The 72,089-nt window shown below is 32.7% G+C and overlaps 2 protein-coding genes across 2 annotated transcripts in view; one reads left to right on the plus strand and one right to left on the minus strand.

Moving 5' to 3' along the window:
• The first annotated feature begins 17,915 nt into the window (after window positions 1-17,915).
• Window positions 17,916-59,365, plus strand: LOC129222431 (uncharacterized). Its single transcript, XM_054856946.1, is given in 19 exon segments — window positions 17,916-18,056; window positions 27,183-27,283; window positions 29,830-30,139; window positions 31,059-31,328; window positions 32,544-32,852; window positions 36,054-36,308; window positions 37,537-37,751; window positions 37,753-37,973; window positions 37,975-38,163; window positions 39,414-39,577; window positions 40,783-40,961; window positions 46,433-46,581; window positions 46,680-46,825; window positions 47,754-47,847; window positions 49,206-49,353; window positions 52,403-52,507; window positions 52,509-52,614; window positions 53,581-53,714; window positions 58,943-59,365. Coding segments are annotated over 19 exon segments (3,351 nt in total). The 5' UTR covers window positions 17,916-17,986; the 3' UTR covers window positions 59,129-59,365.
• Window positions 59,366-64,438: 5,073 nt separating this feature from the next.
• LOC129222808 (speckle-type POZ protein-like) overlaps window positions 64,439-72,089 on the minus strand; it is a 7,816-nt gene continuing 165 nt past the window's right edge. Inside the window, exons 1-2 of the mRNA XM_054857357.1 lie at window positions 71,732-72,089; window positions 64,439-65,120 (exon numbers count right to left, since the gene is read on the minus strand). The exon at window positions 71,732-72,089 is cut by the window's right edge and continues 165 nt beyond it. Of these exons, the coding sequence (XP_054713332.1) occupies window positions 64,546-65,120; window positions 71,732-72,089 (933 nt within the window). The 3' untranslated portion in view covers window positions 64,439-64,545. The remainder of the gene's footprint in view (window positions 65,121-71,731) is intronic.

Consider the following 72,089-nt stretch of genomic DNA (forward strand, 5'->3'; position numbering starts at 1 on the left):
AAATTCGAAGATACTTTTTTTTAAAAAAATCATAATTTTTGAAGTAAACGTTTTTTTCAAATTCGCCGAATAAAAATTAAAGTAAATTGCTTGAAAAAGATATGCTCCAAGTTTCATTACTTTATCTTTATCGGTTCCTGACTTATAAGAGTTTGAATGCAAGAAATCGGGAAAAATTGCATCATGGAGAAAAACGCGTTTAAAGTTTTAAAGTTATGTACACATTCGTTAGATGCATGCAACAAAAATAACTATAACTTTCGTTCTATTTAAGGTAGAAACAAGATTCAAACGTCCTCTTAAGCAGAAAACAACGGAGCAATTTTTCAAATCATAAAAAAAAAATTCAAAATTTGAGGATTTTTGTGTCCCGGACCCCGTTAATCTAAGGAACTAACAACACTAAACATTATTCTTTCGTACCAAAATATGGAAAACATTGTGCAAATTCTGAATATGTTCTTAATTTTTAGTTTCAAGAAACATAAAAAACGCTATTAATAAAAATTGAAATACCAACACTCGCAGACTTAACATTGACGCAATTCAGAAATAAGTTTAATTGATTTAAAATAAAGTGAATTCAAACAGCAAATGTTTTAACCGTAAAATAAGCAGGACTTCAAAATCGCAGTTGGACTGATTTAGGGGTAGGGAAGTCAAAGTCGAGAGTAGAAATATTTAAAATTCTAAGATTCGGAATAGATCATCTTCTCTCCGAGTCCGCTACTCTGTCAGGGTTGCGGAGTCAGATTCAGAGTCGAGGAGTAGGAGTCTGAGGTGACCATTAGGGTGGGTTGAAAAAACGAAATTGAGAAATTTGTAAAGCCTATATGTGAGAAAAGTGCCTCTTACCAAACCTATTTATCACACAAAATTTCAGCTAAATCAAATATCTTTAGCTGCCCATTTGACTTTCAGTTTTAAATATTTAGTCTGATTTTTCACCAAACAAGAGAAAATGGGGTGATAAAATAGAATTATCTCCCATTTGAAAGTAAAAAAAGTCGGAGCCCGAGCCAGAGTCGGCCATTTTCCTAGAAACTTCGCAACCCTGGAAATACTGATTGATAAAACGATTAGTTTTTATTTTCATTCTGAAGTTTTAATTAATTAATTTATTTTATTTATTTATTTATTTCTCATTTTCATTTTTTTGGAAAAGGAAAACAAAAAGAAATTTGGAGTGTTTTAATTTTTTAACGGAAAGAAAGACTTGCAAACTTTTTATTTCTTATGAAAACTTTTTGGTCAGGTGGACTTTTTTCTCTGAAGTTATTATTTTTTAATCTTTTGCAGCGTGAAAAATAAAATAAAATCGAGGATATTTATTTTTACCCTAAAGTGAAATGAATTCAAAGAGCAAATATGTTTACAATGGCTACTTAGCCGGACTCTGACTCCTACAATTTTAGCGCTTTCGACTCCTATTCCAACTCCTGTACCCCAAAATCAGTTCGACTCCGACTCCGTGACTCCAACTCCGCAGTCTTGGCAGAAATATACTTGGTGGGAAAATGACAGACTCCGATTCTTGGAATCTCAAAACCTTCAGCATCCAACTCCGACTCCTTTACCCCAAAATCAGTCTGGCTCTGACTCCACGACCTCCAATTCCGACTCCGCAGCTCCAGTTTTTACTGTGAAATGATGATTGCTGAGGTAATTTGCTTTTTTACCTTTATTTTAAAGTTTTAATTTATTTATTTAATTTTTAACAACGGGAAATAAAGGAAAATTCGGAGTTTTTTATTTTTTTAACGCATTACTTGCCACATAACCCAACCATTTTTTCCCCCATTACTTGCTGTGACTGCTCATTCATTCACGGTCCCGTTCCCACCCTGAACAATGTTTACATGCTAATGTACCAGACAGCCCGGTTATCACATCCTGAGACTGCAGTTTTTTTCTGATTAGAATTACTCCCAAGCAGCACAGAGGCGTTCAAAGCTCGTTCCATAACACGTTCTGAGCACACCATCCGACACGTTCAAATTACGTTCTCTCAGAACGGTCTAAAAAGCGTCTATGTGTCTCGTCGATCGATGTCGTAAAGCACGTCAAAATCTGGTGTTGTACCACCGCTTTTGCACCAATTTTGAACGTGGAATATTACGTTATATTAAAGTGGTAGGATGACGTTTCATTTTGGTGTTAAAAAAAACAATACTGAATTTTCTGCTTTCACAGGTAAAAAAATTCGAAAAAATGAAGGGTGCACCCCATAAGGGCGTTTTCCACTTACAAATTCAGTTTTCGTCAGATCTCTGCTGAATTTCGTACTGAAATCTTTTGATGATCGAAAATTCCTCATAGAAAGACCCCCCCCCCTCAAAGAACACCACAATGAGGATTTTTCTTTACAAAAAAATCCAGTTGATGTCGGATGTTTGACAAATTTGGCACACTCAATTTTGTCGAGTCATTTGATGATCAAGAAGTCTCATAGGGGAGTGTTCGCCCCATTTCTACGGTGTGCAGATGCCCACATACAGGACTTTCCCTTTTACAAATCGAGTTTACCAAATCTGACTCGTAGATACTTTGATGCTCAAGAACTTCCTTGGGGTTTTCACCCCTGCCGATGGGAAACAATATATAGAGGATTTTTCCTTGTACACATTCAGTTTACGTCGGATCTTTGCCAAAATTTGGCTCATAGGTCTTAAATGCTCAATAATTCACATAGAGGGTTTTCCTTCTTACAAAAATCTAGTTTACACTTTACCTTTGACAGATTTTGCACATAGCTTTCTTTGATGCTGAAAAATCCACATAGGGGAGTTTTCGCCTCCCTCTGGAGGTGGAAATTCCCCCAAAGAAGATTTGCCCTTCTGCAAAATTCAGTTTATGTTGGATCGTTTAAGAGGTCCTTTGATGTTCAGGAATTCACATAGGGGAGTTTTCTTCCCACCCTTGAGGGAGGAAAAACCCCATAGAGCGTTTTCCTTTTTACAAATCGAGTTTATGATATTTGCCAAATTTGGCACATAGTTCCTTTGATGCGCAAAAATTTACAAAGGGGGAGGGGGAGTTTGGCCTCCCGTCATAAAGGGGTTTTCCTCTGACAATTCTAGTTTACGACAGATCTTTTCCAAATTTAGTACAGAAGTGTTCTGATGCTCGAAAACTCAAGTAGAGGAGTTTTTGCCCCTCTAGTAAAATGCAAAATTATCTTATACAAAAATCCATGTAATATCAAAGCTTAGTCAAATTTGGAAAATATAAATTTAACGTTTTGCAAAATTTGGCACATTGAGAGGGGTCAAGGTCCTTCGACTCCTCCCGTAAATTCTACCTTGAATTACAATGCTCAGATTTTGTGCACTTTTTCCTAAACGTAGTTTTTTTAAAACTTTTGTTTACAATATCTGTTAAATGTGTACAATTTTTGTAAATCAGGGTTTTATATTTTTTGTTCTGCAAACTTAAATAATAACACAAAATTTACAAAAATACCGATTAATTTACAGATTTTAATGAAATGAACACTTATAGAGGCTTTACTCTCCTGAAATGCAACTCCCTAGTGCGTCTTGCAGCCACACCACAATTTCGAGGTTCGACTCTTGGGTTTATTCAAGGTATATTACAACATAACTTCAGAAGTAATTTCCCACGAATACATGTACAGGGTTTGAAGAAAAACCGGGATAATTTAAAAAACCTTAGCTACCCTGGATTTTTTTTATCAAGTACCCTGGTCATTGTTGAAAATTGCTTACTATCTTACAAGAAAAAAAATTAATCTTGATCACTATTTTAACATTGCTTAAACTGTACCACTTTGTTACTTTTACTTTTCATAGAGATATTAATAATTTTAAATTCTGAATTTATTTCTACTCAAATTTATTATAAAAAGCGTCAAAATTGAAGAAAAAAAATTTGAAAACCATTTAGCATTTACATAAAATACTCAAAATACACCGCCAGCTAACTTTTGACGAAAATTACTGAAAACATTCAGCATTTAAGTGAAATATTATCAAAATTGATTTTTCTGAAACATAACCACACCATAAATAGAAAACAAATTCATCCATACAGAAACAAGTATGTCACATTTTGAGAAAAGCTTTCCTTTTAGTCCCAAAAGGCATTTAGTAGTTTTTGTTTTCTTCAGTTTGTTTTAAAAAAAACCTCTGTCTAAGTTTTACGTTAAAAAGAGCCGTATGAACCATAACCATGAATCATATCAAGTATTTTATATATCCTTCCACACGAGAAGTTGGAAATAAAAATTTGAACAATATTAAAAAATATTAAAATTAGTAATTATAAAGTCGCAAAATAATTTTGCACACATTAATTCAGAATATGTGAGAAAATTTTCAGGTATGATTACAGTTTATGGAATCTGGAATAATCATTACACAGTTGGTTAATTTTATGAGATTATGGTAATCTACCTTTACACTTTGCAATCTTGCATTAAGCATCTATTAAAAAAAGAGATTCCCGATGTAGTTAATCAAATCATTTTTTTCCAACAATACAAAAAAAAAAAAGAAAAAAGAAAAAAAAATGAAATAAAATAAAATAAAATCTTTGAAAGTAATTGAAATAAATTAAGTAAATTGCTTAGTTTGGCTTCCCAGCAAAGAAATATTTTTTAATTAATCGTGAAATCCATATGCAGATTTAATTCCTAAAACTTAAGAAGTTGTTCAGAAAGACAGATGCCAATTTTCGTACTTGGTATCATTTATTTTAGATCTAATATGTAGTTTGTTTCTGAAGTAAATGTTTCAATATGCGGCAAATTTTGAAAAAAAAAATCGACTTTATCGAGATAGTTTATTTTTTTCAAGTGGTCATGTTAACTAACTCACGAGTTTTTTTTTTTTTTCGTGCAGGTCCCGGTTTGACGAATCCTGTACATTCATAAATTAAAATAGTTCAATAAATAAAATACATATTTTAAGGGGAGTTAGTACCCCCTATACCATCAATGTTAATTTGCACATGTTCATGTACCTTTCTCTCAAAATCTATTAAAGATACAATTATGAATTTTTTCTGTACCTTAAGTAGACTTTTTTTCTCTATACTGAAGTAAAATTTTACAGAAAGAAAGCTTTTTTAAAAAATTCTAATTAGATGTATGGAATTGGTGACAAAAATTTCAAAGCCTAACACAATTTAGGTTCTGAGAAAAAGAAACATTTAGTTTCAAAAATACTTTTTCTCGATATAACAATTTAAAGAAGAAAATCATACCTTATCAAAATATGTTTACATTTTTTAAAGCTTATTTTAACTTACTTCTCATATGAGCACGATCAAGAAGCTTGTTTCATTAAAAAGGTATTGAAATGGAGTATCAAAATATATAGAAGTCAAAAAATTGAATTTTTGAAAGTATTTAGGGTACTGACTCCCCTTAAAGTTCTTACAATTTTCAAATGATGCACTGTAATAGCTAAGATGTGTCTACTACATATATGGAGAAATAAATTTAAAAATAAAATACAGTAACATTAGTAAAATTGTCACAAATGTAAAAATTTGCTAGGGAATTTTTTTTTTGAAGTGCCTGCTACTTTTTAGTTGGTCTGTGATGAATAATATTTGGATGAAAAAAAATTTTACTTTAGTTGAATCATTTTATGATTCTACTTGAAAAGGGTCTCAAATTTTCCATGGACTCCCCAGCCATTCCATGGACTTCCCGTAAAGCCATTTTACGGCATTAACTTTTTGATTGATTAAAGAATTTTATGGTTAAAACCCTGAATTTCCTCTACTTCCCCCTTTTCTCTCTCTCTCTCTCTCTCTCTCTAAAATGCAAGATGTTTCTTAGCCCTCAGAAAAACTCATGTGAATTATATTCTTATATTCTTTAGTTAATTGCAAAAAGAATCACGTAAGTCACACAAAAAATCAATGAAGTAACGCATACAAGTTAATAAAAAATTTAATCACAAAATACCCTTCATTTTACATGATAAACTATTACACATATTTTGATTTTAGGAACAACCAAAAAGGAATTAAAAAGAAAGGCGTTGATCGTTTTGACCCATTAATGACCTTGGCTGCCTGAAATAAAATACAAATAAAAAGACAAAAATTGCAGCTTATAATAAGATTAAGTGCGTAAAAAATTTGAAGTAGAGTCAGAAATCACCTGACGTAAACATTCTTATTTTTTGAATGATACAAATTAAACTAAATAAGTTGGAAAAAAATGTAACCCGAAGTGTTCAAATCCAATAGTACAATACAATCGTTGATCATACCTTGGGAGCCCAGTGTGTTCATCATTTTTTAGAAATAGTCATAGAGATGCAATACATTTTTTAACGTAAGAGATAATTTGACTTAGCATTTTCTTTAATGAAAAAATTACATAATGATGTATGTAAAAAAACATAAAATATGATTTTAGTTTTAACCACAGAAAAACCATGCTGCTTTTAAAGGTATTTCAAAATCCAACTCGAGTACCCATGTTTGTGACTTTTGTATTTGCTATATATAGAGCAAGATCCTTAATTTGTCCAAATGGGGAAAAAAATCACTAAGAAAGTTCTATGCGTTTTCTATGATAGTACTTTTTTTGTCCACCATTTCATACTACAAAAAACATATTTTCACTATTTAAAAAATAAATTGATACTCTTTATTTCTGCATTTATGCATCATTTTTCCGTGTATATTTGTTGTTTGATATAAAACCTGAATTGGTTAGTATTTTTAGTCTAATGGGTAATAATTTTAAGTGTCATAACTTGATTCTACTTCTACATAGGAAAACCAGTTTTTACAAACATAAAACATGGCCTGCTGCTTTCAGGAGAAGATGCTAGTTGCATTTCTTAAATTATCTATTTTGTGCACATCTCAGAGTAAATAATGAAGAAAGGAAAGAATCAATGTACCACACATATATTCAGAGATATTACTAGAATTATTTTCAAGATATGAAAATATTCATTGATATTTTTCCAAAATCGCGTTTATTAAGACTTATACCAAAGGATGAAATGGAAGTTGTCAGACAAAGAAGAGATGTGCACTAGTTTGTTTTTTTCATTGTAAAAAAAAAAAAAAAGTTAGAAGTTATATTTAGTACAAAAAATATAAAAATGAAGAAATACACTATAATCGAGTGTATACGACGAAGAATTTTTTCAAAACAAAATAAATAATAGGTACACAATGTAGTATATTTCTGAGTGAACCTGAATTCCTGAAGTAATTTTACTGCAACGAATGATGATTCAGAAACAGTGTTCTGTTTACCTGAATGGGCATTAAAATGTGTTCCAAATGAGCTCTATTAAGAAAAAAAATGCTAATGTAATTCCTGCCGGTAACATATCCTGCGAAAAACAGAAAAGGTTTTGTCCCTATCAGCATCTTCCCGGAATTAACCTGGTATTTTTTTTGAAGAATTAAAAACCCCCTTTCCAATAAACCCCAGACAAACAAAGTCTTTTAGCCTCTTCACTAAAAATTTTCGTGATTGGATGGAGTAATTTTCTCTTTCTGATACTATTCACTATTTTTTTTTTTGAGGTTGTAGAAGACCCATTATATATAGAAAAGCATATGCTGTATCATTTATATTGAGAATACGTGGGGTTTAATGGGAAAATGTCATTTGATTATTTGGTATGACATATAATTGTTTTGATTATTTTGTATGCATCTTACTTTCATGTTTTCAAGAAACAAAATTATATGCGAGGATCACATGTCTAATTTTAGCTGTTTTTTTTTTTTTTTCAAATTCATGCTATAAAGCATGTAATTTAACACGCTTGTCTTCCAATAATTTTATAATTAAGTGACGAATTATAACAAGTGTATTAATGAGTGCTTAGAGGCTTTTACCTGTTATTTATTTTGCAATACATGTACTTCCTTCAACGATTTTATTTTGTTTATAATTAGAAAGATACAAAGATTTGTCATTGACTTAAATGTCTAGGAGTTGTAGACAATATAATTCAAAACATATTAATAAGCTTATTTAATTTGTTACTGTTTTAATTTCTTTGTGTTCTATTTCGTATTGGGTCACTTCATGTTAAATAAACTAGGCACTCAACCAGACCATTTCAGACTAACATGAAACTTTCAGAAATTTGCTCTTTTATATCATTAAGATGCATATGGTTTAAAAAAAGAAAAAAAAAACTTTTTTTTTTCATAATTCATCTTACATAATTAAAAACTGAGCGTATGTACCTGTCTATCTATGCATTAATCTATCTATCTCTGTCCGAGTTACTTCTCCCGAACGCTAGTAAACTGAACATCGAACCAGGTATCGATGTATTCGTAATTTTCCCGTATTTATGTTTGGCTATTCAAAATAATCCCCCGATAATAATGAGCGGAGATATCAACTGAAAACTACTAATTATAATACTTTGATTTCGACATAAAATCCCTATTTTTCGAGGGCTTTCCTCCATTCAAATTATCTGTGCTTCATCAACTTTCCGTAACAATGCTTTATTGAAACTTGTAGCATGCAGAAAATCCTTGAGAAAAAAGATCTGTTGCATTTTTTTCTCAAACATGAACAAATAAAATTCTGGGTTTTGCTTTGAGGGTCTTCCTGTGATCGAGATACTTAAAATGTTCCCTTTTTGGTTATTTTCCCGGAATCTGCCGCAAAATGTTACTGATTTTTCAATTTTTTTGTTCAAGAGTGATTGCAGAACAATGGTCACTTGACATAACTTTTATTTTCAAGGTAGACCGTGCAAAGCTAGGCGACGCAACTAATGAGTAATTGATGTTTGTTAATATGCCTTCCTGCAGTGCTTTGAAATGATATCTCAAAGCTATGGGAGCATCAGGATTGTGTAATAGCTGACAATTACATGCACTTTAACTTGATCAGTAACTTAAATACTCTTCGAATTTTTTTTTTTTTTTTTTCACATAACTCAATATTTAGGAAAAAAAATTCTCATTTTTTTGAGATAATGTCTTTTAGAGATTTTGAGAAAAAAAAAAAAAAACTTTCAGAGTGGAACCATTAAGGGATAGCGCCAGGGGTGATAGTGGACTCGAGTATTTTTTTCTATGAACAGTGAAATTTATGGAAATTGCCCCCTTTACATTTGAAATCATTTGAAAAGTACCACTTTAAAAGTTTTTTTTTTAAATACTATTTTAGTTTTAGATTGCGTCAGCCCAAAATTTTCGGAAATTTGGGATCACAAACACCCCTGATTAGCACCAATTTTTTGAGATGAAAGACACTATCTCAAGTATTTTTGAAATTTCGTGAGAAACATATTTTCAAAAGTATTTCAATTTACATATCGAATTAAAGAGCACGTAATTGTATTTCAAAAGGATCTATTTTACAAGACTGAAGTTCTCATAGAAATGCAGTTAAATATTTGAAAACACTACCGACCAGCAAATGCTTTTTAACGAATTTCAAAATCATAAGTTATGAATGATTGATTTTTTTTTCAAAACTATTTACAAATTTAAGAAGTGGAATAGAAGATTTTTAAAAGTTTCATGAATATATGAAAAGGTCAGGTTGAGGATTTTTTTCCCCTTGATTCGACATAAATTCGATCCTACTTAAAAATGGCACAAAACATACTCTACTCATAATTTAATACAATTTAATTCCACTTATAGTATGCCGATTGATACAAGAGCAAGGCTGGTTTTTCGTCAAAAAGACATTAAAATTAAAAAGCAGAATCTAAAACTCGAAATAAAGACTATAAAAAAAAATCTGTGTTCAAACAATTCGTTACAGGGAGAATATTTTTCTTAATACAAAAAACACTGGGAAATAATTTTAACTCCTTAAGCCAACACTTCTATTTAATATTATTTTTCTTTCCCCATCCGTTTTCAATTCAATTAGTTGATTTTTGCCAGTCTTTTTTTATTTGTTAAACCTGTGCAGGAATATTAAACGCAGAAAACTTTCAAGCACCATATGATGGTAATCAACAGCTGGTAGCAGCTCGCCATTTTGTTTTGCTGCGATAGAATAAACAAGCAATACGCATTCTATTTTTATAAACCGAAAACATAACCTAGCATTTATTTCAACTTGCTTCTGAAAAAAATAAATGAATAAAGACACAAAAGCATAGTCAGACATAATATCTTTAACAACAGGAAATATTGCTTTAGAATAGAACAAATTGAATGCGTTATACAACGAATCTTGTTTTTATAATCTTGACCATTTTCAACGCCATAATTATTTTAGGTACTATTTTGATTGAGACCTTTTCTGTTGATAAAATTGATTCTTTATCCTGAATATTTTAAATTGAAAAAATCTTTAAATAATTTAGACTCATTTTCTGTCTCAACATTAAAGAATACTAATTTTCTGATTTCTGTACACTGTACAGTATGTACCACATTTTACAGCCGCAACATTTTTCATAAAAATTTTCGAGGTTTATTTTTGCAATAATAGAATCATTATGTGAGCCGTCTACTTTTTTAAAAGCATAAAAACTTTAAAATAAAGCATTTTAAATACATCAAAAACTGAGATTCAGCAAAAACGAAATATATATGTATACTCTATTGCAACTTAAAATTCATAGTCAAAAACAAGAATAACTAAAACAACCACTTTAAGGAAAATAAATGTAGCAATCAATTCGAATTCAGATCAGAAATGAAAATTGCACAAAGAAACGTTAGCGAAAAATATATCCGTGAAATAGCCATTGATATTAAATTATACAAATGGAACAATTTAGTTTTGCAAAATGTTCGAAGCTAAGAAAAAACCCCAATTAACTCAAAATTTAAATGAAATTCGATTTATAAACAAAATTAACATGTGAAAGATTTAAAAGTAATTATAATTAAATTAATCACTTACTTTTGATAAAAGAATAATCCTTTGCTCGAATTGTTTTTCAGCAGTTGCTCCGAAAGTAGTTGAAGTTGGCAAGCAAAGAAAGTTTCTGTAACTATTCCACGGTAAACAGATATAGAGGGCGCTCGGATGCGGTGGCAGCTGAACGTCAAGTATTACGTTATTTTAGCACGGGAATAACACCGTGTCATTAGAACGTTTTTTGAACGTCTAATATGACGTCCTCTCAGAACTAGACTGGCACCGTGATAATATCACTGTTGCTGAACGTCTAATTTTACGTGCAAGTAACACTTAACACCGTCATTCGACCAATAACACGATTTCTGTACCAGATTTGAACGTTCTGGTGCTACTGGGGCTCAGACAGAAATCTTCTTTACTAATAATAAAGCTGAAAGTCTGTCTGGATATCTGGACCTCTGTGACGTGCACAGCGCCTAGACCGTCCCGCCGATTTTCATGAAATTTTCCACAAAGTTAGTTTGTTGCATGGGGGTGTGCACCTCGAAGTGATTTTTCGAAAATTCGATTTTGTTCCTTTCCTATTCCAATTTTTAGAAAATTTTACCGAGCAAATTATCACAGCGTGGAAGAGTAAATTACGAAATTATCATAACGTGGAACCGTAACATTGGCGAGCAAATGAGCATAACAAATTGGCGAGAAATTCGTCATCCATTATTTGTAAATATACAAGCGAACCAAATGACCTTTTAATTTACAAATACGGGCAAAACCTTGCGGGTATCACTAGTTGTGAATAAGCGAGTTGGAGGCAGATGTCATTTCATTGAAGCTGAGAGTGCCAGGATACTTATATTTAGACTGAGGAGTTCTATTAAGTACGAAACTGCAGTCTCAGGATGTGATAACCGGGTTGTCTGGTATATTGGCATGTAGTTCTGCCTTAACCCTGGCTTAGGATCTGTAATTTACTGCTAAAAATGTTTGGATGCATTCATCAAAATGGACTAAAATTCATATATGCATGTATATATATTAAAGGACATTATCTTAAGGTATTTTTATTTTTTAAGTTGTAAATCCTGTAATAAAATTTTTATTCAAATTACCTATCAAATATCAAATTAAAATGTGTGTAGTTGTCTTGAAAATGAGCTAATATACAACTTTGTAGCTCCAATAATTGAGTTGTAACATTTTTAAGTACTACCGGCAAGTTTTTTTTAAAAAAAAGTACTACTTTTTAACGAATTTCAAAAATTAATTACTCATCAATTTTTTTCAAACCTATCTATGACTTTAAGATGTCAAAGAGAAAGATTTCTGAAAATTTGAGTTGATCGGGTTGACAGTTTTGTTGAATTAAAGTGTGTGTAGTTGTCTTGAAAATGAGCTAATATGCAACTTTGTAGCTCCAATAATTGAGTTGTAACATTTTTAAGTACTACCGGCAAGTTTTTAAAAAAAAAAGTACTACTTTTTAACGAATTTCAAAAATTAATTACTCATCAATTGCGAATGATAGATTTTTTTTTTTTTTTTCAAAACTATCTATGACTTTAAGATGTCAAAGAGAAAGATTTCTGAAAATTTCATGAAAATTTGAGTTGATCAGGTTGACTGTTGATTCGATATGGTTGACCTGGATGTAGAAAAGGAATTGAAAAGAGAAAATTATAGCTTAACGTTTCAAGGGATATCGTTATTCTAACAGTTAAACGTAATTCTAAGCTTTGTTTTTGCTGAAATTAAAATTGTTTCACTTCTAAAAGATGTGAAAAAGTTGAACAAAAATGGTAGAAAAATGTGAATTTTGTGATCAAACACCTCAAAAGTTTGAAATGTTTCATTTTTTTAAACCAGAATTAGGTTCATATTCTGATGAAATATGTTGTTAAGGATTTAAAAAAATTGTAATGATTAAAAAAATTGTATGACACACATAAAAGCATGGGCGGATTTATGGGGGGTCAGAGGGGGGCAATGCCCCCCCCCCAGTTTTGGGAGGACTTTATGTAGTAACAACACATCTTCCAAAAATTTAAAAAAAAAAAAAATCATTATTTTTTCGTTTTTGAATAGTTCAGAAGAGCATGGGTGGATTTATAGGGGGGGGGCAAAGGGGACAATGCTACCCAGTTTTGGGAAGAGTTTATATAGTAACAACTTATCTTCCAAAATCTTACAACAAAAAAAAATCATGATTTTTTTAATTTTTTGAATAGGAAATTAAAGTTTATTTTTTCTTTTGAACTTAAAATAGCCGTTTCTTGCAAAGATTGAACACTACTGTACAAGTGTATAATCTACTACTCAATTTCAGAGGCTGGAAAGTGCAAATTATTGATAGGTTCTAAAATCCCTGAAAAGAATTGGCGCAGTATAGCCTACAAGGGCTCTTAAATGAAAAACCCAATCTAACCAACCAAACCTTGAAAATAATTAGACAAGTCTTTGAAACTCCTAAGCAAAGTGTGCTTCAATTTTATTTCTTATCAAGTGTATAAATTAAGAATTGTTCAAATGGGTAGTATGTTACTCTCTTGATACCTATTCTCTAAATCTATGCACCATTTCTTTTAAAGTATTAACTTGCATCACAAAGCACTTTTAAAGCGTATATCTTTAAAAAAAATTATTTGCCTATTATTTCCAATTAACCCTATAAGACTTCAAAATGCAGAATTTTATATCCATTTTAGATAATTTCCTCCGGGGGAGTAACCCCCGGGCCCCCTAAAACTGGAGATATTCTATATCCCACTTAAAAGGGAGCACTGCGTCACTCTCTTAATACCAGCCCCCTCTCTTTTAAGGTCAATTTAAAAAGGACAGCATGATTACACACAGTACTGAAAACGACACATAAAAAGTAAAGAATAACCTTACGCATCACAGAAAACAGACAAAAACATGGGAGGGGGGGGGGGGAGAATTAAAAATGTTGCTCCAAAAAAAAATCCTGCCCCCCTCCCCCCCAGGAACTCAGTCCTAAATCCGCCTATGCATAAAAGTTGTGATTTCAGGAATGCACACCAGGAACAAGTTCTGATGGCAACCATCCAGAAACATCAGCTTCTAACTTTTATATTTCTGGCAGAAATGACTTGAAAAAATTACCAAAATGTATTGAAAATACATAAAATATGAAAAAAATATCCTTCAAGTTTGAATAAATTCTGATTATTCCTTCCCTGTTGAAAAAATTCCCGTAAAACACTAAAATGTCTGCCTCCTAAATTAGTTATCCCTCTTAAAACATAATTACTGCTATTCATAATTGCTTATACAAACATTGTAATAGATTTAATTTAGTCTTGAAATTGAATGTTTTTGGAAAAAAATGAAAAAGTTGATGATAATCAACAATTGTAGAACAGGTGGTTATCCGTTATGGAAGATAAGCAAATTAATCTCCAAGTAAATTGAAATGTCCAAACAAAAATGATAAAAAAATGCACGATACAACATTAAAGTACTCAATCACGAATATTTTCAGCGAAGAAGTCCAATTTTTATGTTCGACTTAGTTAGAAGAGGCTTTTAATCTAATGCTCGTATTATACGTGAAGTGCTTGATGTAATTAAATGGCCATAAGCTTATTGCTTTTTGCATTGAAAAGAGCGTTCCCTGTAACGCCGAAACACGTATCTGCAGTAATCTGAAATTTGTGCTTTTATGACGTTGTTATTTCTTACCTTACCTTACTTTAGCTAAACTGTATTCAGAATTGTCATACTTTTTTTTTTTCTTGAACTAAAAAAATATTTTTAGTGTTGTTGGTTTTTTGGATAGAAAGGTTGGAAAATTTCCCGTAGGCGTTAATGTTCACATTTTTTAAATTGTTTATTTGAACGTTCGTTTTTTATTCATGTTCTCGTTAAGAGCTTTTTCCAAAAAAGTTTGTTCGAAGGAAATCTGCCTCTAAGTTTGAGAACTACTGTATATTTTTTCCGTAATGTCGTAGGTGTTAGTACTTCAGTTTTTTTTTTTTTTTTTTTTTTGAACTGTTCAAGATGAATGAAAATTTGTACGAATAAAAAAAATGAAATATTCAAATGAGGTGTCCTCGTCGAATTTTTTTAAACAAAGTAAAGTTAGTACAAATCAGAGTATCCTCTCAAAATTTGGGAGGGGGTGGGAGGCGGCCAGACCAACAGACACACATCTCAAAACGCACCTTTCAAAATTTTTAACTTTCAAAAATAATTTTTAATTTGTATTTTTTCCCGTTTTTCTTATCTTATTGCAACTATATTTTCGATACATTAAGTTTCGTGCTTTCTCTCTTACGGGAAAGAAGGGTGAAAATGTTAAGATTCCTTAATTCATTACTATACTCAAATTTTACAAACAATTTTTTAAAAATATTTTTCTTGCTTCTAGAAGTTTGATTTTTATTTCAGTCACCATTGACCTGACTTACGTGTAAGGCAGGTCAATGTGGTCAGGTTCACGTGGGAACGCACTAGTATAAAAAAAATTTTACAACTATTTACAAGCATTACTCTTAGTATTGATCGATTTGTCCAAACAAATCCCTGCTGGAAATAGTCCCACTCTTCCCTATATTCACTCTTTTGCAGAGGGTTAAAACAGTTTTTTTTTTTTTGCAAACATTTAATAAATATGTGTAAGGTCAGTTAATGTAAAAGGAAATATGCGACACATGGAAACAAACTCAACCACCCTTGTTGAAATTTTTGAAACTAAACTGTTGGTGAGCAACGACGAGGTAAAATTCAGAAGAGATTCTGGGGGTTCCGCATGTTTCTTAGGCATTATCATTGCCTAAAGACGACATCCACAACGTTTCTGGTTGGATTAAAAATATATATAATTAAATATATTTCATCAGGAAACATAGTTTGGAAAATAACTTATTTTTCCAGTGGTAAAATGCAAGTTTACTTGAAAGCAATCGCAAGACTATAATATTATGCAGTAGTTTTGCGTGGCCCGTGTGTATCACCACAAATTACCAGTGTGAGAGAAGTATGACTGTGCTATGTATCCTCAAAATATAATAACGAATTCACTGATCGAGTAACGCTCCTGGCGTCACAAACAATATAACACACGCCACAGCATGATAATTAGACAATATTTTTTTGGTAATGTTTGACATACAGGGAAATTCTTTATTTCGACAAGGCTGAACTGGATCCGGTAACCTAACTGTTTTACTGGTAAGACTCATTTTCAGAGAAGGAAGAAACGAAAAAGGGTTCAACAATGAACGCTATCTACTGGAGTTTAGGGTTCAACCATCAAACTAGTAAAAAACAAACAATTGCTTCGTTTAAATAAAGAAATAATTTTCACCCGTCATATCTTGACGGGCGATTTTCTAGTTGGTATACCGCCTAGGTAGATAAGAGTATTTTTATCCATTTAAAGAAAAAAAAAGGTAATAAATAATTACACGAAAATAAATACACTTCATTTCTTCAGTTATTTATTATTCAGTGATCAGTGCTGCATTATAAAATGGTTGTATACTCTGTAATTGGGTATTTATTGGCATATTATTACAATTTCTCTTAGAAACAATCATGACTGATAAAGAAAAAAAAACATGACTACTGTAATATACTTTATCAAAAACCATTTAATTAGTTTCAAGTTCTTGCGCATCATCGCATTACATTAAATCTGCTCTGAAATCAACTAAAAACAAGCATTTTTAATGTAAATTTTCAAAAATTTTCAAATTAGGGTCTCCGGACACCCCTGTTTGTCCTTTGGAATATCCCCCAGACCCCAGTATTGTTGCGCTCCCAGAATTCTTAATCCACCTATGACGACACAGTAAAACGTTGTTTTTTTTAAGTGTAGTGATCTTATATTCTCCTCTCCAGCAGGACTACAAATGCGAAGTAACTAGTTTCAACTAGTTTTACTTGCCATGTGAAAGGATATAATGGGGTTGTTTTCTTCAGTCAAAAGTACTACTTTTAGTCACTGAAATTGATGGAATAAGCAAGAAAAAGAACATAGAGCGAGGAAAATCTTTCATTTTCCCATCGCTTAGTTTCAATTAATTTTTTAAAATGTCCGATTTTGAAAATAAGGCGTGTTCTTTATGACGTCTCAAATGATACACTTTGGCGCATCTGTCTACCGCGTTTCTACGTTATGATAATTAAGAAGAGAATTAAATATTACGCTCTACGCTTGCTATCAACCATATCGTTGCCAATACACGTGAGTAAAGATGCGAATTTAATATTTTGCTCTGTGAAAATTACAACAGCGAATGGCATTTCATGATTTGTGATGTCATCGGCAGAAGCGTTAAACGATTAAAGAGCACCGATTTAAGTATTTTTTTTTAAATATTAAACTTAAAGAAATTTTTTAAAAATGGTCAGATCCAATGTTTTTAAGCATGCTCTTTCAAAAAAAAAAAAACTTTTAAAATTTTGGAAACGATCCCATTCTAAATACAGCTATTTTACAGGCTATTTTAGGCAGGCGATAATGTTTTAAAAATATGCAATAGTTATGGATGAAAAATTTTCTTTACGAATACGTACAAGTTATACATCTAAATGTACAATAAAAGGTCTCTGCAATTTCTCTTTCATGATAAATAAATTCAACCAACCAGCTCAACTACATTTTTTGAGTGCAAAAAAAGAAAAGAAAAAAAAGGAAAAGTGTGCGAAAAAAATATTTTAATTAAAAAATTGCGATTTTCCAATTTTAAATAAAACTTCGGGGAGGTCCGGATCCGCCTAGAAACCCAACACCTACGCCCGTGCCAGTAAATGCAACATGTGGCCTAACATGGCTTACAGATACAAGTTTGACATATGCTAAACACTGCTATACTATGCTCATTTCCAAAATGGTTCATTTCCTCTAGACTTGTGGCCACCCATTTTGGAATTTATGAACTCGCGAGCGCCGGTAGCCTCACCTTCCCGGATGCCTATTCTCGTGTGGCCGGATACGCTGACATTGGCCCCAAAGTGACGTCACAAAGGCGCGATATTAGTGCTTGCTGCCCCGTGGTCAGATGTCAATAGAAGCCTGGAACTGCTCTTATATCGGTCTTTTAGTCTGCTTCTATCTCTGTGTGTGTTTGTGCGGGTTTACCAGCTCTCCTGCAGGGAATGCGAGGTGCAAGTAGAACTATCCAGCAAAGTTGAGAACCACCAAACATGAAACTTTATTCTGTCACTATGATACCTCTGGTCTCTTTCTTAGCTGCTTTGCGCTTACTCACCGATGGTAAGTTGGCATTTCTTCACTTCACTTAGAATGAAAGAATAATGGAATTTAAGAAAATCCATTTGTTGTTTAAAGGGTACCTTAAACAGTATGCTCAGAAGTAAGAAACGTAACTCTCTAGTAGATAAAAAATTAAATCCTAAAAATTTTAATTCCCATTGTAAAATTTATGCTTGTGAGTGTTTTGTATATCTCCTAATTATGTAAAATTTATAATATTCTCTAATTAGAGCTTTTTAAACTTTTATTAATACAAACTCATGAATGCACTTTAAAACTTTCTTTTATTCAAACTCATATTTAATCTAGTTCAGTATTTAAAAAAAAAACTACAAGGTCAAGTTTTATATTTATTTTTTTTTTTTTTTTTTGAAGTTTATTCAAAACAACGCATGAGCAAAAAATTAGTTCGTAATTTTTGTTTTTGAAAACTGTTTTCTTGGCAGTCGCAATTTCATCAAATATTTTTTCTTCCTTAGCATTTGGTTTTAAGAAACAAAACTTACTTCAAATTTTATTTAGTTTTACTTCAAGTTTTAATTTAAAATTTGTATTGTAACACCATATTAACCTGAAATTCGGAATTCTTTTTATAATTTTATTCTACCATCTTATCTCTTAACCACTCTCATCTCCAACATTTGACATTATTACGTTCCATCAGTCCCCATCATTCGGTTTAAAATTTTCTCCCCATCATTCGGATTGAATCTCCATCATTTGATTGAATATTGCTAGTTCTACTAAACTTTTATTTAGAAAGACCTTGCGAATTTCTTACTATTGTCCATTTATAACTGAAGAAAATGGCACGTACGGAGAAGAATTGTTTTTTAGTTCTTTTTTATAAAACAAATTGCTCGTTGCCCGCTTTTCTGGATTCAATTTCTCTTGATGCGAAACTGAGAGCAACCAAAGTTCCTGCCAGGAATAAAGTTGATGTCTATTATGAATGAGTAAAATTGCATGAATCATCGTCAGATCTTCACGAAATCATTTAAAACTAGAAAATCGCCCGTCAAGGCATGTCGGGTGAAAATTGCTTCTACATTTGAAAGAAGCAGTTCTTGTTTGGTGATATTTTTATAGTTGACATTTTAACCCTAAATCCAGTGGATGAACCCTAAACTCCAGCAGGCAGCGTTCATTGTTGACCGTTTTTTCGTTTCTTCATTCTCCTTAAATGGCATAGTCTTACCAGTAAAACAGTTAAGTTACCGGATCCAGTTCAGACTTGTCACAATAAAGCCTTTCCCTGCATGTTAAACATTGCCAAAACATATTACCAAATTATCATGCCGTGGCGCGAGTTTCACTGTTGATCACGTCAGAAGCGTTACTTGATCATTGGCTATTATATCTATGAGAATAATGGTTTGATTTTGAAACCATTCGGCTCAGAAATCACTCTGGTGTCATTCGATTCAGAAATCGCTTGAAATGCCTATTCGATTCTGAAACTACCCTGAAGGTCTATTCGATTCAAATCACTCGATTATGAAGTGAATCCAGAGATTCACTTGATTGCTGATCATTCGATAATTACTAGAGTTATTCTATTATGGAAATTTTTGGATTATTCTTGACACATAACTTAACTCTAGTAACCTCTAGTACTTCGTGTCTAGAGTCTCTATAAGTATCTTCGCACTAAAGCTCTGTCTTAAGATTTTTACCTGTAAAATATTATGTACAATTGATCCAACTGGGGTGATTTTTAAGAAGAAACTTTAAAAAAAGAAGAAAAAAACAAAGATCAATGATTTATTTCAAATATATTAGTAAAAATTTTGATATCAATAACAATTTTTCGCAAAACAGAGTCTCAATTGTGTATTTTGCGGTCTTTGTTCATCTGTGCTTGTCTTCGGTTAGTATTGAGAGTTCGTACTTTTAGAACACTTTGAGCTACAATTTTTCTCCTATTGTATCTGGAAAGAATTTGTTACTTATATTTAAATTTAAATCTTATGATACGTTGAAAGAAAAAACATTCAGTTTGGCTATCATGGAGAAAGGTATCCAAAAATCTGTTTAAAAGTCATATTTTTGTAACGATTAGGTCCCAATCCAAAGCCAGTTATGCCAATAATATATAAATTTTGTACACAAATGTATGATCTACATCTGTTCGAGAAAAAGAATATGTTTATTTACTATCAAAGCAGTTTTTATAATATTTGTTTATTTATTTTTAATAATATAAAATTAAATAAGCGAAACTAAAAAGTATTATAATTAATTCACACGTTCTCCGTCTATTCTCATATAAATGTAATCTCATCCAATAAAGTTAAATGTTAATTTAAAAATATTTATAAATGAGGTTCCGATATAGTAAAATGGGTTTATAATGCATAAAACATTATATTGAATGAGATTGCCACTGATCACCTTTCGCGATTTTGAGTTGATCCAACCAGTTACGAGATCGGATACATTATGTTTAAATCTTTCCTATTTTCAAAATTGTTTTTGTTTCCCCAAGAATGACTTTCATGTTTGTTTCATGTTTTCATGACGCTAGATGTCATAATTCATCAGCAATTAACTGTTATTGCATCCAACTCTTCAAAAAGCGATGCGTAGGGTAACAAGGGTAATTGCTCATAAAAATATCAATGATATTCATATGCATGTCTTTCTTTAGTTTGATGTAATAAACATACTTCGTTTCTTTAATAAAATATGCCACAGTTTGTCTTCCTATTCCGTATTTAAGATAGTTATTAATTACTTTTGTACGGTCTCGTGTTGCTATCAAGGAAAAAGTTACAAGCAAATTTAACCATTGAGCTTAAAATGAAAATTTAACGTTTGCATTTTTTATATGAAGATGTAATATTAATGCATATTTATGGTAAATTAAGGACAGTATACGATTATTTGATAACTAGTAATACTCGCACTGTTGAAAGTAGTTGGAAACAGTTGTAGTAGTTGACACGTAGTTGAAAATTAAAAGGTCATTCGGTTCGGCTGTATATTTACAAATAATGGATGACGAATTTCTCGCCAATGGACTATGTTCATTCGCTCTCCCATTCCACGTCATGATAATTTCGTAATTTACAAGTCCATCTTATGATAATTTTGCTCCAGAAAATGTTCTTAAAATTGAAATAAAAAAAAGAATAAAATCGAATTTTCGAAAAATCGCTTCGAGGTGCACACCCCCATGCTACAAACTAACTTTGTGCCAAATTTCCTGAAAATCGGCCTAACAGTCTAAGCGCTATGCGCGTCACAGAAATTCAGACATCCTACAGATATCCTCCAGACAGAGAGACTTTGAGCTTTACTATCAGTAAAGACAAAGACTACGTAAAAATTACTCGGAAATAATTTCAAAAAAAAAAAAACACATTATTTAAGTTAGTTTCAAATTGGAAGTCGTACACCAGCAATCTCCTCCAGCTCATGCTATCCCAGTTAGTTGAGCAAAGTATCTCAGTATCCGTAAAATTTCATTGCAACAAGGAAAGAATAAATTTCTATCACACCAATGATAAAACAATGGATAAAATAAATTTTAAAACAGTGCATACGGCAGTTTTTGTTATCGCTTTTTATATAATATGCCACATATTGCATATGGCAATACGTGATTTTTAAGCACTTCCTAGTCAAATAATAAATCACATAAACAAGTTATGCGTTAGGTCCTAATTAAGCGATTGAATTTCCGAAACGCGCAATTGTGAGCAGAGATGACTGTTTTAAAAACATTGATAGCGTGCCCTTTTAAAAAAACAAATATTTTCCCTCGTCAAGCAATAAAAACTGATTTACATAAACATCGTTTAACGTAAGTTATTGTGTCACGCAATATTACAATTCAAGTAATCTCCTTTAATTCAGCATATCTTCAATCGTCAAAGTGGATGTATAATGTAATTGCAAATGAATCGTAATTTTAAACGTATTTGAGGATATTCGTCTCTTCATCATTATCATCAGGAAACTTCTTTTTATTGCACATATTCCTTACCCCTATCCCTTCTCCTTTTCCATCAATATCTGCTTCCCACTTAAAGCAAAGAGGTTTAACCAATGTAACCTAATGTCCACAAATCGATGATGTAACATCAAACAGTTCATTTTCTTAAAACTCATCGGATTGTATCAAAGTACAGGTAACAGTTCTTTCATCACCATTACGTTAACAATTTCTTGTTTTTATTTTTAATCCGTATTTCTACTGTCCTTTCCAAAAACGTCATATCTCAAAAATTAGCGATTTTGATCTAAGCCTTTTTTTGAACTGAAATGAATGAGTAGTATGTCTCTGGAAGATCTGCATTTTAATAACTTAATATTTCGCCAGTAGAGAGCAAATGTGTCGTATTTGCGTTTTTTACGTATTTTCGGAACGTTCTTTTCAAGAATATCATAACTTGGGTTGTGCTTGATCCATTAGGCATGAAATATCTGTGTCGTTTAGTGAAAGATGGTATTATTTATTCGGAAAACAGTATTGCACACAAAAAAAAAAAGAAAATTTTTCATTCTTATTTTTTTAATCAAGAACGCTCTATTTGCATTTATGTCTGTAATGTAAGGAGAACAATTTGTAACAATAATGACATATTTTGAGGTATTTCAAATAGGATCTTTGAAGTTTAGGGCCCCAGTAACTTCATAAATAATACGCAACATTTTAAAACTTTCACTTTTCATACTTCTTTTATGCGTAAGAAGAAGTTCTATCAGTGGCTGGAAAAATAATTTTACTACATGATATTTTACTTTTAAGTTTTAAATCACTCTCCTGAAAAATCACGTTTTTTTTACATGTGACGTTCAGGGGTGCAGTGAAGGGAAGATTTGGGGAGTGAAAACACCCACCAGAGCCATTGGTTTTAACATTAATGAAAATTCTAATGCAGTAGTTTATGCACATGAAAGGGCTGTTTTGATCAAAAAAAAACCCTCCAGAAGGTATTTCTGATTGCTCTGGTGATGACGTTGTTGGAAGCAGTTAGCGAAATATCCGCTTACCACTTAATTTAGAAAATTATTTTACCCGAACATTTTGAAATTTGGTTAAAATCATAAATTTTTCCTACAACAATACGAAACTCACATAGTTCGAACACAACTTTCATTTTCCCCCCTTAATCATTAGGTTTAGCTCCTTAATCGGCTTAAACTCTGCAGTTCCCATTCATATTTATACATGTCTTTCAGCCGGAAACGAAAACACATCATATAATAGAAAATATCCGCTTTGCCTTCCAGTTTTACGATAACCTTAACGATAAAAGTGGAATTTAGCTTCAATCGTCTGCTTTGAAAAGAACGGAGAAGGAGAAGGTCAAAAGAGAGAGTTTTAAGCAGTCGAGTCAACTAACAAAATGCTGAAATGTAAACCATAGCGTTCGCAATCAATGTAGTTAAACATATTTAACTATTTAACTTAAGTAAAATTCGTTTTTCGTATTTTATTATATTTAGTTTTTCGCTTATTTTTATAAAATGACTTACCATTGTGGAAGACATGTCTCTAACAATCAGATACACAACTAATTTTTTTAAATGATTTTTTAATTCATTTGTTTATTTATTTATTTATTCATTTATTTTTTTTAGGCGTGAATATACTCCTCGACAGTTTTTGAGGAGTGAAATATACGAAAACAATGCGTTTTTTAACAATGGTCAATGCCATAAACAACTAGTTTTACAAGAGTGATATTAGGGAAAGAAGAGATGTGTACTTTTATTTTGATTTTTAATTTTCAGAATGTTTCACTTTTTTTTTTATAACGGAACATTCAAAGATAATGTGTTTAAAATTCCAATTGCATCTTTTTATCATTTTCCACTATGATAAATTGTTATTTAAAATAGAAAGCGTAAAAATACACTTGATTAAGTTTTTGAGACACTAATTATCGTTTTCTGATGAGCGGAATGCGCTTTCAAAGATGTTGAAAATATTTCTGCTTACAATAAGCTTGTATTCAAAATGGCAATTTTGAATTGAAGAAAAGTGCATTTTTCAATATGAAAAGACATTTTTTTTTTCTTCATAAGTATAGTTTGCCTTCGATCTTATTCTGGCTATACGTTAACAAAAATGACCTTCAGATATGGAACAGAGTCGTCTAAAAAAAATATCGGATTTGTGTATATTCACGAGCTATTATTTCAGTCTTCAAATCTACAAAAGTTGATTGCTTCGTACAACTGGTATTGGGCATATCTTTTTCAATTTTTTGTCCTCAAACTGGATTACGTACTTTCTGATAATATATACTTACGTTGCGTAAACCAAGCAAAACACTTAGGGCTGATTTAATTGCAACTTTCAATCTCATTTCATGTGCGGTTCGAAGTGAAATAATGAAAATCACAACAAAATGTATCCTTAAAAGCACAGAAGAAAGCAGTAATTGAGAACCATCGGAGAATGCTTCTCTTTACAATTCCTTCAAATTACACGACTAAATGAATATTTCTAATTTAATGGGGGGGGGATAGGGGAACTACATAAATCTCACATTCATTCGACCCAAAAATTACTCACCCAAAATTACTCACAGACTGAATTGAGAACGATATATACTTTTAATGTCGGTTGAATGAAGTAGAAAAACTAATTGTATTTCATAATTTTTCCGAGAGTTTTGCCACGTATATTCAATCACATATTCAATAAGTATGGGTAATAAGAGACTAGATATATTAACCAAAAGATGTTGGGAGTCCCAGCACTTGACAAACAATTGCATTTTTTTTAAGCATTATTTGTTTTAACTTAAAATGTGAAATCCATTTTAGCTTCATTCAATATTGCTGTTACATTGTGTATATACAAAAATTTATTTGCTACGTCTATGCATTGATAAATATATTTTGCATTTCTCTCATTCATACACGAGAAAATATATATTTCTCTCAATTTTCCATAGCTTCTTGTTTACTACTCATACCTATGTCAACAAAAAGCCTTTGTTTATTGTTGCAATACTTATGATGGTAGCAAGTCTTCTGCTTAATTGAAAAGTCATAAAATTGTAACGGGTGGTGCACTCGATAAGAGACATACAATAACTTTTTTCAATAAAAACTACTGCCTCAAGTTTTTGATATTCTATAACCGCGTACATACTTGAATTTTTAAATTTTACAATATTTGAGACTTAATTATTGAAAATTTCAAGAACTTCATCATTTATGAAGATTTAAAACATATTATTCGATGAATCTCATTTATCTTCAGCTCACAACTGTTACTAAATTTTCTTTTGATTCATACTAATATGTCAGCAATCAAGCACGAAGATTTTATATCTTTAAAATTATAATATTACATTGCTTTTTTATTAATTTTCTCTTGATTTCTATGAACAAAAGTTACTAACCAAAAGCAGTTTCAAAGTCATATGTCTCAAAACTTCTGAATGAAACATAAAATTTGCAATATGAAATTTATTCAACTTTTTTATTATTAAAAAAACGAGACAAAGCAACCCGTCGGAAGAGGTTCTTTTTAACAAATTAAAAATAGATAACATGATTGCTTTAACTGCATCTGATTGGATATTTCCTTAAAAAGTAAAATAATTGACTTTCTTGCCTACTAATAATTTATTTTTCGACCCACATACTACTTGCTCTGGCGTTTGGGGCACTGACGCAGTACATCTCAATAATTCACAGACACAATATTTTTTCATACATTTACGCTCAGACTGATGCACCTAAGTGTTAATAAATACAGCTTTGTAAAGGCGTAAACTGGTGGAATGCAACGTAGGATCCTTAAAACAAATTATTTCTATTAATTCGTCACATCGAAACATTTTTGCAACTTCTTCTAATAACCAAAATCTAATCTTTTAATGCTTCAAATTAAAAATACTACAGTAATCTCTCTATTATCCGCGTAATAGGGTGGCAAGGTAACCGCGGGTAAGCGAATTCCGCGAATAATCCGCAAGTTAGGTATAAAAGGATACTAGTGCATGCACTAGCATTAAAAAAAGCAATATCAATACACCCAAACCTATTTTTATGCGGTGGATAGGGACCGCATAAAAAAATTGTTCGAAACTTCACGGGTAGCTTTAAAAAGTTGTTTTCGCAACACAGTTAAAAAATATTTTTTTATGCGATGGATAGGGACCGCATAAAAGAAGTATTACATAGAAAATAACCCAAAAACTTACAAAATTGCAATCTTTAAAGAAATCAAAATAAACCAAGTGATGATAATTTTTGACTAGTATTTGGACAAAATTTCCCGGATAAGGAAATTTTTGGGAGGTCACAGTGATTTCCTATCAGAGTGCCTCTGTCGTCACTTGAAAATACTACCTCGCACTGGTTTTAAAAATAATTTCGTCAACTTAATCCCAATCTGATTGAAATTTTAATGTACCGCACAAAATAAATTCGCACAAAAAAATTCGCATAAAAAAAGACCGCATAAAAACAGGTTTGGGTGTATAGCTAAAAACGATAAACAGTGTATGTAAAAAATGTATGTAAAAGTTGAAAAGGGATTGCCCAGCGAGCCTGATGTCATTTAAAGGGAGGAGGAGGGAAAAAAATTAGGAATGCCTTAAAAATATTTCTTCCCTTGTTAAGTAAAAAGGGGGGGGGGGGGGCTTTAATCCACATTCAGCTAATCATCGGCAATCTTCTTTTTTTTTTTTTTTTTTTTTTTTTTTTAAGTTTTAAAGACCACGGATAACCCTCACAGCGGATAATCGGAAGTAACTGTTCCTTGCAAAAGAGTTAAACAATAGCTCATATGAAGCAGCTTTTTTCAAAGTGGTTGTAGTTTTCACGCAACTAACTCAGCGTCACTGGATTTAAAGAAGAAATTAAGAATTTTACTTCTAGTTTCTTTTTTAAATTTGATGTCCTTTTTACTCATTGTGGACTTTGCTACTTTCTCTGCTCCCCAAAATAAAATCTGAACAAGCATGATCCTCACCAAAATCTCACGCTCCGAACTCTACTACAGCTAATCGTTATAACCATAGCTTCTTTATTTATGTGCAGAAAAATGCACCATGAAAAACATCCTATGCAAAAAAATTAGTTATAAATTGTTTACATATTTATTCAGAAACGTTTCACCTTGCTTATTATTTTGATTTCTATTTTCAGCTCAATCGTGCAACAACGGATTAGGAAAACATGCTTTTGAATTAGTCATGAATTACAGAATGGGTGGAAATAATGGATTTGGGCTATCAAAAGGTGAAATGGTACGTATTGTTAAGTTCTTTTTGTTATTAGTCCTGATCAAAAGTTGCAAGTTTTCTCGAAATCTTTTTTCCGCCTTTGTTGCTTTTATTAGTGTAGACTCATATCCCAAGGCGAAACAAAGAGGTGATGGAGGGGGGGGATGGTGCATTGTTCGCAAAACAGAATAGTAGAATCATCAAATAGCTGCTATATTTTATAGTCAGACTTTAAGCATTAAGACTACACTTTTCTAGCGTGCTAGAGTAGTTGTTAAAATTAAAATTCTTAACTTTTGATTCATATATTCTGCTTCATACAATATGCTCTTCAAATTCATACGGTTTTTGCCTTCTATGCATCTTCTATTCATATGAAGTGCCTCATACTTCGCACTGCAAATGAATTTTAAACAAATTTCCAGTTATTGCCGCATATTGTTTAGACTAATTTACTAGCTGTTGTGTCCTGTTTAAATAAATTTTAGAACTTATTTAATAGTTGTTTCTTCATATTTAAATCAATTTTACTACTTATTTGATGCCTGTTGCTTCACATTTAAATCAATTTTATTAGTTATTTAATGCCTGTTACCTCATATTTAAATCAATTTTATTATTTAATTAATGCCTGTTGCCTCATATTTAAACCAATTTTAGTAATTATTTAATAATTATTGTCTCATACGGTAGAAACGTATGGATTTGTTTCACATAGCCAAATAATTTTTGATTACATTAGGATGTATAAGGTTTAATTATTTTCTTTATTTTCGTTCTGTAAAATGGTGTTTGAAGCCGTCATCTGAAAAACTTCGTACTATAAATACTCATTTTATAAAAAAATATATTTCATTGCACGTGCTTAATAGAAAAGAAAAAGTTATTTTCTGCTTCTTTCGCCAAAATGCATACGGTAAGTCAACAATGAACACCGCCAACTGTAGCGCCAATATAAGCGGTAATTTCTTGTGAAAGTTATTCATAGGCTCTACAGACTATGGGTAACTTATTTAATTTTTCCAATTACCATATGACTTCATAAGACAGCTGAATAAGCCACACTCTTTTTTTTTTACAAACTGGAGCTTTAAAACTTTGTTATTTTTTTAAGTTTGCCATACGTTCTTATAATTTTCAACAGTATTTAAAGTTCAATATGTAACTGCGTAACTCGCTGAAAGTTTCCTGGGCGTGATGGGCAGAGCTTCACTTAAAAGAATATTTTGGAAGTAAATATGGAAAGGTGGGTCATGTGTCTTCATGAAAGATAAATTAATTTTAAAGACAAAATAGTTGAAGTATGTTAAAAAGTTATGTTGATTCTCACTTCAATTGATTTTTGCTTTATATTATTTTTAAATGCTTACTATTAATTTTCTCTACGTTTTCCCCCTATCTTTTACTGATTAATTCATGAGTTTCACCCTGATTATGGCAGAGACATAATCTTCTTCGGAGACCTTTTACGCAAAGTTCATTCACTTAGCAGCCCCCCCCCCCCTCTCCCATTTACTCAATGTTGGTCATTCATCTAATCATTAAAAATGTCTTTTACTTAGAGCGCCGTAATTTGTTCTTTGTCAGTCCTTCTCAAAAGCATTCTTCCTGCATTAAGACTTTTACTTTACATTTTCGTATCAACTTTCGTAATTTCTAAACACTGGGTTGGAAAGAAGCCTTAAATCCTCGAGTCGTAGGAATTATAGTTAGTTTTCTGCAGTAAATGAAAACTAACACGAGTTAGAAAAAAGAATTTCCATTAAACTTGAATATAGTAGCAATAAGCAGTCGTATAAAAACGTAAGACGTAAATTTTTAAAACAGGACATTAAACCATATAATGTAAAAATATAGATTTTTTTTAAATTAAATATTTTTATTTTTGTTCCCCTTTAGTTTGCTTTCAAAACATCAACGTCTGCAGAAATTTATTATACACCTATTCAAAAATTACAAACCTCATACTTTAATCGTTAACTTAAGAAGTAAAAACCTTAATACACTTTTAAAGAGAAAAGAAAGATTCTTAAAATGATTATCATATAAATATGTTACACCCCTATTTTAAAAAGAACACATATCAAAAACACCAATTAAGGCACATTACAACTAACTTTTTTTTTCATATTAAAACACTTTCTTTTCATTCCGTTGTTTTAATAGTTGGAGCCATTTTCATAAATTAAAGATGCTTTAGAGTTTCATTTTATCAAATATAACTATCAAAATATACTCAATAATTATCTTATTTTTTTCAAAACTGTGTTATAATTTCAATATTTCATTATAGTATGCGGACTAACTGGCTTTGAATTACAACTAGACACTATGAAGGCTCACAAAGATTTTCGGTCACTACAAAACAACGTTTGCGTATTCCACAGTATGTCGCTCTTTATTTACTTAATACTACGATTACAGAAACATATTATCAATACTACTAATCCAAACGAAAATCGTGAGATACGTTTTTGAAGAATTAACGTTTTTCATTTCGAATAAAAATTATATGCGTAATTCTTTGTGTTATATATGTTAAGAAAATTCACTTTTCAATTTCTATCCAGATCACTCTTGTGGACAGTCCCCTCCGAGTTTTGCAAACGTGCAAACAACGTTGCGAAGACGACCCCAAGTGTTTGTCGTTCGATTTTACGCCCGGACAACGAATTGACCCTCAAAATGGAGAAGCTGGCATGGACGGAGGAAATTCCGTCAGGAATTCGAACAATCACATGGGCAATCAGCAGCAACATGCTGATCCAGAGTACAAGGAATCCGTTTGTCACATGTACCACGATAGAGCTTCTCCAGATGGCGGAGACGTCCTTGTTAGACAGACGAACACATTCCACTTCAATAAAGTTTGCTTCACGTGTAAGTATATGAGGCTTATAATTAATTATTGCTTCGTTAATAATGACTTAAATTGGGCATTCGGAATATATAGAGAAATGGTGACATTTTTGTCTTCAGATACTCACTTGAACATTCAACAATTCAGGAGATTACCCTATTCTTATATTTTTATTTCGTAAAATATTTTAAAAATTCATCACGAAGTTAAATATTTGTTGCAATTTGAATGAAAACGTATAGCAAAAAAACTATTTGCTCTTCAAATGCTTGATGTCAAAGGTACTCGAGTTTCTAATCATGCTCAACATAAAAGTTCAAGAACACGCACTATATGTGGTTCAAAAAGTTGTAATTCTGAATGAGTTATCAAATTTATTCAGATTTGTTAGCTTAACAGGATTTGATAACATCTTGAGCAAAATACAAGTCTAACTTATTGATACAGAAGCGTGAATAATTAATCACTAAATTTGTGCTCATTTTGCTATTACTATATGATCACGTCCCGCATAATGACCTTATAACCCGCATTAATGGTCTCTTAAAACATGTGAATACAATTATACTGAACATTTGCGCTGTACCATGTCAAATTTCGTATATCGAGAGTCTCAACCAGAGTCTCAAACCAGACATTCTAAATTAAGCAGAAGCCATTGTTTAAAGTTTTTTTAACTCTAAGCAGATTTTGAAAGTAGGAAAAATTACTGCTTCAAAAGGGATGTGGGAATTTGAAATATTTTACCGGAAGCAATTGTTACTTGCAATGCGGTAAATAGTTTTAAGGGCATCTTGATGTTTATTGGGGAGTGATATATTGATTAGCATCTGTCTAGCTGAGTCCAGAGTTTGTAGCTCGTAGTCACATTTGTGTTTGTAAAACTATAACTACTTCTTATTACGTTCTAAATGTTTAGAACCAATTTTCTCTATTTAGCATCCCGACTGACTAATGACTGCCCAAATCGACTTTACATGATCAAAAGAACTCCCGGCTACTGTTTCGAAAGTCACACCGACCAAGAAGTCTTTGCAACGAATCGAACAGAATGCGAGGAAAAATGCGTCAATGATCCAGAGTGCCTATCAGCCTGTTTCGACCGAGGTGGCCAGAAGTGTAGGCTCAGTCGAAGCACCAAGGCGATGAATCCTACAGGTTTCCTCAGTGATTCGAACAGTGACTACGTCGAGAATATGTGCCTTTCAGGTAAAGTCAATCACAGAAAAAAATTTGAAAATTGTAAAAAACCCATAATTTTTTTCTGTAAGGCTGAAGTAAAAATCCTTCAGCATTAAAATCCTTATGCCATAAAAACTTTGCTGCAGTTAATTAAATTTAAGGAAAATTCCAGGATTATTCAATATAAAGATGAAACGTACTAACTGCTTGGTTCTGACATGCGGATGTACTGTGAGTGTACAGTACACCGTACACCCTAAGGATAGCATGCAGTGCGAAATAATTTAACAGTTTAAATTTAAATATTTTGAAGGCTTTAAATTTATCCATAATTTTTATATAAAATTCTTCTATTTTTAAGTACATTTAACCACTAAAATGTGCCAGAGTTATCATTTTCAGCAGTAACTAGACAAAACTATTAAATATATTTTGCTTTTTGGTGAGAAACATGAAAATTTGTTCATTTGTTATTAAGGTTTTTCGTGATGTTTCGAATTTCATTTCCTTTAATCGCTATAACCACTTAAAAATCAGGTATCTTAACCCACCTAGTATGCATTAAGATTGAATAATGTAAAAAGGTATAATTTTCCCAGTATATTTAGAATACATTTTAAGCTCACGGAATCATTAAATATATTTGCATGTGCTGAACTTTTGAGCAAACTAATATTTATTAAATATGCAACAACTGCATCAAATGAACCTCATAATTTGATGCTAACTACCAATGTAGGCTGCAGAATCAAATGACTTCGCATAAATTTGAGTTCGTCCTCCAATTTTCAATGAAAATACAAGATGGACGAAAATTAACTTTCTAAGCACAAACTACTGTAATGCTTGTGTTCTTTATAACATATTTGTTTCAAAAATTGTCAATTCATTTGTCGGGCTATGAAGATTTTGGGTTATGGTTCAAATTTTATTACCTTCAATCACTATAACCACTTAAATCAGGTATCCTAAACCACCTATATGCAGTTTCAAAATTTCAAAACTGTTTTTGTCTGTCAACTATTATGCCAGCTAGCCGAAAGTATGACGAGATTTCGAATGCCATCAAAAAGTTTCACAACTGAATGCCTCCCGAGTTACATAAATAAACAACAACAATCTTAATAATCTCTGCTAAAAACATTAGGAATTAAAACAGTGAATCTAACACTTCACGTAACTCAAAAATAACTGACAAGAGCATTTCTATGTGCAATCTCTCATTTTTTTCCCCATTCTTAGAAGCCCAAGCTTGTCCTAACAGAGCTCATATTATGGAAAGTGGTAAACGCCCAAGTGGAGCCATAGAGTTGGAAACAATTTACACTCAGCATTTCCAGAGCTGTTCAGACATTTGCTCCCAAAGTTTGGAAACCAGAGGTTATTTGTGTACAGCCTTTTACCACGAAGAAGATACCTGGCTTTGCACAACCTACATGTACTACCCTGATGCTGCTGATTCCGGAGAAATGTCCACCGGACATGAGACCACAACGTTAGTTCCTGGTAAAGGAGACTTTTACAGAATACTCTGTGGAAATGCTGACCGAGGTAAGATGACTACTTCCGCGATGCATTCTTTCGGAATTAGTTTATCGCTGCTAAGCTATAAGTACTAATTTCCTGTAAGGAACTGATATTCAAATGAAAGTGAGGCATACAATTGAATTTAAACATATTTTAGACAATTTTAAGCTTGCTTAAGTGTTCTAAAACAGCAATTTGCATTTCACCAGAGCATATACAAATTTCATTGTTCTCATACGATGTCCAAAACACGAATGCTAGCGTGAACCATAAATAGAGCGGAGTTTCTGTTTAGCCAATGCTGCTACTGCTGCTTCTAATACGTGTTACTTTTTGCAGAGATTTAAGTAACACAAAAGAAGAAAATAAAGGCCGAGTTTCTAGCTATTCATTTAGGTTTATGTAACCGTTCAAATTCATATTTTGTCTGTAAAATGTATTATCTGTTGAATGATAATTCGTTTCTAATCCATTTGTCGATTCGTTGTCAATAAAACGTTAAGAATAAGTTTCTTTAAAGTAAAAACTTAAATACTGCAAAAGAAAACTTTAGTCTCAGATCATTTTTAATTTTTAAACTTAGCCTAGTTTGTGTGGCTCTTTAAACATGCTACACATGATCGAATTTTACAATGAAGATGGGAAAGATATTAATTTTGAACTAGCTTTTAGGCAAAAGCGAAAATATTTTTGTTGTATGTTAAAATATTCGGCTAACATTTTAGATCTTAAGTTTAACATATAATAAAGTGGGATTATTCCAACAATGCACTTCTCTTTTTATTACCTGGAAAAATGCGCCGTTTTACAAAAGAAAAAAAAAACTTTTTCTTGAATTAGATATTGGACGCGTAAAAACTTTTAAATTCGGCTTATTGCATCCTATTGCAATTTTAAGATCTTTCAAAAATGATATTCAAAGGAATACAGTTATAATTTTAAATTCAAAAGAAGTTTAAACTCAGAATGCAAATTATCAATCAAATAACAATACCATTTATCAATCGATAAATTAAATACAATGCTAAGTAAAAATATCCGTTGGGTCAAACTTTACTGAAGGCTTGCATATTACGTAATTCATTTCTATAACGTTCAAGTTCTCCAGATATATTAGAAAACATTTCAGTTGTGCTAAAATCATGTATTGTAAAAATAAATTTTAAAGACTACTCAAATAAAGATAGAAAGCATTTAAGATAAAATAAATCTGATAAAAAAAATTAATTAATTATACGAGATGTCTAATTATGAAATCAGTATAAAAAAAACAGCTTAGAAAATTTTAAAGTATGTTATCCCAACCTTCATTGGTAGAAGTATTTATTGTGTGTTTCATATTTTTTCTAATACCTTTTTCTTTCCTTAACTGAATGTTAATAATAACGCCTTCATATTTTTCAATTTAAGTGTTTGCTCTAAGAATAAAAAATGTTTTTACTAATCTTGAAATTAAGTGTTTTTTACTAGTTTTTACATGTTGAACCAAATAATTTGTTTATGTTTGTTAAAACAACTATTCTCAAGCCAAATAAAACCAAACGTAAATGTTTGGTTTATTGAGCAGTCGTACTGCCAAACAATATTATTTTAATTAGCTTTAAATTATCGTGTATGTATTTCTTTGAAACATCTTGTTGATCAACTCGAATGCAAAATTGAGTTGGTTATAGATATATATTTTTAAAAAATCGAACTTTTGAAAATATTTGCACATATAAGTTATAAAAGAAAAGATGCGTAGTACTTTTTTCAAAAAAATTTCGTAATGAATTGAAATTTCTTAATTTGTTAGCACACAATTTGTACACGTACTTAGCATCTTGAATTGTTTTAAAAAATCCATTTATACTTTGAAAGTCGCACAGTTTTTTTTTTTTTTTTGAAAATGTTATGATATTTAGAAGAATACACTCAGTAAATGTGATGTTAATCTTCTTGCAATTTAAAATAGTACTCTGGAAAAAAGTATGGCGCTGTCGGGTTTGAAATAGCTTGATTTCATTTCATAGTTAAAATAATAATGTCGCAGAATTTTTAATATCGGAAGTCTTCGTTATGTGCTTTTCGAAAAGTTTTGCTGTTCTTAAGCCATCTATCTGTCTAGAGATGTTTTCTCTGAAAAAATACCACGAAACTAAATTTTTCTATGTAGGAATTTTAAGAAGAATGAGTCAGATTCGGGAGTCGAAAGTGTAAAGTTCTAAGGAATTCGGGGTCGGACATTTTCCCAGAAAGTGCGCAGCTCTGCCAGTGCTTGTGGAATCGAAGTCAGAGTCGAACTGATTTTGGGGTAAATAAGCCGGAGTCAGAGTTTGAAGGTTCTAAAATTTCTGACTTCGATCATTTTCCATCCAACTCCGCAGCCTGTGTAGGTCGCAGAATAAGCAGCTCTTCTAAAAAAAAAATCATATGTATATGTACCCCGCATGTCTTAAAATGAATTGAGTCTTCAAACTTCAATGTTTCCGGTACTCTTTTATAGAGCGTAAAAATTACGACTTTTAGCTTTTATCCACATCAAAAATGGACTTCTTTTCTTATAAAAATCGTTAAGTTCCGAAGAAAATTATTTGTTAGAATTAAAGTGGACATTTTTTGCGCACCAAGAAAAGGAATCAAATGTACTTAAAGCCTTTGTCGATGAATTTTGACTCTTTAAATGAAATGAGGATGTTCCTTTCAGTCAAAAATATATTACTTTTAGTGACTGAAATTGGTTGAATAAGCGAAAATAATAACATGAACCCAGAAAATTCTTTTATTTCCTCAACATTTAATTTTTAGTTAATTTTTTTAAATGTCTGATTTTTAAACAAAAATTTTTCATCTTGTGACGTCACAAGTGATGAAAGCTATCTTAAATCGGAGTGCATGGTTGTCTTTTTTGGAAAGATATCGCCTTTTAGTGATTTTTTTTTCACAGCAAGCAATTTATTAGCAGAACAAGAATTGTTAGTTAAATAAAATATCCATTTAGCGAAGTTTGGCGGTGCCCTGAAACATTTTGGTAGCACTAGCGATTTGCTCACTTTTGACGTAGGCAGCGAAAATGAAAACAACGGCTGAATGTCGTTTAAGATTTTTTTAAGAGAGAAAATAAGTCAAAATTGAGAAAAAAAGTAACTTTCCCCATGTCTTTGACCATGCTCTTTCAAAAAAAAAAAAAAATGGAAAAATGGGGAAACAACCCAATTCTGATCCATGCGTCTGATCTTTCACCAGACGCTTACATCAACAACGCCACTGTCGAGTGCTTCCGTAGAAAACGACTAGACGTTGCTCACCAGGTCGAAGTGAAAGTCTATTCCTTCCAAGAATGCCTTGACGAGTGCATGCGACGCTATAACCGTGACTGCCAGTCGGTCGAGTACAGTTCGCGATTTCAGTCCTGCCGATTCAGCAGCCAATCTAGTGGAGCCTCCAACAAGCCGAATCTCGTAGACGACGAATCCTACGATTACTATGAGTTCAAATGGAGTAAGTACCCGACTGTCATCTACCGGGATCAAATCGGTGGCGGGTGCAACTGCAGCAGCGTTTTCGTGCCTGTAGCTTGCTTGCTCAATTACGGGTGGAAATATTAGGAATGTTGAAGGTTTTCAACTTTTTCCTAAGATTTCTGAAAACGGTACAGTAACTGAGGGAAAACTCAGCTTTTAAAGTTAATCAAGCACTATTCCGTTTGCACCACTCTTTAAACTGGTGATGGTGAAATAAGATGTGTTCTTGCTCTTTTTTTTATATCAATATTATGTATTTTTCGAAATGCTTGAAATCTGGCTTTATGGTGAAGGTTCCTGGCTTGCATTTCTACCTGGTGAAGGTTGGGTACATTAAAAAAGATGTATTTATGGTGAAGGAAGCCATCTTGCCAAAAAAAAAAAATTACAGCACCTCGTATCCAAACACTAATGAAATAAATGTTTTAACTAGTATTTGTATACGATTTAAAGTTTTTCTATGTAGTATGTACAAGAAGCGTAAAAACAACTATTTTAGTACAAAGAGCAACACCTTACCAAAATGCAGATTGTAGCATGATTAAATTGAAATCAAACAGATCACAGCAGGGTGGTAGTGATGCTCATTGTTTATTTAAACAACTGACTGCACTTCAAAATTTTAAATTTTCCCACAAAATCAAACATCAAACACCAAAGCATACATAAACAATTATATAAAATACTAATAAGACAGCGTCTGTTATAGAAAAAAATTACTTTCAATTTAAAATATTTACCTCTTTTGAATCAGTGTCGACTTAAAGTTTCAAGTGGAAGTCAAGTTCTTTCCAAGGAAAAAAAAAATCTAAAAAGAAAAATATTATATGAAGATAAAGGATGTTAGGTACCATAACTTTTTTCTGTTAAATAGCATAATGCTGAGCACTGAATATTATTGCTATAAATCAGTCTCACACAATTAAGGTGCAGTATAGTCTCATACAGAATGATTTAAGAATTTCACTTTTCTTTTAAAACTTTCTACTGAAGTCATATAAGTTTATGACAAGATTTTGCACATTAAGCAACGGTCACTATGGAAGTTCTTTTCAGTTATACTTAGATTTGCTTTTTTAAATAAACATTTTTATAAGTACAATAAATGTGATATTCTATTTAAAAAAATATTTCAGGTATTAACACAATTAAGTTATTATGTGACATAATAATAGTGTGACTTAATAAAGTGTCCTTTTTTACAGTCAGAGGAAGTGGAAACAGAGGACACAGTTTCATCCACAGACCCGGTTATGGTCCAACTGCTGGTGCTCCCGGATTTGGACCTTCCAGATGGGGTATAGGTGGACCAGTAGCAGGAGGTTCAGGTGGAAATCCTTCTATTTCTCAGGCATGGCCTTCTGGTCCATGGAGCGGACAAGGATGGAACCAGAACCCTCACCACCAAGGCCCAGTGAATTTTTCCAGCCTATCCCCCAGCAGTTATGCCACCCGCTTCTCAACCTTGGGGCTCAGGCAATGCTCATAGTTGGAGTCAAGCAGGTGGTTATCCTCCAGTAGCTCCACCTCATCAAAACCCTCACTCTGCTCCTGGTGGATTCCAAGGTGGTTATCCTGGATATCCACATGCTAATCCATTCCATGGCAATGGCATTTACCCTCCAGCTGGAATGGGTCAACAGTTCCCCTAACAACAACTACGAACTTTGCAAACCAGGAATGTATAACGGAGGCCTCTTCAGAAGGGTGGGTTACGGCACCAGACTCAGGAGTTTCTACGTTAGGAGAGTGGTCAGAACAGACAGGGAAGAAGATTGTGAAAAGGCTTGCTTAGAAGAAAGGGAATTTGTCTGCCTGTCTTTTAATTTTAGGTGAGCGCATATGATATGTATTTATAGACCATAATTCTCTGCATACAAACAAGTCAATATTTTAAGTAGGGAAAAATCTGATCATCTTCACCGTATTCCCAGCTCTCCCTCTCTCTCTGAACCTGAAGAGAATTCCAATTTTAAAAATAAAGTTACAAAAATATATATATATATATATATATATATTATATATATATATATATATATATATATATATATATATATATATATATATATATATATATATATATATATATATATATATATATATATATATATATATATATATACATAAATGTGTCTCATCGACGTTTACAAAAAAAAAAAAACTAACAAAAAGCCTACTGGGTTATCGAATTACAAAAAGGAACAATTTTGGATATCATATGAAATAATCATTATACACTAAGTACAAGCTATTTCTTCAATGCAAGTAAGAGTTTCTGAAATGACCGCTAAACAACAACTGATAAATATTTCAAAAAAATGTAGGAGGGAGAAAAGACTAAAATGAATGCTAATCTTGAATATTACATAAGAATGTAAAACCTGTTTCTAATCAAGCTAGTCTTCCTTTCTGATTTCATAATACTGTCTTTCAATTTGAAACATTAAAGCTATAAATGTATGAGGTAGGTCACGTATTCCTTGGTGTCTCTAATGCTTTCAGTAGTAAATGTATTAAACTGCATGAGCATTCATACAAGCAAAATAACCCCTCCATTAGCTCAATTTCTAGTAAGAGAAATTCTAGTACTAGATATCCAGTAATATTTTGATGAGTGATAAGTATGAAACTAAAGTCACGAACATTGAATACAATAAGAGACCTTGCTACTACGTTAATTATTTCTTTCATGCATTCTGAAATCTTATAAATTAGGTCAAAAAAGTCGAATCTTTGCCGAAAGGTTAAATTTTCTGTCAGTCTTCATATTTTTTTTCTAAGTTATGGACCTTTATATTAGAAATTATAATCTTACATTTACACTCCACAACATTATGTTTATACTTTTTTCCTATAAAACATACATTATGAAGAAAACCAAATTTGCCTTCCGCTAGTAGTTTATGTTAAACGCTGTAGATGATGTCATTTATTAAATAAATTTATCTGTAGCAGTGAAAACATTTTTTGCACAGTCCTGCTTTAGTATTTTTGTCTGTTTTTTGCAGAGGCAAAATATTAACTCTTTCCATATGCAGAAGCTTATAAATTATGCTACATCAATATCTTCGATTGTTTCTAGAAATGTAATTCCGGACAACTGTGAACTGAGCGACCAAGATACGAGACATCTTCAACTTAATAATCCAGGTCATTTCGAGCAAGATTCCCAATTTGACTTTTACGAAAGAGACGCTGCGGCAGCAAATGGAATACCTGGAGCAAGCGCCCCTAACTGCATTGATGGTGAGACCAAAACATGATAATAATTTCAATTCCGGCAAAATAATTTCATTCGCAGTTTTGAAACATAATTTCAAAAGCGTACGAAAAAAACTGAATGTGTCAATTATTTCTTATAAAATAGCTTGTCATATGGGTTGAGTGGGTTGAGAAAACAATGCCATCGACATGAAATAGATGAAATTGATAGAAATAACGCTAAAAGAGAGAAATTTGCAAATGATTACAACGAACTTCTTTTTCAGTATATAGCACGTGATCTCATCTTTTTTTTCCTAAAAATCTTTTTGATGTAAATCAGATCATATCCGTGAGTTCGTTCAATTTCCTGATTTCCAATACCAAATTAGGTCTGTTCGGCATATTCTTTCTGTTTATCCAACAATACATAGAAGATGTGCTGTTGCTCCGTTGATGCAAATCATATCACATGCATAAGTTCTTTCGATTTCCTGACCTGCAATACCAAATTCGATCTTCTCAACAAATCATTTCTGTTTTGCCAACACAACGTAGTAGATGTTGTGCTGTGACTCGTTGATGCAAAGCAGATCAGATGCATAAGTTCTTTCTATTTCCTTACCTGCAATATCAAATTAGGTCTTTTCAACAGATCATTTCTGTTTCAGCCAACACAAAGTAGAAGATGTTGCGCTGTGACTCCGCTGTTGTCACACCTGATACAAGTTGGGAATGCTTTAGTACCACCTGAGAATCTGAGTGTCTTCAAAGGTAGAGAACCCAGCAATCAATCGAACCTAAACCTCCTGTTGCCCTCGAAACTTATTCTTATGAACGAAAGAACATCCGACATTTTTCGTAGATTTCCTTTCGAACACAATTACCAAGATTCCGACGAATAACCTTACTTAGGAAACGCTTTAAAGTTTGCGAATCTTTCACGGACCGATCCCGTTCCGCGGATCATTTTTTAATAAACACTGAACTAAAGTATAAAAAATCATGTAAACCACATAGCAAAATATATTTATTTATTTTCAATTTACATTTAATCAACTTTCTGTCGTAATGTAATAAAGATAAATAACCAATTTTAAATCATAAATGAATTAATTTTGAAAGTTTTAAATACATAGGCCACACATAACGTATCTTTATTCAAAACGAAAATACAAAAATATTTAGATTCATTATTAAATCACTGCTAGATTTTAAATTTCTGGTACCTTTAATTTTTTTTCTCTTAGTGAGTCAATCGTGCAGTCCTGATGGGATAGAATTCACCATGAAAACACCAGAAGGTTTCTATGGTCGAATCTATACTTATGGTTTTTACGATTCTTGTTTTTACGATGGCAATGGTGGAACAACAAGCGTTCTAAGGATATCAAGAGGAAATGGATTTCCACGATGCGGTACCCAACAGGTATGTTTTTCAGTTAAATCTCATCAACTTAACCAATGAGGATGCATCGATAATCATCATTAAGCCAAATTTTCCGTCCTTAAAAATTGTGGAATATTATGAGTTACAGTGAATACAGGATGAACGATTCTAACAACAAAGAGACATTTAATATCGAAATAATTTCTAAATTAAGTGGTGGACGATTTCTGTAAATTATCTTTTTCTATTCTATAAGAAGACTTTTTTTGTACTCAAATATATTATTTCTTGCTAAAAAAAACTGACCTCTTATTTCTTGTTTCATTTGCCATTTATATTATTTGATTGATTCTCATGGTTTCTCTACATCCGAGTTCAACCAGATGCTATGATTATTGTAATGTAAAAAATACTGCACTTTTAGATGTTTTAAAACATTTTATTCATTTTTCCATTCTGTACTAATTGTTTTTATTTAAAACGGCTTCGTTTTTGTTTTGAAGAGTGCGGAAAATAGTTTTCTAACAAAATTACAACTAGTGACAATTTTGTTTTATTTCACATAGAAAATAATAGTTATAAGCAATGAACAAGTATAAATTTTGAATATTATCGCTTTTATTTATTCCTTTTTTTTTTTTTTTTTTTTTTTGAAATTGTTAATCTCATGAATATGACCGAATGAATTTCAATAAACATTTTTTGTCCTTCACCATTATCCTGCTTACCAAAATGTTAGCAAAGGTTAATTCAAATTTTCTTTTTTAAGTCCACTTTCTTTTTCAATAAAATGAAGATGCGAAATAAATACCATGATTATTTTAATGCGTTTGGATAATTCTTACTTCTTCGAATGTTTAATAACTTAATTGAAATTCTTTTTTCTTTATATCTGAATTGTTCGAAGATTTTTGAATCGATTTTGTTCGATTTTGCAATTTTGATGTAAAAATTGTTTATAAAAAGTAAGAAGTAAAAATTACAAAAGTATGTGTTAGTAAAGTCACAATTAATTTTATCGTTTTTTTTTTTCGGTGCAAGAGCGTGCGTAGGTTATAAGGTTATACTGCGTTAAACGATTGTTAGAACGTCGAAAAAAGTATCAAAAAGACTTCTAGAATTTTGAAAAGTTTTACAAAAACGAACACAAGTATGAATATTTGAATTTCGCGCAGCAAACCAATAAATAAAATTAAAACATTTTTTGAGCAAGATAAATTTTAAACCAAAGACCAAACGAAAACAAATGGGCAGCTCAAAGGTAAAGAAATTTGAAAATCCGTCTCTCTTTAAAATGCAAAACATTTATAAAATTCTAATAATTTGACTTCGAAACGAAATTAAAATTATTTCTCAGAATAACACAGAAAAAAGCACATAAACAAATGAAAAACGGAATGCGGAACAAACAGAAGCAAGATGGCTTTAGCAAATGAATGTCGGAAAAAAAAAAGTGAAACCGAAAGTTCCTACACGGAAACAAAAGTGACAGAGAAACAAAAGGATGCCCTTCCCGTGGGAAACAGCAATTAGCTGGCAAAGCGTGAAAACACAAGGGCGAAATGCAAGGGCGACGCATGCTCTTGACATTCACTGGTGGTCATCGAACTATGAATGGGTAGAAAGATGAGTCGCAATTCACTTTCCCCTCTATTCTAGCAAGGGCACCCATATGGGGGGTAAGGGAGGCTTAACCCCCCCCCTCCCGTTTAAAATTAGAACTTCCTTGCTTTTAGTACTTTTTTCTTTGCAAAAATGTAAAAACATTTCTTCTTCAGCCATTAATTATTAATTTATCAAAAATGTCAAATTTTAATATCTCTAATCTGTACTGAAATCGGTTTCTATGGGGAAAATATCCTGCTAAACCATGGGGGAAATATTTGATCCCTCCACCCCCCCCCCCCTTAAAATTTTGCGTATGGGCGCTCTTGTATTCTAGCACTTTTACAAGTAAATAAATTTCAAAAATAGTAAATGAAGAGGGGGAGGAGGGAGCACAATGAAGAATTTTCTTTCATATCTCCACTAAACTACCTCTGAGAATGTTCACTGCTTTCACTGCTCTTAAAAGTTGCTCATGTTTACAACTTCAGGAAGCTTTTCAAAATGAATAACTTTTCATCCAATAACTACACGGAACTGCCAATTATTCAATATACATAACTGGCTGTATCCGCTACGTGGTGCCCGTGCTAAGACTTTAAAATTTAAAAAAGTTCCTTGAGTTAATGAAAATTTCTTTACCCCCCCCCCCCCCCATTTTCTTGATCTAAAATGTGCACGCATATTTTAATCTAATCACTAAGCTTATTCGGTGTAGTAAAAAAATAATTTCTTCCATAATGCCGCAAAACTTCCTTTACAATGAGAACAAAATAAAAACTAGCTCATCTCGAAAAAGAAAGAGTTCTATTGAAATTCGCATTGCACAGTTGTGACAAAATAAAGCTACCCCTTCCCTGAATAAGAATAATATAATAGAAATACTTATCACAGTTGGGATAGGATAAGTATTCCCTCCCTACCCTTCTCAGATTAAATGAATTCAATTAGAACACATGTTAAATTCGAATAAAGCGAAAATCCCCCTCCTTTCCGGAGGAGAAAAAAAAAATTTACGCGAATGCAATTTTAACAACATAAAAATTCCTTCCTCCTAAAGAAAAATAACGAAAATTAAAGTATACAAAATAAAAATCCCTTCCTCTTCAAAAAAAAAAAAAACATTTTTAATGTACATTACCAATCGAACAAAATAAAAGTTCAGCTCATACTTTGAGCTTACCTTGAGCACTTGGATAATTTTCAATGGGGGGGGAGGAGGCTTTGATTTCCTCACTTACCCATATGTGTGATCACGACGGGCTCAACTTCTTCACAGACCAATATAATCATTAGGACGAAGGTTCAGTCATGCAAGACGGTATATTGAGCAAACAAACAGTAAAGTGAAAAAATAACATAAAAATATGTTTATGTTTCTACAAAACTAAACGAGCAATGCATATATTGTTATGTATCGGGAACCTAAATAACTCTTTGGTCTTAGTATCATAAATCACTTAAAGATTTCTTACTTTCATAAAAGCAAAATTACGAACGAAATCTACTGTTTAAACTCTTAACTATGGCTTCACAAACTAGGGAAAATATCTACCAACTTTGTTCGATATTAAATTCCAAACATTTGCTGCTTCTTTTCTACAAAAGAGAAATAATACCTGTATAGATCGAGGTCGCGAAATACGGAAACAAAAACTTTCTATTTTTTCTTGTTCTTTTTCCAAAACGTGAGATTCAACTGATATTATTATTAGTAAGTTGTAAAAGACGCGTGAATTATTGAGCCCCTGAACTCCTGACATTTCACTTTGTGACGAATATCCGTCTATATTACATTTCGGACGGTGGCATCAGCCGGAAAATTGCAAGGTAAAGCGGTGAACTTTTCAATAGCGGGCTTTGTGCATTTCACTGGATGAAAACATTTCCGTTTTCCGGTATAATTTCGGCTTTCTACCTTGTTTCGTCCTGTTTTCTAAAAGCTTGTTGTTATAATGGATCAGTTTTGAGTTTAATGAGTCCTTTTGTACATTTAGAAACAAATATTCTTCATCTAGTTGGACATTTTGACATTTGCTTAGCGTCAAATATTTTGATGCCTATGGTATATGTGTTTCTTTTATCAAAAAAATATTTCTGTCGTACTTTTTATTCAATTATATATATCAGCGCTAAACACAATGAAAAACGCTGCACAAAGTTTTCAAATTTACTGTTCTATAAATTGAACAAAAAGGCCATAATTCAAGTTCTGTTTGCACGGAAGTTCAAAACAAATTCCGTCAGAAGCAGGAAAACTCCTTCTTTTTTTGACTGATGCTAATATTTTAAATATGCAAGTAAGTTTTCACTACCAAAATTGCGAAAAATGCAAATTTTCACGGTTTTAATTAATTCTCAAGTCCAATAAACTATAGGGGGCGCTGCAGCCACTGTCCAGTGTCGGATGAAAAAGGCAAAACAAACACATGCCGTAACTTATAACTTGCTTTGACGCTTAGTGAATGACAGTAATTTTTCATCGTGTTTGTGGGAAACAATCTTTTCTAATCTTCTGAAATTACATCATACCATAAACTGTCAGAAGCCTGTAATTTATCCCAAAGAAAACACGTGGAATGGAATGTTTTACCTTTTTCTTTAGTATTGTTAATCACCGCAAGGTAGCGTATTCGAGCTCTGGAGTTGCGAATATTTTCAATTCTTTAAGTCCTACAAAGATGAAAATCAGTTAAGAACATTCTCAATAAAGTAATCTTTCAAATAAAAAAAAATCAACAGTTAAAGTAACAAATTGATGTGGCAAAATGACTTGGTAGTGCGAGTTTGAAGCATTTGGAATCTTAAGTTGGGATCATTGGAATGAGTTCTAATCAGCTGATTGATCAGCATTGCTCTTTTTATAATCTCAAAATTAAGTGAAACGGTTTGGGGTCTTCTTGAAAATTCCACATTGGTTAGACAACGATCTGTGATTCATTTTTTTTTATTGCTGAAGGTGAAAAACCAGCTAATTTATTCTCTAGAATGACTGAAGTGTATTGTAAAAGTTGCATGAATCATGAAAATTTTTACAAGGGGGTAGAACGATTCAAAAGTGGTCAAGAATCAGTGTCTGACATACACCGTTCTGGCCGGGCTGTTGAAGGTACGGTATATTGCGATTATCTCGAGGATCAGAGCACAATACGCAATCAATACTATTCAGATATGCTTCTGAAGAAGGTGAAGCGAGCCATGAGAGAGAAACGTTGTGGATCTCAGTGGAGAGGGTGTGATTCTCCACCAAGACCGTCCTCTCGTAGCTGAATGAATCATGAATCCAGTAGGCTGGGAGGTACTGACTCATCCCCTCATAGCCCTGACTTAGCACCCTTTGATTTCCATTTTTTGGCCCCCATTACTTGGAAATAATTCTAGGATAACGAAGATGACGAGCAATTTTTGTGAAATTGGCTTCTACACCAAGGTTCTTTGCAACCTGTATAAAAAAGCTAGTAACCCGTTGGGACAGGTGCATAAATGTTGATGGGGATTTTGTTGAAAGGAAAAAAAATCTAATTTCGTAAAATCAAATTGACCTGGAAAAAAATCCGTTTATCTCTTTAATTAATGAATGACCCTCGTATATGTAAATGTGTGGTGTGCTACTTTACTTCTTAAAATCTGTAGTTGGGGGCAAACCTAACCAGAAGATAACACAGATCCTGATTGCAACATTACGACAATGCCAGGTTAGGTTTGCCTCAACTATAGTAGTACTCATATTAGTATATAGTTTTTACCATTATTAGTGCTTATAATTGTAAGCGTCTGTCAGCAGAATGATCATTATTTGAATGGCCATAATTTTTGTAAAAATTTATTACTCTCTAATTCATAACTGAAACATAAATGGGTTAATGTTTGACCATTGTAAAATACTAATGTGATTTTGGTTTCAGTACGGAGACGTAATGACCAACATCGTAGTTGTGCAGTTCAATGATAATGTTCAAACATCAAGGGATAAAAAATACAACCTTACTTGCTACATGTCTGGTCCTGGAGAAACCGTGGTTACCTCGAGCTACATGGATACCAGAACGGATGGGTAAGATTCTACACATCTGTTTACATGCACAAGAAACATTTCCCCTGTTTAATTTTGTCTCATTCATGTTATTTTTTATTTTCTTCAAATTCTGGCAGACGTTATCCTACCCAGATTGAGCACCTTCCAGCTCAAAATATGCTAACATCAAACATCGTTTTACGGGTGCTCTACAGAGGGGCTCCAACGAATACGATAGCGGTGGGAGATTTGCTGACGTTCCGATTGGAAGCTAGAGGCCATTGTAAGTAATTCATGATTAAAGAAAGCAAATAATACATATTTATATGAATAAGATAATGTTTTTGAACATTAAACGACCATTTATCTAAGACGTAACTGCGGTAGAAAGTGAATGAATTCTTTAATAGAAGGATAAAAAAAATAAAGACATTCGCAAACAAATTCAGTAAAGAGTGTATAAACGGTGCGGTCGGTAATTAATATCATTAAGAGGACTGGGGTTTTAGCAGTGGTCCTATCTCGAAATTTCCCCAAATTATATTAATCGATGAAGCGAAAAGTCGAGGGAAAAATAATAACAAGAAAAATGAATAAATTACAGTCCAAATTGTGGTTATTTCCAAAAATCTCTTTTTTTTCAGGCCAGTTTCAATTTTACCAAAGTTGTTTAAGTAAAAGATATTATTATCATACCTTCAAAACTTCTTGATGAACAAATAAAGAGCATCAAAGTTTAATTTTACGAAAAAGTAGAATCATCAAAAATTTCTCACACTAAATGAAATGTACACCATGAAAATTTGCCATCTTTATTTCCAAAAGACAGTTAAATAAAAAGCAGCCCTACTTATAACTGACGGTATATAACTATTTTGCTGTGCAATTATCTATGTCAGGAGCCTAATGTTTGAGGCTAGATTATGGATATAAGTATAAAGTTTGGGAATGAAACCTATCAAAAACACAATACTGGCACATTTTTTACCATTTAAAAAGGAGTTTTTAAGTTTTACTAGAAAATATATTCTGGCCCTAAAAATCTGAAGTGAGGTTTCAGAAATAATAAACATTCAATTTTGTAGTAAGACGTGAAAATGTTCAACTGATTTTTTTTAAAAAAGCAAAGGAGTGGTTGTTTCAAAGCGTATAGTAAGATTTAAAATTTTCGAAGTCTAATGTTTTCTTTTTTGTTTCTTTAATTTTTCTAGATCATTACGAGTACTTCAGCGACATATTTGCGACCAACGTTATAGCAAAAGATCCCTACTCTGGCAGACAAGTCCATCTGATTGATAACCGAGGGTAAATATACGCAACAATTAGTTTATACCAAAATTGCTAATACCTAGATTTATCTTTTAATTGATGTCTCACGCCGCGTCGTTTTAGATTTATGTCATAAATGTTTTCACTTTTTTTAACAATTAGAAACAAGAAATAAAACTACTTTTTCCGGAAGTTCTTTCATCCGCATGGTCATTTTTTTAGCCTAATATCCCCATAGCACAATCATTTGTGAACTTAGTGATTTAATAACAACTGTCCTTCCTTCTACAGCTACTTATTTGTTAAATTCTTTGGTTATTGCTAAAAAAAAACAGTTGGTAAAAAAACATTTCCCACAAAATAATTTTAAATTATTGGAATATGAACAAATGGTTTTGATGCAAAGTCAACAGAAAAGAGAAATTTAAGCTTAACAGTGCTAAAGAAAATTTCCGCGTATTAGCGCTTTTGACTACCTACTACTTTCAATGAAAATAAAAGTCTTTCAAGAGAAAAAGTTAAAAGGGGGCTGTCCAGAAATGATGTCACCTTCTTCCAACTTTTTTGACCCCCCCCCTCCCCCCCCCCCCGTTTGCTACATGTCACGATATTTTTCGTTAACTTACTCTTACAAAAAAAAAAAATGCGTGGTGTCCTATTTCTTGTTATCCCCTCCCTCCCCCTTGTCACACACAGTTACAATTTCCCGAATCCCCTCCCCCCTTCAAAGCGTGACATAATTTGTGGACAACCCCAAAAGCAAAATGTGCAAGAAATTTTAAGATGATAACAAGTGCTTTCCAACCGTTATGCCTCACTGAATTTAAGCTTAATAATCTCAAACCTAGAAATCGCATTGGAAGACAATTTTCACGAAGAATTATCTTTAATTATTCTGCCATGAGATGGTAAAGTGCAGTATCTGCAAAAATGAGTTTTTGAAATATAGTCTAGCACGCTTACTGGAATATCGGTTAAAGAATATCCCGCTTAATGTAATAAATGTTCGATGTACCAAACCGATGTATTTTCTCATTTTAGTCCCGGAAAAAGGTATTTCCCGCTTATTAGAGCATTTTTAGTAAATTGTCTATTCCATAAAGCGGGATCGATTGTATTTCAAGAAAAGAGTTTCGGATTCTCCACTAAGAATAGTAAAATGTTGGAGCTTGACGTTTTTTTTTTTTTCTTCGTGCGTTGTTTTCATCGGAAACCATGTAAGCAAGTATGTACAATAAAGTAAAGTATAATACGTATATGATAAAATGCAGAAAAAAAATGAAAAAGGAAAAAAAAAATTGCTGCGCTTTACCTTTCCATGGCAGTGTTTTACTTTAACAAAAAGTATCTTCATCATTGACCAATTGTTTAAAACTTGATGAAATTTTGCTTAGATGTCCTGTCGATTTGTATGTATTCCCTGAACTGCAAAAGACACCAGATGGAGCTTTGCAAGCTGATTTTTATGCTTTCAAAATACCCGATTCCAATCTCTTAGTGTTTCAAGCAACAGTAAAAACTTGCAGAGGACCATGTGAACCAGTAAGTATATTTTTATCATTTATTACAAGAATAAACTTTTGGGCATCATATCGATAATAAAAGTTTTCATTTAAGTGCAAAATAGTTATGGACAGTTAAGAGATAAATGAAATAGAGTAAGCTAGTAAGTCTGCCAAGACCCTCAGTGAGTTCCAATATGTTTACTTCTGATAGGTACAAGTACAAGTTCATGTACGTAATGCTGTTTCTATAGGTGAAGCTTTTTTGAGGCTATTTAAAGTTTTCTTCGGTTCACAAACTTTCTGAAAACAATAAATATTAATAGTAAGCAATAGAAAGATCCGCATTTGTACCAAGAGGTAGAATTAAACGAAAATTGCGCAATAGTAAGGAAAGAATAAAAATGATTAAACTAATGACAGAAAATGAGGAAAAACCAAAAAGGATAAACAACACTTGGGTATTTCGTGAAATAATTAGATTAAAAGTGTCCGAGAGTAAATTTAAGCGTCTGTGTATCATACTTTTGTATGCTTAATTCCCTTTATGACATATTTGATTGAACATTATATTTATAAAGACCAAGTGAATAAATTATTAGAGTTTTGACCATCTCGAAAAACAGAATATTTCGGGCACAAATTTGTAGAAAGAATAATAAATGTGAGTTATTTCGACACTTAGCTAACTCTCAGACTGATTTATATCTTTTCTGAAACTGTGAAACAGGACGAGTAATTTCAATAATTCCAAACGTATGAGAAATGAGTCGTTCTTTATGAAATCCTTATTCATGATAAACATTCTTTATTTAATTTTTTTAACAAAAAAAAAAAGCTTTCAGAAGTATTCTCAAACATGTTTCTGATAATAAAATTACGTTTAATAAATTTAGGTATCAAAATTTTATGTACGAATTAAAATTTTGTAATTTTAGGTGTAAAATAAAATAGTCGGAAATGCAACAAGGTATTATTGAAACGAGATTTTTTTTTTCCATTCTAATACTTTCTGTACAAAGGGCTTTGAAAAAATTGTATTTCATTTCAATAGCAACTATTAAGGATTTAACAGCAATTTTTAGAGACTATTAGATCTAAGAAACAAGAGGATTTATTGAGGCGAGAAGGATCAAAGGGATAACCCTCCAACCAAAATCCTTTCCCTCGAACTATGAAGCCAATCTAAGTATGACTTCATGAATGTAATAATTCTTGGATGGATAATAAGACGAAGTTTATCTTAAACTACAAGAAAATATCAAATAGCTTGTTGCGTCATCCAGAGACTGCAGTTTCGCCCTCGTTTGGGATCATCGCTGTGGATTAGCTATACTGCCGTGCTAAGCACAGATGCGGTATCTGCACATTTTATCAAAATTGAGTTATTGTCACCAGGTGGTCGTTAGTAATTTAATTTACCTGAATCTCAAGTTTTTTGGCAATTTGCGAATGCGAAATATTAAAAAAAGCTTTAAGAAAAAAGTCGTAACTGCACAGTTTGCGGAGTTTGCTAAGGCAATTTGAACGTAAGTGACAAATACTAAGCCTTTAAAGTGATATCTGCGCAGTTACCACTTTTATTTAACAGCAATTTTTAGAGACTATTAGATCTAAGAAACAAGAGGATTTATTGAGGCGAGAAGGATCAAAGGGATAACCCTCCAACCAAAATCCTTTCCCTCGAACTATGAAGCCAATCTAAGTATGACTTCATGAATGTAATAATTCTTGGATGGATAATAAGACGAAGTTTATCTTAAACTACAAGAAAATATCAAATAGCTTGTTGCGTCATCCAGAGACTGCAGTTTCGCCCTCGTTTGGGATCATCGCTGTGGATTAGCTATACTGCCGTGCTAAGCACAGATGCGGTATCTGCACATTTTATCAAAATTGAGTTATTGTCACCAGGTGGTCGTTAGTAATTTAATTTACCTGAATCTCAAGTTTTTTGGCAATTTGCGAATGCGAAATATTAAAAAAAGCTTTAAGAAAAAAGTCGTAACTGCACAGTTTGCGGAGTTTGCTAAGGCAATTTGAACGTAAGTGACAAATACTAAGCCTTTAAAGTGATATCTGCGCAGTTACCACTTTTTTCCTTAGTATTTTTTGTAGATACGACTTTTATACCTTAGTAAAGCAAGCATATTTAATAATGTAGCAGTTTATTGTAACACAGAATATTAAAATTAGTTTACCGTTGAATAGTTGATAAAAACTAATGCAACTTTGCATAATTGTTAAAGTAAATATTCAGCTTTTTCTATTCAAATGTTTATTTAAAATACAATTCTAAAAAAAAAACATGTAAAATATTCATATCTAATTCTTTCGCATTTCATTCTACGGCCAGTAATATTTTTATTTAAGTATCGTCTGCTGTAAAAATTATCTTGATGCTCGGTAAAAATGAATCTAGAAAATAAAACATTACAAAAAACAAATTCTTTGAATATAAAAAACAGAAAATTGTTATGGATTACAGTTTTAACTGTCCGGAGTTTTGAAAATGGTATCTTTCAGAAGGTAGATTCTGTTAGATTTGTATTAACAAAATAAAGCGAAGCAGCTAAGTCCAAAGAAGGCAGATGTTTTCAGTAATATTTAATGATACTTTGAACACGTTTTACTATGCTATTTTTGTCGTATCTGTGCAGATACCACTAAAAATACCTAGTAATTGTCACTTACGGTAAAAATAGCTTAGTATATGAAAAGGTTTTGAAAAGAAAATTTGTCGTAACTGCATTTATTAATTTTAAATTAAGATTTTTACAAAAATACTCTCTTACGGTTTTTAGATAAGTTATTTACGAAACAACTACCGCAAGTTGAGCATTTAATTAAGTCATAAATCAAAGAAATGAGTTGTAAAACTTTAATCGTCAATTTCTCATTTTGAGCTCTACTGCAGATGCCACATCTGTGCTTAGCACGGCAGTATAAGAGTTGTGTACGGTAAATTTCTTATAGAAGTTGAGATTACCTTCAAATTGAATTCATAAAATCTCTTTTAAATTTTAAAACTATGCATTGCAAATACTGTTTTTAGCATTTCATAGAATTTGATTCGTATTTTTTACAAGGTGATCTGCAGTGATCGGGGTCGTCCTGGTTCATTCCCATCATGGGGACGCAAAAAGAGATACGTCATGAACGAAACTGCAGCCCTGTACGCAGACGATTCGGAAGAAATCACCAATGTCGTTGGAAAATGGTACTGATGAGCAAGAAGTTGTGCATGATCTACTGAAGGTCTACCTCTCCAGATCTGATATGCCTCCTGAAGCTGCAGCAGGTATTTAATTACTTTAAACAATAATAATAACTAAGTGTCAGGATAAGTGAAAAAGCGATAATAATTATACTAAAATGGATAAGGATAAGTGACAAAGCAATAATAATTGTACTAAAAAGTATAAGGATAAGTGAAAATGATTAAATTAAAATGTATAAGGATAAGTGAAAACGCAATACTAATTACATTAAAAAGGAAAAGGATAAGTGACAACGCAATAATTATTGTACTAAAAAGTATAAGGATAAGTGAAATTGATTAAATTAAAATGTATAAGGATAAGTGAAAACGCAATACTAATTAGACTAAAAAGGAAAAGGATAAGTGACAACGCAATAATTATTGTACTAAAAAGTATAAGGATAAGTGAAAATGATTAAACTAAAATGTATAAGGATAAGTGGAAACGCAATACACTAAAAAGGAAATAATAAATCCTATTCAGAGCAATTTTCAGAGCACTCTTAATTTAAACTTTATTTGTTTAAAATTCATATAAAATCATAGTTTTAAATTAAATAAAAAAGAATTTATTCGCAGAAATATAAAATTCGTTTAATTTAAATAATTCTATTTCAAGGAATGCTCGTTTACTGCCTTAAATTCGCTTTATTCTTCTCAAAGTATCAGTGGCAATAAGTGCTCTTAAATATTTTAAACCGTGTTTTTCTGCTTCAGATGGCAACTCGAATTGCCATCTGAATATCATACCATTTTTTTAAATCACAATGGATGTGAAACAAGTATTATAGATTTTATAGCTCATTGTAATCAATGTTTTCAACACAATTCTATTTCTCAAATTTAATGCTAGACTTATTTTGACTTCTCCATACCACATTTTAAGTTCCGTTTATAGTTAATTTTTCATAGAATTCAAAGCAACAATGAATAAAAATCACAAATAAATAAATTATTAACAAAGTAAATTAATAAGTAAAATGTTTGTTTGCTCTTTTTTAACAGTAACGAAAACAAGCACTGTGTGTGTCGCCCAAGCCGGATACTACACACTTGTTATACTCTCAATCGTCCTAGTATGCGCCGTTGTGGCTGTTGCTGCTGCTGCCATGTACTTTTTCAAGAAATCAAAATTAGCGGTAAGTTTTCTATTTCTGGTTTTTCTCATTGGGGGAATGGGGTTGTTTCCATCAGTCAAAAGTACTACTTTCAGTCACGGAAGTTGATAGAATGAGCAGAAAAATAATATGGAGCGAAAAAAATATTTTATTTTCAAAGCATTTAATGTTTAATTAATTTTTTTAAATGCCCGAATTTTCAAATAAGACGCGGTCTTTATAACGTCACAAATGATGTACTTTGGCGCGTACACCACTGGCGCACTGAATACTGACGCTTGCTGTCTTCCGCGTTTTCTGCTTATGATAATTCTGAAGCGAAACTATTGCTCTCTACCATTGCTATCAAACATATCGTTGCGAGTACATGTAAGTAAAGATGCGAATTAACTATTGCTCTCTGCGCTAATGGCATCGGTGAATAGCATTTCATCACTTGTGAAGCCATGTGCAGAAGTGTAAAAAATTACATTAAATCAGCGTATCGATTAAAAAGTTTTTAAAAAAAAATGAAACTTTGTCAAATTATTTAAAAAATGGTTAAAGCCTATGTTTTTAAGCGTGCTCTTTCAGAAAAAAAAAACAATTTAAAATTTTGGAAACAACCCTATTAAAATAATGTGGCATTGGTGACATGTTACGTAATGTATCACGTGTGAAATACCAAAATAAGCATTCTGATGAAAGAAGTAATGTTACCATACTTCATTCGAGCAATGGTAGCATTTTTACTTCCTTTTACAAAAAAGGAAGTATTGTATTCGCGAAAAAATTTTCACTCAAAACTCGGCCTTAATTTCTATTTTGCTCACCCCCAAATGAATGTTGTTTTTTTTTTTTTTTCGACTCGACCACACGTGGATATTTGCCTAGGAACGTACAGACACCCGAAATATCCATTTTGACGATCCCCAAATTAATTACAACGAGTTTTCTCGTGACGTCTGTATGTACGTATGTATGTGTGTATGTATCTCGCATAACTCAAAAACGGTATGTCCTAGAAAGTTTAAATTTGGTACGTGGGATCCTAGTGGGATCTAGTTGTGCACCTTCTCTTTTGGTTGCATTCGGATGTTCCTAAGGGGATCTTTTGCCCCTTTTTGGAGGGAAATCATTGTTAATTTCGATGTAAACTCAAGTGGTGTTATAATTTGGCGGACACTTAGCGATATATCGCCAGTCTTTTGGTCGCCAAATTTTGTCGACAACTTGGCTTTTTTTTTTTTTTAATTTGATTTCGATTTGCCACTGTTGGTGATATTTAGAGAGTAAACTATTGAATCACGTTAAAATTGCCAATAATGAGAAAATGACATTAAATTGGAGTAAAAGGAAGTCATGTGATGCTCGTTTTCCGTTCGTTTTTCTACATTAAGTTCCGGCTATTACTTATGGGGGCGAAATTTATAATACAGTACCATGCATACGCTTGACAAAAAATGTACATAAAAACTACCTAAATACAATTCATAACCTAACAACCGATTGCAGATATGTGATGTTTGTGAACAAATATTTTAGTCATTCATGGAAAGGAGGGAAAAAAATCTGATATGTGCACCACACATTGTTTGTCAATAAGAGAATCCCTGTCTTTCAATACCTCAAAAGGATAGTTGAGGGAAGTCATGTACGCGTATTAAATGCATAACCTTTTAGATGTTTTAACTTTTTAGGTATCATACAACTGTAAAAGTATGGAAAACAAAAGGATTCCACTTTCAAATGCCAAAGGAGAACCACTTTCAAATGGAATAAAAAAAAGTGATGTTATTGTTAGAGTCAGTCATCTGAAATTGTATTTACAGAAATCCTGTGAAATGTTTATAAAGAAGTTATATAGTGTCTTCCAATGAGCAAAAAACATTTTCAATAATTGCACCCCAAGTTTGATGTGAACCGCCGAAAAGAAAAAAAATCTTTTGCAGAGATTCATTTTGCAATATCGATAATTTTAACGTTGGATCACTGGGTATCTCGCTAGATATTACCAAACCGACACTGGATTTAAAATTTTCATTTTTGTCGCCAACATGGCTATAGTGACAACAACTTGTGACACGAAATTTTGTGAAAAAACGCCAAGTGATCTGCAATGAATAACATTACTTCTATTTGCACTGAAATTACCATCTATTCGCCACAAGAAAAGTGTAAAGATCGCTTTAGGAACATCGGAACGCAACCAAAAGGGGAAGTGTGAAACTAGACCCCACACAAACTCTACATACGAAATTTCAACCTTATATCGCATACCATTTTTTAGTTATGCGAGATATGCACATACGTACTATGGAGCTATAGTAATACCCAACTAAAGAGCGCGATTCTTTTATCCAGATGGCAGAAACTGGATATCAACATGAGGAGAAAGTCGAGTCGAATTAGAGGGGGGGAGGGTCTATATTAGACATCTTTCTGGCAACATCGTGGTGAAGTTAAAGGACATGTTGAACTAAGTTTCGCAACTTAGACCATTGCGTTTGCAGAGAAGTAGTGGTCAATCCGTTTTCATATGTACAGCCAAAATGTGACCTTACAGCACGCTGTAGTTGAACTCTTGCTCTGTGACACGCACGCACATTCATACATAGACACACACGTTCGTACGCGCCGACAGAAGTCACGAGAAAACTCGGGAAAAGTTAATTCGGTAATGATCAAAGTAGAAACTTCTGTTGTGCAGTACATATTGTACATATTGTGCAGTACATATTTGTAAGTACATATTGTACAGGTAGTGAAGGGAACAGATCTCAGAAATTGAATGTTTTGGAGGTGCACGTATCAGAAGCGCCTTACGAATAACATACAGGCCTTCAAAAATTCTTCGCTGCTAATCATTTGACCTAAGGCCGGGATTTGAAAATTTTTTTAAAATTTTAAATCAATCCTCCAAACCTAAAAACTGCCTGCTTCGAGGTGTGCCAAAGCAACTCATGATTCATTCAAGGGTAGTAAAATGGAAAGTTGGGATGAAATTTGAGTGAAACATTTTTTGCGAATACATTATTTCCTACACTTCGTACAAGGAAGTAAAAATATGCCACATTCTAATAACTTCAAAAGCTATCTGTTATGTACCAAATTTGGAAATAACACTCTAACGGAGATACACATACTTTGCCTTCAAAACACAGCATTTAGATTAGTGATGCCGTTGGTTTATGACGAAAAGCATGATAATAAAAAAAAATACTGAATGCTAATATGCTCAAAATAACACAGTACATAACCCTGTCTAATCAAGTTCATTAATTTAAAGCACTTAAATGCAGAAGCTACATAAACTAGAAATTCATTTTTTAGTTCATTTTAAACTCCTCATATAATGAATAAATGAGTTTACAATATTAAAATTTTGTAACTTCTTTCCCGAATACTTCAATAAGCAGCATTATAAAATTTCAAAGCATAAACTTCCATTTCATTTGAAGAATTTCTTCATTGGACAAAATGATCATGAAAGTCAGTCTGTTTCACTGAATTTAACAAAAAAGTAAAAACACATACTAAGTTGTCAAAGCACATGAAGTTTAAAATTTCTTACAAAAAGGCATTTATACATCAGGACACAGTTTTAAAATAAAAATTCAAAATCTTACTTTTCCCTAATTTTTAAAAACAAAAGAACAATTGTGCTACGAAAATATTTTAGGAAAATAAAGTTTATACTAAAATAATACGAACCTACATCATATGAAAATGCTCGATCCCTTTTAAGTCACGAAAGAACAAACAGTACAGTCACTATCTCATAAGATTAAATGCTCGTCTTTTTCATGCGCTGTTTGTTTGTAATTCATTTTCTAATAACTTAGTTAAACCGAAATCTTCCAGAAAAATTTAGAAAACATCCATGAATCAACTTTTTAAATGGTTTTTGAAATGTCACACGTCGACCATTGGTCATATTAATAGAAAAATTCTCCTACCTACAAGATAGTAAACAACCAAATTAGCATCAAGTATTTATCCTACTAAAAAGAAATACTACTCAGTACTAAATGTTTGTACTTGATTACGTCTTTACCTTAAACAGTTAATTGTTACACACAGTGATTTGATTTTGCATCCGGTATTCCGTATTCTTCATGTAGTAGTGTTTCACATCTTAGCAATTTAGGGAAAACATTAACTGTTTCCCCCAGATCTAGGTTACGTAACTGCTACAGTGATTGAGCTCAACTTTGAAAATCTAAACTAAAGAATTGCTTACTACGTCAAATTTTAATGGATGTACATTTTTTACAAGCGTATATATTAGTGTTATATCGAACTTACCAATTGATATTAGGAAGGTAGAATTCTCACATACGTTTAAAACGGAACTCACGTGTCTAATACGCTTCACAAAATCGAGTTGCAAGAACTCAAAATACAGTTGAAATTACACAGAAATCTTCTTTATTAAAATTAAAATATTTAGTTTCACTACAGCTGACGTTTTATTTTTAACGCAAGTGCGTAGTTTATCTCTAGTTTATTTTTTCTACTTGAAAGATAGCAATTTTAATCTAAAACAAATTTTTATAACTTATTCTTAGCTTATTAAAAAATCAAAAACAGGGTTCCGTAATGGTATATTCCAAAAAGTTACTAACTATAATACATGTAGTTGCTGGATTTCTTTCGGGGGGGGGGGATTGATTTTACAAGCAGTTAACGAGTTCGTTAGTTTATCAATGTGAAAAGCCAAATTTGTCAATGTTCCATCTCTTGTTGACAGACATCTTACATATCTCACCCCGTCAAGAAAGTGACACAACTCAAAAATCAACATTGGAGGAAATCAAGGTTTAATGCAATACTAGTTTTAAACGATTTAGTCTCAATTATTGGAATACGCGCAAAACAACTACAATCTGATGTGAACTGGTTATTTTTTTTTTTTTTTTTTTTTTTTTGTCTAAATTAGCAATGCCTACTTCAAGTTCGAAATTTTTTCTTCTACCTGATGAAATTCTAATGATGCGTTGCTATTGAATATATTGCTTTTGCGCCCCCACGTATCAGTTATGTAAGCTAACTTTGGGCAAGTTTTGTGGCAAGAAATAGCATTAAGTTTAGATATTAAATCAATAAACCTTGTTGAACTAAACTTCGCTCTACTTTCAGACCGACAACAGTTCAAGCACCATGTAAATGTTGTAACCTTTGTGTGGACTGGGGGGGAAATAACTTAGGTCAAGAACAGCAAGTGAAATTTTGTGTCTCTAATTCTTTGTGATTTGATTCCATTACAGGCTAAAGCAGCAGGAATCAGCGGACCTCCACCAGGATTAGCCAACTTATACATTACCAGCCAATACCCTGGACCAAAAATGGACGATCCAAGTGAACCCATATACACAGATCCATCTCTCTTCGAGCGATCCAGGAGCAACAGAAACGTAGCCAACTTGGGGAAAGTCTGCAATGATTTCAATTGAGTAACAGATATCCTCTAGCCTTTAAAAGACTGAAAATATGTTGAACTCTGTGTGTGCTTGGGATTTTTCCATGAAAACAGTCCTTCGTGTTGCAACCTGTAACCCCTTGCATTTTTCGCTGGGATTTTCGGTTCGCTCTTTCTCTTTTGGATCAGAAATGTACATAACACTAAGAAATAACGAAAACGGTGTTTGTGCTTTCTATGTATACAAGCTATCAATGTACACTAAAATAAAGTGCTGTTGAAAATTTTAAAATATCTGTTATAAAATTGCCTTTTTTTCCCTCTTAAAAATGGGATGCAAAACTTGTTGGAAATATAAAAAAAATTCCTTCATTAACTTTCATGTTTAATATATATATATATTATTAGTAAATACTTATAGGAACAAAAAAAAGAAAAAGAAATCTTCATGATTCATTTTGTCAAAAACCAATTTTTTTAATTTGATTTCTTTATTTTTCTTTGAATATTTTTCAACACATCAAGTCTAATTATTCAAACGAACCTTTAAAAACTGTAAATATCGCTGCAATTTGAACAATAAAATGAACAAGCCATTGTACATACACACTTTTATTCTTTTTATTTATTGCTGTTTTTCCCTTACCGTATTGAAAGCTTCTTGATTGCATGTCACTTGTAATAAAGTTATAAAGTTTCTTAATAAGTATGTAATGTCTGATTATTTCCTTCGTTAAAGTTAAATTCTTTTTTTTTTTTTTTTTTTGAAACATTTTCGTTATTCTATGGCTGGCGCCATTGGAGCAATCCTCTTTTAAGCAGAATGGCGGAGGGGGGGGCGGTCATAACAATCCTTATAAGTGTATATGGGTGAATATATGCGATCTGAATTCCAACGGCACATAGGAAATGTTTAGATAAAACTAATTATGTTATTGCTATCCTAAACTTAACTAATAATGAATATTGTCTTTTATCTGGCCCACACAGTCAATTCTCCAAAACAATTTCACTATAGCATGACTCTTTTTTAAATAACCTAGCATAATATCTTTTACCATAATCATACACCTAAATAAACATGTAAACATATTTTAGCAAAACATGCTGCAAAAATATTTATAACATATAAAAAAAATACTTAATTTTTACGTCACGTAATAGTTGGTCACCTTTACCTGGTGAAATGGAAAGACTGAAATTCAACATTTAAACTACAAAGGATCTCTTTAACCGCAAATAATCCGCGTAATACAGATTAAAGTTAAAAGCAAGCTGACAGTGCAAAATTCAAATAATATTGCATCAATTCTCGTTCTTCTTCTTCTTCTTCTTCTCTATCTTGAGGTATATGGTTCACTCTAACACAGTGGCTTCACCTCTATTACTCCAAAAATTTTCCTGTTTCTACTTGAAACAAATGGAAGGACAAGCTTCAATAATCAGAAAATTCGACAAAACAACAAAGAACGAGAGGCTGAGAGTAGAGGGCAAGGAAGATGCAAAAAGGAACAAAGCTTAACCCCAACTAGGGGAAAGCCTAGGAGGGAGAACACCATAAGGAAAAGGAAATTATGAATCAATAGCCTTGAGCAAACCAATGAGAAGGGACATCAAGCGGCGAGAAGCATGAGCGGCCGAGAAAACAAGAGAAAATGACAAGGGGACACATCCCATATAGGCACGAATTCTGTCGCTTTCCTTATTATATTTATTGCAGACTAGAATGGCATGGTCTACTGTGTCAGGAGTATTACATGGTATGCTCTAGTATTTCCCAGTATTGCCAGATGGTCAAATCCAGATTACCCCCCAATTCCCTTTCAACTTTTCCCCAAAAAGCGGTGTTTTCTACCAAAATTCCCCAAATGCAAAAATTATTTTTCCACTAATATTTTCATAAAATGAATCGACTTCTTCTAATATTTTTGCCTCTTGAAAAAAATTTTTTCCCCCAAATAGCCAAATTTTCTTATAAAATTCCCAACTTTTTTTCTTCACATTTTCGCTTTTTTTTTTTTTTTTTTGGCCTTCTTTATCTTTACTGATAATAAAGCTGAAAGTCTCTCTGTCTGGATATCTCTCTGTCCGGATCTCTTTCTGTCAGGATCTCTAACGCGCATAGCGCCAAGACCAGAATTTCATGAAATTTGGCAAAGAATTAGTTTGTAGCATGGGGGTGTGCAGCTTTAAGCGATTTTTTGAAAATTTGATTTTGTTCTTTTTCTTATAGGCAAAGCCGTGCGAGTGCCACTAGTCATAAATACAAGCGCCTGACCGAGAGAAAAGAAATAACCAAGTTTTTTTTTCTACTCGCATTTACTACTCTGCTTCTGTATGTATATTTAAACTATGACTTTTGTATATATTTATCTAAGAACACTCTTCATCACAATTATTTTTACCTGTTTCACGTATCAACTAGCAGAACATTAATGCGAATTCCATAAAGTTAAGCAAAGCTAACCCAACGCTGTTTGATACAATGTTTCCACTACTTCTTGACGCGAATTTAAATACGAAAAAAAAATCTTTTTTCCCGAGGATTTTTTTTTCCCCAGGTTTTCCCCAAGGAAAAAAATTTTCCCCAAAGAATTCCCCTCAAAACCCATTTCCCCAAAATTTCCCCTGAGAGCACGATTTTTTCCCCAAAATGGGAAAATTTCCCCCAATCTGGCAACACTGGTATTTCCCCTGGTAAGTATATGTTTTTATGTAAGTGTTATGTTAAGTAAATGTACAGTTGTACAATGCAATGTTTATTGTGAGTAAACATCACGGATTACGTTTAAGTTCTAGTAAAAAGACCGCGTGATGTTTTTTCAGGTTATGTGGGATTTTTTATTTCTCTGGAGTCACTCCTCTTGCATTTTTTGAGACACATATTCATCTTACGAATATAAGGCTTCATTTTTTTTGTTATCGTTGCTCATGGGTTGAATTCATGTATTATGACGAACATTAAGAAGAAGCAAACAGAGAAGGATAGAATCGAGAAAACGCATCAAGCGAAAAGATCACGTTACCAAAAAAATTGAAAAAGATCTGGATAAAAATTCTGAACTAAAAGAGAAATAAAGGCAAAACTATTTGTTAAAAAAAGAAAAGGGACAAAAATTAACAGTACAACATAGACGACTCTCCTCCTCTATAAACATTTTCCCCTGTGCCTATAAAACTCAAAAAATTTAAAAAAATCTTCTAAATTTCATTTTTACAAACATAACGGCAAGTTGCGAAATAATGAATATTTAACTTAAGAGATGACAGTTTCTTTGGAGACGCAAAAATTTCATTTTCCGTCTACTCACCCGTATGTATTTGGGCATACTGGACTTTGTTACATAATTCAAGGGCAATGGTTCTATAGGTTGGCCTCCCCCCCCCTTCCCCCCTCCCCAGCTTGCTCCTTGGTTAAGGTAAAGTTTTACAGACGGACAGGTAAAATACGACCTTTCAAACTGAAGTCAAATCAAAGAACAAAATATTATCAGGGCATTTTGAAATTATATAACTAAAATGTGGCATTTGAGGTTAAGGGTAATCATCTCAAAAAATATATTGACTATTTCCTTCTTATTTCCTCAAAATTATTTCCATTAAGCTTGTGAAGTCCATAAACTGTACTAATAAAGCTTTTGACGTATTCTGAAAGTGGATATAAACCTTTGACCTTTAGTTTAAAAGCACAGACGATGGCTAAACATGATGGCCTCCCGTCATGTTTAGTTTAAGTCTTAATTTTCTAGTCTTTCGATTTAGAGCTCTCTTATCTCTTACCAAAGAGCTTGAAGGGAGTATTTCAGCGGTCAGCATCCCGTCGATCACGACAATATTTTTTCCTTGGTTTATATCGGAGTACCACTTTTTGAAACAAAGTTAGGTTTAACGTACAAATTATTTGAAAATTTTCCAAACTTTTTATGTTCAGCGGAACTTCTTATGGTCACTATTTTGTCAATTTTAAAACAAGCAATACACTTATGGGGGAAAATATTTCTATGTGAGTTAACAGTGTTTACATAACATTATTTTATCAAATTAAAGCAACTATTTAATAAGTAGTAAAGTCAATTTTGATAAGATTTCGCCTATAATTTGAAGTCAGCATAGTCTCAAGTTAACCGCGAATGCAACACGACCGTTTAACAACCCCAATTTGGTCAAACCACAAATAGTAGTTGGTCCAGGGGACCCTGGAGTGAGAAGTTTCATTTTGCAACAATGATTTCTAAGGAGCTGCCTTTCTAATTGATCCCTTGTCTTCGATTGCTCATGAAGGGGTGTTATATAGGTACTCCTCCTCCCCCCCCCCCTTTTCCACCGTTTAAGTTCGCCTCCAGAATTTTCGAGGATTTCAGCAAGCTTTAGGAGACGCTTGTTGCTTATTCTACCGATTAATTGTGCAAAAAATATGAATTTACCCTAATAGGGTAACGCTCTTAGTAACTGCCATGTCACCAGTGATTGACACTCAAAAATGTCCTAAAATAAGATTTGTATCCAATCTCTTAAAAGTAGATGGCTATATACCAACTGAATGTACATTTACTTTAAAGATTATAATTTCAATTCATGTTACTAAATGGTAGCAGTGCATAGGAAAGAGAAACAATTGTGGCTAGTGTCAAATCAGACATTTGTGTTGCAAAAGCTTCATCAATCCATTAAAATCTGACTTAAAATAAATTTTAAAGTTTCGTTGTCAAAAGTTTTGTTTAGTTGAAAGGTGTTATTTTGAGTGGGTAGAAATATATTTTTGTCCCTTTCAATCTCAATATTTTTTCTCCGTTTAACACTCCAAATTTATTTTTCTGAAATACTTTTTCAACGTCAAGATGTGTGATTTAATATTAACTTATGTAAAATTACCTACTTTAAATTAACCTTAATTATGTTTCTTATGATGATAAAATTTGTATGAAATCTAAAAGTGAAAAAAAAAAATGATTTTTCAGTTCTATTAACATGTACCAATTACTGGATCACAAGGTTGCATACACTGGGGTTTCAGGTGCCAATTACTGGTGATTTTGGTAACTTTTTTTATACATATTTTTGTAAAAATATCAATTCAAATATTTTTGATTTTAATAAACTAAAAAGATGCACAGATGTGCATTCTTTAATACAAAAATATTTGCAAGTGAATTGTTTTTTTTTCTAAGTAATGAAAACAGAGGTAAGTTTAAAAGGACAAACTCTTAAAGTGACAATTGCGGAGGTCGTTACCCTATCTAAAATATTTTCCCAGTTGCACTGTCCTTTTCTTTTTGTTTCTTTTCTGATTATACAGTTCAAAACATGATCCTGAGTTATTAGAAACAGATCAATTTATTTATTTAAATATTTTTTAGGCAATTCAAAAAAATCTCCAAAAACACACACACGCACACAATGTACATACACATTATTGAACAGATGAACAAGAACCAAAGAAATATGAAAATTTCAACTTTCACTCAATAAAGTTTCTTCCATGATATTTGAATACAAAACAGGATTATTCTTCGCAAAATCTCTCCATGTCTTGGATATCAGTATTATCTTAGAATTCTCTTTAAAAACCCTCCTTGCAGCCTTGGCCAGGTCCTCATCGGTGTGCAGCTCTGCAAGTTCCGCTACACGGCACACGTCATGGTGTGAAACGTTTTCCAAAATGAATTCTTTGCACCATCTCCTGAGCTCCTGCAAATCGTACCTGTCAGCAGCAACGTAAAGAACCAAGGCTCTCTCCATAGTCAACTCTTCGAGTTTTCCGGTATAGATGTACTGCAGCATTTCTTTGGCGGTGGAGAGCTCCATGTCCAATATTTCGACCACGTTTTCTTTGCTTTCCTTCATACCGCTGTCAAACATTCCGTCAAACACACGGGAGCGGCTTGCCAAAATTATTTTGTGAGCCTGGAACTGGTGTTCGCCCACTTTCAAAGTTACATCAGAAAGACGGCCGTGCTCGAAAGCATTTCCAATATTTTCAGCTAATTCTGACGATCCAGTATGTACAAATTTCTTTGTTTCATCCTCTGAAAGAAAGGCAAAGAGAGAGATTCGATGAAAGAGTAGGATCCTATTTTCAGATTTTAAAAACATTTATTATAACTATGGAAGCTAAATAGTATAAACACGAAAATTAAGTATAAAGTCCTTAGAGTGCGATATATAGATTCATATATCAATCTCTGAACTAATAGCCAGTGTCTTAGAAGATTCTTCATTGCCCATGACGCAGCTTCTCAAATTATAGCAATTTATAAAATCTTGATACATAGGTTCAAAGTATATCGGCGAACCCTGTCTACTACTACTTGAAGTACAGTGTGTGTGAACTAAGAGCAGCGATGAAGACTAAGATCGACGAATTGGGTTTTGACGATTAATTTTCTATTTAAAAAAATAAGTACCGTTTTCTTCTTTCTTATAACTATTCGGCTCTCCTCTGATATGCCCCCCTCTTGGCGAGATTTTAATTTTTCGCTCGATACGAAAATCGCCAATAAGGCGATAACTTGGCAACCCTGGTTTTGCAACTTGAACGCTGGAAAGTAGTTTCTCGAAGTCTGTCTTTTTGCACGTGTCTGTGTGGTAGGAGGTAGGTGCTCATATGTTCCGCTCTTAGGGAGATTTTAAGTTGAATACTCTAAGATAAAGTTTCAATTCAAACTTTATTTTAGAGTATTCTTTTTCTTGTTGTTTTTTAATGTTAATTTAGTTGAATTTTCTATTTTAATTATGAGTTCGGTTTGTGATGTTGTCCAAATGTATCAATTGAAATTTTTTAATGAATCTCCTTTTTCTTTTTCGTCAGGTCGTCCAACGTTTGGACGTACCGGAGTCCTAAATAGATTTTTTATATTTAAACTAATTGAAAATAAAGAGGTTTTTTTAGAATTTTTAAGGGAAATTGGTTTACTTAAGAATGAAATGTTATGTTCTAGATGTAATTCTGTTATGAAAATTAAAAAAACTAAAAAATGTTCAGATGGGTTAATTTTTTTTTGTAGAAAGGTTATTGGGGGTGTTGTTTGTGGAAAAGAAGCAACGATCAGGAGTGGGTCATGGTTTAGTTCTAGCAAGTTGAAAATAGAGGAGATTTTTTTGATAACATATGAGATTTTAATTGGGACCAAAACTGCTGATATTGAAAGTCAATATTTTTTTTCATCACAAACTTTAGCCGATTGGCGAAATTATATTAATGAAGAAATATTAAATTACATTGAATTAAAATCCGAACAAATAGGGGGGGTTGGGAAAGTTATTGAAGTTGATGAATCTAAATTTGGGAAAAGAAAATATAATCGGGGACATGCAGTTGAGGGACAATGGGTTTTTGGGGGGGGGGGGTTGAACGGGGTTCGGGGAAAACTTTTTTGGTTGCTGTTGGGGATAGGGGTAGGGAAACTCTATTTTTGGCAATTAAGCAGTGGATACTACCAGGCACGACGGTGCACTCCGATTGTTGGAGGGCATATGATACATTGGGGGAGGAGGGGTATGAGCATTTAACAGTCAACCATAAACTTAATTTTGTAGATCCAGAAACTAAATGTCACACTAACACAATTGAATCCACATGGAGACACGTTAAAAGTACTCTACCAACATATAATAGATTAGGGGATTTTAAATTTTATTTAGCTTATTATTTATACAAAAAAAATTGTGAATACAAAAATGAGGATATGTTTGTAAAGTTTTTGGAAATAATTCGCGAAAGCGAGTGCTGCCGTAGAAAGTGTAAACAACATCATTGCAGAAGTATCTTCAAAACCTCTTGTGCCTTATTACATCCGACGGACTCTAGTTGCTCTACTGGATTCTATGAAAAGACTGGTACAACGGTTGCATTTCCTTGGTTCTTCAAAACGAGTGAAAATACTGAGATCTTTGAGCGGACTTCAGACAAATTCACTCTGTGCTACTGTGTCCACGTTGAACTTTCACATAAGATAGGCATTATGTGGGTTTCCTTACTATAATAGTGCTGATGTTCCCTCAAAACACATGATGATGACATTTTATGAAAGAAAAAAATGACTTTCTCATCCACAGATTTTGAACTTTAGACAAAATACAAGTAAAATAAGGTTGTTTTTTTTTTGGAATTCTTTTTGTCAAAACAAACATAATTTAAATATTTTTGTAAAGTAATGATAATAAAAAATGGGATAATTTCCCTAAGAGCGGAACATATGTGCACTGCCTCACGTGAGGAAGTAAAAGAAAAGTAAAAAAGGTAAGTGAACATATTTTGAATTATTGTGTTTTTAGTGTGTTTCTGGTAGTTTGTATTTTGGTCTGGTTGGCATTTTTGTAGCACAAAAACGGTGTTAATTTCACATAAAATCTGTGACTTTATTGTATACTGAACGGAGGAGATCTGTGACTTATATCCGACTGTGATGTATATTAAAAGTCGGAGGGATAACGGACCGAGCGGTAGCGAGGTCCTGGCGAGCCCGAGGTCTCATAGTACTTTCGTAATGAGACCGAGGCAGGGCCGGCGAGCCGAGGTCTCATTACGAAAGTACTATGAGACCGAGGGCTCGTATCCCGGAGAAACAACGGAAAAAAATTAATGCATTAATTTCATTAAATAATTAATGACATAATTTGAATTTTTCCTGTTGGCGCTAAAAAAGCATCGCTAAGAACGATGTATGACATATGACGTCATACATAGTTTTCTTGGCGACGCTTTTTTGGCGCCAACAGGAAAAAGTCGCCAAGAGGGGGGTATATCAGATTTGTTCCAACTATTCAATTAACAAATACACACCCTTATATTGCATTTCTGTGAGTTTCCAAGAGATAAAAACCAATAAAATTTTAGCCATATTTCGGTTCAAATACCCCACTTTGCATCGTCTAAAAAATGTCATCGCTAGAGCCCTATTTCACGAAATGCACTTTGAATTCAGTTAAAAATATGTGCAGTGGCGTAGCTAGTTTATGCCGCCGAGGCCAGTACCAGTAACAAAAAATATTTATTAAATAGAAATGCTACACGTTGCCTATAGCATATTTACGAAGATCTGTAAAACATACAAAAGAAAAGGTTTTTTAAGGGCAAACTAAACTTGGCAGCATTTTTAAATTACTTTCACAAATTCATCCTTCGGGTCATAGTCACGATTAGTCAGGGAAAGAAAATGTGGTCCAAAACTTTATGCGTCAACAAAAATTGTCATTGAAAAACTTAATTTTAGACAATCTTTTGTAATGTTTGTAGGAGGAGAATCTTGTTTGAAAAAATGTTCTTTTTTCCCCATCGAGAATTAAAATGCCTCCCCCTTCCCAAAAAAAGAGGGATCATTTGGGGTGGAAACACATTCAGGTTTAGGATAGAGTTCTGCGGGGGAGGGGGAGGCAGAGTTTTTTTTTTTTTTTTTTTTCTTTGGATCAACATTAGTTGTAATTAGGGTCGGATTTAGACTTAACCGGGGGGGGGGGAGCAAACTTTTTCAAGTATGAGGTCTCTTTGGTAGTCCTAAAAACTTGTCTGTCGTCAGTGAAAAGGACCATTTTTAATTTTTAAATGTCCCCCACCCCCCCTCCCCTATGTTTTTTGTCTTTTTCCTGTAATACAAAAGGCGATGCTTAGCTTTTCTGTGCGTTGTTTTATTAGTGTGTGTGCATGCTGTCCTTTATAAATTGACCTTAAGAGGTGGAATGGTATCAAGGGAGTGAAGAAAGGCCCCTATGGTGCGTATGGAATGTCTTCAAATTTAGGGGGATTACGGAATTTTCTACAATAGATATAAATTTCTGCATTTTGAAGCGTGATTGGATTGACAAAAATCTCCGGAAAAAAATAGGCATGTATATATTTTTAAAGTTACAATATACTCTTTTGCAAATTTGGATAATGCACAGTAAAAATTGTTTTTGGATCGGCAAATCAATGACAGCAGTCTTCAGAATAAGCGAAGGAGAAGAAACTTGTTACTTGCTTACATCAATTGTCGGTACAATTGATTTTTGATCACGACTCCAAGCCACTGACAAATACAACAACGAATTAAATATAAAATGATCAATACAGTCGAAATCGCCTATACTGAGCCCTGATTTAACGAAAACTCAGATTTAACGAGTAAATCAGAATTGCTTGGTCGGTATAATGTTAAATCTCCGGGAGCATAATCCGCTTTTACCGAGCAAACCCCGCTAAAAGCAAGCAATAGTTTTGTGATGCATAACATTTCTGGTGATTCCCAGCTAATTTTTTCCTTTCTTAGGAAAATTCCTTTAACTTTCCGAGGTCAACAGAAAGTTAGCGATGAGTCAGAAATCCTGAGAACGATTGATGACTGCATTTTTCTTCAATTTGTAGAGTAGGGGAGCATTAGAAAAATAGTTGCAAATGACGATGTTTTTCAAGACATGAGCATTTCTCGAAAAACAGTAAAACAAGAAAGAAATAAAACAGCTCGAAGCATTTTATGGTAGGTACTTACTGTACATAAATAAAAATCATACAAAGCAAAAGTGTTTGAGTTCTTATATGTATTTTTTTTTTCTTTTTCACAAATCCGTTTTTTACGAGCACTCGGTTAGAAGGAGCAAATATCGCGATCCCTTCGCACTCGTTACAAGTGAGTTTAACTGTAGTGAAATATGTTTTAAAAGAAATTGTGTACAGATTTAGAAAACAGTTAACATGTTGCCCATACCGCAACATTTCATCAGGTAGTAAAGCGATCTAACAAGAAATGAGCAAAACTTTCGTGCACTTTCCTCTCCCTCATCTTTTCTTTTACTCAGACGTTTTCGCTTTGGACTTAAGTTTTGAACTAGTATGGATTGAAGTTCCTATTTGTTTCCTAAAAAAAAATAATAATAACGCATCGTTTATAGTGCCTTTACTTTCCGTTTTTGCAATGGTTTGACTATTTTTCCTCTTTTTTTTTCCCATAGTTACATAAATTTGTTGAGCGTTGTGTAAACTAAGACATTTAACACTATTTTGCGGTTTAAAAACGTTTCAGCTAGCATTTACTTCAAATCAGCCAATTTCATTTGAGCATATGAAACCAGAAGATTTTTCAAAATCTTTCGTCTATAACAACCCAAAATAAATCTAACTTTTGAAATCACGCAAATTGGAAATAAACATTCTGAAAAGAAAACAAATGGCAACGAATAGATAGTTCTGTTAGCGCAAATGGTGGTGGTGGGGGGGGGGGGGGTTAGCTACTAATTTGTTTGAGTAATCGTCGATTATTTTAACAAATTGCAATTGCAGCAGCTGAATGCATAGCTTGCTTAGGCTATATTTTCATTTCTATACTTGCTCTATAATTTTAAATCGTGCATCTATTTTTACTCAAATATCATGTAAAGAATGTCAAAGTTCAAGAAAAATATATATATATATGAATTTGTAGGTAGTTTAAAATGAAATGAATGTTATTCAAAATAACATTTTTCTAAAATTTGATCATTTAAGAAGGAAACACTTACCTCTTTTCAAAAATAAATTGTGTGCATAACATTTTGAAAAAAAGTGCCCCTTGTAATCTCGAAATACATTATGTAGTAGATTTTTGCAGTTTGTACTCACAATATATGACTTATTTTTCAAATAAAGGAGCATCATATACCAAACATAGAAATAATCCAGGTCTTGACATTCATTTGAATTTTGGAATCTTGAATTCAAATTATGTTTTTCGCAATTAAGAATTGCGATAGGATCCAACGTGTCGGGTTTCGTGTTTCTACAAGTGGCTCCTATCGCAATTATATTTGCAAAAAATAAAACTTGAATTCACGCCGTCGAATTCAAATTAATGACCGCTGCTGGATGCTGTTTTTGTCTGAAGAAGATTGTGTAAATTCGAGAGTGTCGGGTAAATATAGAGTAGGGATTGCTCTAGTTGGTTTGCCCCTCCAGGCGATGTTGACAAGTGCCACCCCCTTGTCTTGATAATATATATAGTGAAACCTGTGTAAGTTGAACACTTGTGGTGCACTACTTTAGTGGTTAACTTAAACAGGTGGTCAACTTACAAAGGCTGATTCATATGATGAGTGCTGATTCCGTGCCTGAAAAAAGCGGTCAACTTAGACAAGTGGTCGAGTGGTCAACTTCACAGGTTTTACTGAATATCTTTTTTAGAGCATACTATTACACGTATTGCTGCAATTTGAGCTGAAAGGGGAAAAATAATGAACAAATTTCAGCTTTTTTTTACTTTTTTGGCATCCTTACATTTTGCCATCACGAAATTTACCACTCCTAAAATCTGCCGCCTAAGGCGGTGGCACAAGTAGCCACCCCCAGGAGCCGGGCCTGATACAATGTCATTTCTAGGGGTATTGACACCGCACCCAGGAGGAGGAACATGCTCACGGAGACCCAGGAATCACAGGAGTTTGTGTTATAGACATAGAAAAATATAATCGAAGGATCATCAAACTGCGTTCAAATGAAAACAATAAACAATAGTCATTGCTCAAAAAAAAAAAAATCTTGATTTTAAATTATTCTGGATTTTTCTTCTTAATTTCTGGACTATGTAAACAAATTAAAATTAAATATGCAAAAAATAAAGAAATAAAGAAATGCAACACATACACACACTCGTCCTTTACATGTATTTTTAAAAGCGAATGAAATTTTACTTACGAAAAGCTCTTTCAATATCATCACTCGAGGTTTTAATTAATGCTACTTTCAGTTCGCAACGTATGAATAAAATATCGTCCGGAAGTCCAATATCACCACCGCTATTTTTAATTACCTCAGATCTTTGCACAGACATGGCGATATACCTGGAAAGTTTTTCTTGGCATATGCATGTGCTATGACTGATGTCAACTTCACCATTCGTTTTGACAACATAGAATTTTTCAGGATCATCTTTGGGTCCAAAAGCAACTTTAACTCTTAAAACAGAAGTATATCGCTGTTTATTTGCATCATCCAGCATCACTGTAACGTAGTTACATTCTCCACTTGCTTCCTCAGAGTCCTCCGTATAATC

Source organism: Uloborus diversus, chromosome 5, assembly GCF_026930045.1.
Source record: "Uloborus diversus isolate 005 chromosome 5, Udiv.v.3.1, whole genome shotgun sequence".
Lineage (NCBI taxonomy): Eukaryota > Metazoa > Arthropoda > Arachnida > Araneae > Uloboridae > Uloborus > Uloborus diversus.